Genomic DNA, 72,089 nt, shown 5'->3' on the forward strand with positions numbered 1-72,089 from the left:
GGGAGCCGGGTCCAAGGAAACCAGGCCAAGCATAGGGGCCCCACCCAGCTAAGAGATCGGTGCCCATCCATCCGCGTGAGTGGCAGCCGAATCCCCCACCTTCGAGCCCAGCGGCGAACGGATCTAATGCACCGGCTCTTGAGTAGCCCCACCCTCCAAGACGCCCTCAGTCATTAACGGCAAAGCCGAGGAGGGGAGCAGAAGATCACGAACACCCTCCAACTGACCCACCGAACGTCCCACCGACAAAACAACAGCATCCGAGGCCTCGATGACCGCTGTAGGGCCGGTTGTCTCCTGCGGCCCATCCCGGTCCACCTGAATCAGAATGCCAGCATCGAAAGCAGCGGGAACCGGACCAGCATCCGGACAAACTACGGGATCTGATACCTCCGTCCTATCTGCATGCCTGACCTGCCCCTCTTCACTTCCATCAGCATGCGCCTTGTCTCTGTCATCCAATACGCCCAACTCGCCTCTTTTGACCAATTCAAACTCACCAGCTGGCGTCCTCTCTGTGGCCTGCACCACCAACTCAGCCGGCACCACCAACCTTCTCTATGGACCATTGGGCGCCCGGTGCTGCGGGGCCACCTGGCCCTGCTGTTGGAAATATGCCCTAGAGGCAATAATAAAATGGTTATTATTATATTTCTTTGTTCATGATCATTGTTTATTGTTCATGCTATAATTGTGTTATCCAAAAATCATAATACATGTGTGAATACATAGACCACAACACGTCCCTAGTGAGCCTCTAGTTGACTAGCTCGTTGATCAAAAGATAATCATGGTTTCCTGACTATGGACATTGGGTCATTGATAACGGGATCACATCATTAGGAGAATGATGTGATGGACAAGACCCAATCCTAAGCATAGCTCAAAGATCGTGTAGTTCGTTTGCTATAGCTTTTCCGAATGTCAAGTATCATCTCCTTAGACCATGAGATTGTGCAACTCCCGGATACCGTAGGAGTGCTTTGGGTGTGCCAAATGTCACAACGTAACTGGGTGACTATAAAGGTACACTACGGGTATCTCCGAAAGTGTCTGTTGGGTTGGCACGAATCGAGACTGGGATTTGTCACTCCGTATGACGGAGAGGTATCTCTGGGCCCACTCGGTAATGCATCATCATAATGAGCTCAATGTGACCAAGTGGTTGATCACGGGATCATGCATTACGGTACGAGTAAAGTGACTTGCCGGTAACGAGATTGAACGAGGTATTGGGATACCGATGATCGAGTCTCGGGCAAGTAACGTACCGATTGACAAAGGGAATTGTATACGGAATTGATCGAATCCTCGACATCGTGGTTCATCCGATGAGATCATCGAGGAGCATGTGGGAGCCAACATGGGTATCCAGATCCCGCTGTTGGTTATTGACCGAAGAGTCGTCTCGGTCATGTCTGCATGTCTCCCGAACCCGTAGGGTCTACACACTTAAGGTTCGGTGACGCTAGGGTTGTTGAGATATTAGTATACGGTAACCCAAAAGTTGTTCGGAGTCCTGGATGAGATCTCGGATGTCACGAGGAGTTCCGGAATGGTCCGGAGGTGAAGATTTATATATAGGAAGTCAAGTTTCGGCCATCGGGAAAGTTTCGGGGGTAATCGGTATTGTATCGGGACCACAGGAAGGGTCCCGGGGGTCCACCGGGTGGGGCCACCTATCCCGGAGGGCCCCATGAGCTGAAGTGGGAAGGGAACCAGCCCTAATGGTCTGGTGCGCCTCCCATGGGCCTTCCCCTGCGCCTAGGGTTAGAAACCCTAGGGGTGGGGGCACCCCACTTGGCTTGGGGGGCACTCCACCCCCTTGGCCACCGCCCCCCTTGGAGATTGCATCTCCTAGGGATGCCCCCCCTTAGGGGACCTATAAATAGTGGGGGGAGGGAGGGCAGCCACACCCTAGCCCCTGGCGCCTCCCTCTCCCTCCCGTGACACCTCTCCCTCTCCCTGAGCTTGGCGAAGCCCTGCCGAGATCACCGTTGCTTCCACCACCACGCCGCCATGCTGCTGGATCTCCATCAACCTCTCCTTCCCCCTTGCTGGATCAAGTTGAAGGAGACGTCTTCCCAACCGTACGTGTGTTGAACGCAGAGGTGTCGTCCGTTCGGCGCTAGGTCATCGGTGATTTGGATCACGACGAGTATGACTCCATCAACCCCGTTCTCTTGAACGCTTCCGCTCGCGATCTACAAGGGTATATAGATGCACTCCTCTCTCCCTCGTTGCTAGATGACTCCATAGCTTGATCTTGGTGATGCGTAGAAAATTTTAAAATCCTGCTACGTTCCCAACAATGGTATCAGAGCCAGGTTTATGCGTACTTTCTATGCATGAGTAGAACACAAAGCAGTTGTGGGCGTCGATATTGTCAATTTACTTGCCGTTACTAGTCTTATCTTGATTCGGCGGCATCGTGGGATGAAGCGGCCCGGACCGACCTTACACGTACGCTTACGTGAGACTGGTTCCACCGATTGACATGCACTAGTTGCATAAGGTGGCTGGCGGGTGTCTGTCTCTCCCACTTTAGTCGGATCAGATTCGATGAAAAGGGTCCTTATGAAGGGTAAATAGAAATTGGCATATCACGTTGTGGTTTTGGCGTAGGTAAGAAACGTTCTTGCTAGAAACCTATAGCAGCCACGTAAAAACTTGCAACAACAATTAGAGGACGTCTAACTTGTTTTTGCAGCATGTGCCGTGTGATGTGATATGGCCAAAAGGATGTGATGAATGATATATGTGATGTATGAGATTGATCATGTTCTTGTAATAGGAATCACGACTTGCATGTCGATGAGTATGACAACCGGCAGGAGCCATAGGAGTTGTCTTAATTTATTTATGACCTGCGTGTCAACATAAACGTCATGTAATTACTTTACTTTATTGCTAAAGCGTTAGCCATAGTAGTAGAAGTAATAGATGACGAGACAACTTCAAGAAGACACGATGATGGAGATCATGATGATGGAGATCATGGTGTCATGCCGGTGACAACGATGATCATGGAGCCCCGAAGATGGAGATCAAAAGGAGCAAATGATATTGGCCATATCATGTCACTATTTGATTGCATGTGATGTTTATCATGTTTTGCATCTTATTTGCTTAGAACGACGGTAGCTTAAATAAGATGATCCCTCGTAATAATTTCAAGAAAGTGTTCCCCCTAACTGTGCACCGTTGCGAAGGTTCGTTGTTTCGAAGCACCACGTGATGATCGGGTGTGATAGATTCTAACGTTCGAATACAACGGGTGTAAGCCAGATTTACACACGCAATACACTTAGGTTGACTTGACGAGCCTAGCATGTACAGACATGGCCTCGGAACACGGAAGACCGAAAGGTCGAGCATGAGTCGTATAGAAGATACGATCAACATGAAGATGTTCACCGATGTTGACTAGTCCGTCTCACGTGATGATCGGACACGGCCTAGTTGACTCGGATCATGTTTCACTTAGATGACTAGAGGGATGTCTATCTGAGTGGGAGTTCATTGAATAATTTGATTAGATGAACTTAATTATCATGAACTTAGTCTAAAATCTTTACACTATGTCTTGTAGATCAAATGGCCCACGCTAATGTTGCCCTCAACTTCAACGCGTTCCTAGAGAAAACCAAGCTGAAAGATGATGGCAGCAACTATACGGACTGGGTCCGGAACCTGAGGATCATCCTCATAGCTGCCAAGAAAGATTATGTCCTAGAAGCACCGCTAGGTGACGCACCCATCCCAGAGAACCAAGACGTTATGAACGCTTGGCAGTCACGTGCTGATGATTACTCCCTCGTTCAGTGCGGCATGCTTTACAGCTTAGAACCGGGGCTCCAAAAGCGTTTTGAGCGACACGGAGCATATGAGATGTTCGAAGAGCTGAAAATGGTTTTCCAAGCTCATGCCCGGGTCGAGAGATATGAAGTCTCCGACAAGTTCTTCAGTTGTAAGATGGAGGAAAATAGTTCTGTCAGTGAGCACATACTCAAAATGTCTGGGTTGCATAACCGCTTGACTCAGCTGGGAGTTAATCTCCCGGATGACGCGGTCATTGACAGAATCCTTCAGTCGCTTCCACCGAGCTACAAGAGCTTTGTGATGAACTTCAATATGCAGGGGATGGAAAAGACCATTCCTGAGGTATATTCAATGCTGAAATCAGCGGAGGTGGAAATCAAAAAGGAACATCAAGTGTTGATGGTGAATAAAACCACTAAGTTCAAGAAAGGCAAGGGTAAAAAGAACTTCAAGAAGGACGGCAAGGGAGTTGCCGCGCCCGGTAAGCAAGCTGCCGGGAAGAAGTCAAAGAATGGACCCAAGCCTGAGACTGAGTGTTTTTATTGCAAGGGAAGTGGTCACTGGAAGCGGAACTGCCCCAAATACTTAGCGGACAAGAAGGCCGGCAACACTAAAGGTATATGTGATATACATGTAATTGATGTGTACCTTACCAGTACTCGTAGTAGCTCCTGGGTATTTGATACCGGTGCGGTTGCTCACATTTGTAACTCAAAGCAGGAGCTGCGGAATAAGCGGAGACTGGCGAAGGACGAGGTGACGATGCGCGTCGGGAATGGTTCCAAGGTCGATGTGATCGCCGTCGGCACGCTGCCTCTACATTTACCTACGGGATTAGTTTTAAACCTCAATAATTGTTATTTAGTGCCAGCTTTGAGCATGAACATTGTATCAGGATCTCGTTTAATTCGAGATGGCTACTCATTTAAATCCGAGAATAATGGTTGTTCTATTTATATGAGAGATATGTTTTATGGTCATGCTCCGCTGGTGAATGGTTTATTCTTAATGAATCTCGAGCGTAATGTTACACATATTCATAGTGTGAATACCAAAAGATGTAAGGTTGATAATGATAGTCCCACATACTTGTGGCACTGCCGCCTTGGTCACATAGGTGTCAAACGCATGAAGAAGCTCCATGCAGATGGACTTTTGGAGTCTCTTGATTACGAATCATTTGACACGTGCGAACCATGCCTCATGGGTAAAATGACCAAGACTCCGTTCTCAGGAACAATGGAGCGAGCAACCAACTTATTGGAAATCATACATACTGATGTGTGCGGTCCAATGAGTGTTGAGGCTCGCGGTGGCTATCGTTATGTTCTCACCCTCACTGATGACTTGAGTAGATATGGGTATGTCTACTTAATGAAACACAAGTCTGAGACCTTTGAAAAGTTCAAGGAATTTCAGAGTGAGGTTGAGAATCAACGTGACAGAAAAATCAAGTTCTTGCGATCAGATCGTGGGGGAGAATACTTGAGTCACGAATTTGGCACACACTTAAGGAAATGTGGAATAGTTTCACAACTCACGCCGCCTGGAACACCTCAGCGTAATGGTGTGTCCGAACGTCGTAATCGCACTCTATTGGATATGGTGCGATCTATGATGTCTCTTACCGATTTACCGCTGTCATTTTGGGGCTATGCTTTAGAGACTGCCGCATTCACTTTAAATAGGGCTCCGTCGAAATCCGTTGAGACGACACCGTATGAATTATGGTTTGGGAAGAAACCTAAGCTGTCGTTTCTAAAAGTTTGGGGATGCGATGCTTATGTCAAGAAACTTCAACCTGAAAAGCTCGAACCCAAATCGGAAAAATGCGTCTTCATAGGATACCCTAAAGAAACTATTGGGTATACCTTCTACCTCAGATCCGAAGGCAAGATCTTTGTTGCCAAGAATGGATCCTTTCTAGAGAAAGAGTTTCTCTCGAAAGAAATAAGTGGGAGGAAAGTAGAACTTGATGAAGTATTACCTCTTGAACCGGAGAGTGGCGCAGCTCAGGAAATTGTTCCTGAGGTGCCTGCACCGACTAGAGAGGAAGTTAATGATGATGATCATGAAACTTCAGATCAAGTTGCTACTGAACTTCGTAGGTCCACAAGGACACGTTCCGCACCAGAGTGGTACGGCAACCCTGTCTTGGAAATCATGTTGTTAGACAACGGTGAACCTTCGAACTATGAAGAAGCGATGGCGGGCCCAGATTCCGACAAATGGCTGGAAGCCATGAAATCCGAGATAGGATCCATGTATGAAAACGAAGTATGGACTTTGACTGACTTGCCCGATGATCGGCGAGCCATAGAAAATAAATGGATCTTTAAGAAGAAGACAGACGCGGATGGTAATGTGACCATCTATAAAGCTCGGCTTGTCGCTAAGGGTTATCGACAAGTTCAAGGGGTTGACTACGATGAGACTTTCTCACCCGTAGCGAAGCTGAAGTCCGTCCGAATCATGTTAGCAATTGCCGCATTCTATGATTATGAGATATGGCAAATGGACGTCAAAACGGCATTCCTTAATGGTTTCCTTAAGGAAGAATTGTATATGATGCAGCCGGAAGGTTTTGTCGATCCTAAGAATGCTGACAAGGTGTGCAAGCTCCAACGCTCGATCTATGGGCTGGTGCAAGCATCTCGGAGTTGGAACATTCGTTTTGATGAGATGATCAAAGCGTTTGGGTTTACGCAGACTTATGGAGAAGCCTGCATTTACAAGAAAGTGAGTGGGAGCTCTGTAGCATTTCTCATATTGTATGTGGATGACATACTGTTGATGGGAAATGATATAGAATTCTTGGAAAGCATAAAGGCCTACTTGAACAAGTGTTTTTCAATGAAGGATCTTGGAGAAGCTGCTTACATATTAGGCATCAAGATCTATAGAGATAGATCGAGACGCCTCATTGGTCTTTCACAGAGTACGTACCTTGACAAGATATTGAAGAAGTTCAATATGGATCAGTCAAAGAAGGGGTTCTTGCCTGTATTGCAAGGTACGAGATTGAGCACGGCTCAATGCCCGACCACGGCAGAAGATAGAGAAAAGATGAGTGTCGTCCCCTATGCCTCGGCCATAGGGTCTATCATGTATGCTATGCTGTGTACCAGACCTGATGTAAACCTTGCCGTAAGTTTGGTAGGAAGGTACCAAAGTAATCCCGGCATGGAACACTGGACAGCGGTCAAGAATATCCTGAAGTACCTGAAGAGGACTAAGGATATGTTTCTCGTTTATGGAGGTGACGAAGAGCTCGTCGTAAAGGGTTACGTCGATGCTAGCTTCGACACAGATCTGGATGACTCTAAGTCACAAACCGGATACGTGTATATTTTGAATGGTGGGGCAGTAAGCTGGTGCAGTTGCAAGCAAAGCGTTGTGGCGGGATCTACATGTGAAGCGGAGTACATGGCAGCCTCGGAGGCAGCACAAGAAGCAATCTGGGTGAAGGAGTTCATTACCGACCTAGGAGTCATACCCAATGCGTCGGGCCCGATGACTCTCTTCTGTGACAACACTGGAGCTATTGCCCTTGCCAAGGAGCCCAGGTTTCACAGGAAGACCAGGCATATCAAGCGTCGCTTCAACTCCATTCGTGAAAGTGTTCAAAATGGAGACATAGATATTTGTAAAGTACATACGGACCTGAATGTGGCAGATCCGTTGACTAAACCTCTCCCTAGAGCAAAACATGATCAACACCAGAACTGCATGGGTGTTCGATTCATCACAATGTAACTAGACTATTGACTCTAGTGCAAGTGGGAGACTGTTGGAAATATGCCCTAGAGGCAATAATAAAATGGTTATTATTATATTTCTTTGTTCATGATAATTGTCTATTGTTCATGCTATAATTGTGTTATCCGGAAATCGTAATACATGTGTGAATACATAGACCACAACACGTCCCTAGTGAGCCTCTAGTTGACTAGCTCGTTGATCAAAAGATAGTCATGGTTTCCTGACTATGGACATTGGATGTCATTGATAACGGGATCACATCATTAGGAGAATGATGTGATGGACAAGACCCAATCCTAAGCATAGCTCAAAGATCGTGTAGTTCGTTTGCTATAGCTTTTCCGAATGTCAAGTATCATTTCCTTAGACCATGAGATTGTGCAACTCCCGGATACCGTAGGAGTGCTTTGGGTGTGCCAAACGTCACAACGTAACTGGGTGACTATAAAGGTACACTACGGGTATCTCCGAAAGTGTCTGTTGGGTTGGCACGAATCGGGACTGGGATTTGTCACTCCGTATGACGGAGAGGTATCTCTGGGCCCACTCGGTAATGCATCATCATAATGAGCTCAATGTGACCAAGTGGTTGATCACGGGATCATGCATTACGGTACGAGTAAAGTGACTTGCCGGTAACGAGATTGAACGAGGTATTGGGATACCGACGATCGAGTCTCGGGCAAGTAACGTACCGATTGACAAAGGGAATTGTATACGGGATTGATTGAATCCTCGACATCATGGTTCATCCGATGAGATCATCGAGGAGCATGTGGGAGCCAACATGGGTATCCAGATCCCGCTGTTGGTTATTGACCGGAGAGTCGTCTCGGTCATGTCTGCGTGTCTCCCGAACCCGTAGGGTCTACACACTTAAGGTTCGGTGACGCTAGGGTTGTTGAGATATTAGTATACGGTAACCCGAAAGTTGTTCGGAGTCCCGGATGAGATCCCGGACGTCACGAGGAGTTCCGGAATGGTCCGGAGGTGAAGATTTATATATAGGAAGTCAAGTTTCGGCCATCGGGAAAGTTTCGGGGGTAATCGGTATTGTACCGGGACCACCGGAAGGGTCCCGGGGGTCCACCGGGTGGGGCCACCTATCCCGGAGGGCCCCATGGGCTGAAGTGGGAAGGGAACCAGCCCCTAGTGGGCTGGTGCGCCCCCCATGGGCCTCCCCTGCGCCTAGGGTTGGAAACCCTAGGGGTGGGGGCGCCCCACTTGGCTTGGGGGGCACTCCACCCCCTTGGCCGCCGCCCCCCTTGGAGATTGCATCTCCTAGGGCCGCCGCCCCCCTAGGGGTCCTATAAATAGTGGGGGGATAGAGGGCAGCCACACCCTAGCCCCTGGCGCCTCCCTCTCCCTCCCGTGACACCTCTCCCTCTCCCTGAGCTTGGCGAAGCCCTGCCGAGATCACCATTGCTTCCACCACCACGTCGTCGTGCTGCTGGATCTCCATCAACCTCTCCTTCCCCCTTGCTGGATCAAGTTGGAGGAGACGTCTTCCCAACCGTACGTGTGTTGAACGCGGAGGTGCCGTCCGTTCGGCGCTAGGTCATCGGTGATTTGGATCACGACGAGTACGACTCCATCAACCCCATTCTCTTGAACGCTTCCGCTCACGATCTACAAGGCTATGTAGATGCACTCCTCTCTCCCTCGTTGCTAGATGACTCCATAGATTGATCTTGGTGATGCGTAGAAAATTTTAAAATTCTGCTACGTTCCCCAACACCTACGACGTCATCCGAGGCAGTCTCCAATGAGAAAGGCCCACCCTCCCCTTGAGCACCTGCCTATACGAACGGCCAGTCCTGGCCGTTCGTACAGGCAGGTGGAAAATGGAACAGTCAAAGAAGGAGTTCTTGACTATGTTGCAAGGTGTGAAGTTGAGTAAAGACTCAAAATCCGACCACGACAGAAAATAGAAAGAGAATGAAAAAGTTATTCCCTATGCCTCAGTCATAGGTTCTATAAACTATGCTATGTTGTGTACCAGACCTATTGTATACCTTAGCATGATTTTGGCAAGGGAGTACAATAGTGTCTAGGAGTAGATCACTAGACAGCGATCAAAATTATCCTTAGAGGACTAAGGAAATATTTCTCGGTTATGGAGGTGATAAAAGAGTTACGTCGATGCAAGCTTTTGACACCGATCTAGATGACTCTAAGTCTCGATTTAGATACATATTGAAAGTGGGAGCAATTAGCTAGAGTAGCTCCGTGCAGAATATTGTAGACATAGAAATTTGCAGACACGTAGACTAAACTTCTCACACAAGCAAAACATGATCACTCTTTGGGTGTTAATCACATAGCGATGTGAACTAGATTATTGACTCTAGTAAACCCTTTGGGTATTAGTCACATGGAGATGTGAACTAATCACATAAAGATGTGGACTATTGATGTTAAATCACATGACGATGTGAACAAGATTATTAACTCTAGTGCAAGTGGGAGACTGAAGGAAATATGCCCTAGAGGCAATAATAAAGTTATTATTTATTTCATTATATCATGATAAATGTTTAATATTCATGCTAGAATTGTCTTAACCGGAAACTTAGTACATGTGTGAATACATAGACAAATAGAGTGTCCCTACTATGCCTCTACTTGACTAGCTCGTTAATCAAAGATGGTTAAGTTTCCTAGCCATGGACATGTGTTGTCATTTGATGAACGAGATCACATCATTAGAGAATGATGTGATGGACTAGACCCATCCGTTAGCTTAGCACTATGATCGTTTAGTTTATTGCTATTGCTTTCTTCATGACTTATACATGTTCCTATGAATATGAGATTATGCAACTCCCGAATACCGGAGGAACACTTAGTGTGCTATTAGACGTCACAACGTAACTGGGTGATTATAAAGATGCTCTACAGGTGTATCCAATGGTGTTTATTGAGTTGGCATAGATCGAGGTTAGGATTTGTCACTCCGATTGCCGGAGAGGTATCACTGGGCCCTCTCGTTAATGCACATCACTATAAGCCTTGCAAGCAATGTGACTAATGAGTTGGTTGCGGGATGGTGCATTACGGAACGAGTAAAGAGACTTGCCGGTAATGAGATTGAACTAGGTATTGAGATACCGACGATCGAATCTCGGGCAAGTAACATACCGATGACAAAGGAAACAACGTATGTTGTTATGTGGTTTGACCGAAATCTTCATAGAATATGTAGGAACCAATATGAGAATCCAGGTTCCGCTATTGGTTATTGACCGGAGATGAGTCTCGGTCATGTCTACATAGTTCTCAAACCCGTAGGGTCCGCACGCTTAACGTTCGGTAACGATCGGTATTATGAGTTTATGTGTTTTGATGTACCGAAGGTTGTTCGGAGTCCCGGATGTGATCACGGGCATGACGATGAGTCTCGAAATGGTTGATACATAAAGATCGATATATTGGAAGCCTATGTTTGGACATCGGAATGGTTCTGGGTGAGTTCGGGCATTTACCGGAGTACCGGGGGTTACCGGAACCCCCCGGGGAGTATATGGGCCTTATTGGGCCTTAGTGGAAAGAGAGAGGGGAAGCCAGGGAAGGCCGCGTGCCCCCTCCCCCTTGGGTCTGAATTGTACTAGGGAAGGGGGCCGGCGCCCCCCTTTCCTTCTCCCTTTTTGCTCCTTCCTTCCTCTCCTACTCCAACTAGGGAAAGGGGGAATCCTACTCCCGGTGGGAGTAGGACTCCCCCTAGGGCGCGCCATAGAGAGGGCCGGCCCTCCCCTCCTCCACTCCTTTATATACGGGGGAGGGGGCACCCCATAGACACACAAATTGATGTCTTAGCCGTGTGCGGTGCCCCCTCCATAGATTTCCACCTCGGTCATATCGTTGTAGTGCTTAGGCGAAGCCCTGTGTCGGTAACTTCATCATCACAGTCATCACGCCATCGTGCTGACAAAGCTCTCACCCGACACTCAGCTGGATCTAGAGTTCGTGGGACGTCACTGAGCTGAACGTGTGTAGATCGCGGAGGTGTCGTACCTTCGGTGCTAGGATCGGTCGGATCATGAAGATGTACGACTACATCAACCGCGTTTTCATAACGCTTCCGCTTTCGGTCTACAAGGGTACGTAGACACACTATCCCCGCTCGTTGCTATGCATCTCCTAGATAGATCTTGCGTGATCATAGGAAAATTTTGAAATACTGTGTTCCCCAACACTATCACTGTCCACGTTCGAGCTCCGGCGGTGAGAAATCTCTTAACCTCCCAATGTGGGTCAGCGTGGGATACTCCAATAGATGCCAGAAGGAAGGATGCCGCTCCGCTGGATCCGCAGCCACCGGCTCTGGTTCTGGAACCCGTAGCCGGCGGCTGACCAACACCTCATCTGGATCAACGCACCAAGCTCTCAGCTTGAAGAGGGAGAGATTCTTGTGATTCTCTGTCTCCAGCGCAAGGCTATCAATCAGGCAGGAGCTGCCGAGCAGCTCCGCTGCCGTATCCTTGGTCCAAGCATGGGAAGACACACCCTCAATCAAAATATCAGCTTGAACACGCATGGACCTAGCCGTCGCATGAGCCTGGCGCGACCATGGCTTGATGTGGAGCTGAACCCCCTGATGCTGGACCACCGGGCTTGCCAGCGCTTTTTTCCTGAACTCATGCGAAGCAAAAACGACCAGAAAGTTCTCCAGGAAAAACTTGTGAACCAAAAATCGATGACGAGGAATGTCCAGCTGAGCAGCAAGCATCACCGTTGCCTCTTCACATGACACCGGTGGTCTGGCATTCCCCACATACACGACCACCGCAAGCTGGAGACGACGCTCCAAATCCTCCATGCCAGCCGACCTCTGGACGATGCACATCTCCGATAGGGGCGCCGCCACTGGGAGGGAGGACAACACGGGAAGGGGGCTGGGCGCGGCCGACGAGAGCGGCGCACACGGCGTGCTCTGCCTGGGCTCCCACAGCCTCCGTTCCCAGCCGCGGTCCAACTGAGGCACCGGCATGTCCCTGGAGGCCTTGGCGATGACCGCCTGTGGAGCCGCCACCGGGAGGGAGGACGACACGAGAAGGGGGCTGGGCGCGGCCGACGAGAGCGGCGCACACGACGCGCTCTGCCTGGGCTCCCACAGCCTCCGTTCACAGCCGCAGTCCAACCGAGGCACCGGCATGTCCCTGGAGGCCTTGGCGATGACCGCCTACGGAGATCCTCCGCCGAGATCGGGCTGCGCGGCCTCGTGCACTGCGAAGAGACATGCCCCGAGAGCCCGCAACGGATGCAAAGAGGATCATTGGTGCAGTCCTGTCGGCGATGACCTTCCCCGAAACATCGGAAGCAGAGACCATGCAGGTCCGGCGGAATCTGACGCCGCTTGGAGGAGGAAGATGACCCCGGACGGACCGCCTCCTGATGGCGGCGCAACGCCTTGCGGCGGCGCCACATAGCCTTGCGGGATGGGCCCTTCCTCCCCCAGGGGCCAGTAGCCGCCGGTATCTCCACCTCCTGCCTGGCACCCGCGACTGACGAGGAGCGTGCAGATCCAGGTGAGCCGGACACTCCCAGCCCAGACACGACCGGCCGCCCGCCATGGAACGAAGAGGAGACAGAAGACGGGCTCCGCGAGCCAGACGCCATGGGTGGACGCCGCGTTCGGGCGGAGTGCAGCGGGGATGGTGGACGCCAGGGCCGAAGTGGACGCCGGGGGGGGGGGGAGTAGGGGAGGGCTCGCGAGAGTGGGGAGCGGGAGCGGTGAGCAAAAACCAAGCGGCTATCTCGTCTAGCGCGGCACCGAGCGCTCTTCTAATTCTCAATCTAAAGTTTTAAAAAAACTTGTAAGTACTATGTTGATGGCATTATATGTTGATCTCAATGCGCCAACCTACCAAAACATGACTTCTCGTCCTGCTTAACGGAGTCGACAGTAGCAGCAGTGTGCGCCTCTACATGTTTTAGGTAAAACTAGAACAATGTCCGTGTGTTATAACAAGATATAAATAGTCTAGTAAGTTAGCTTGTGATTTACCTGTCAATAATAATGTGACGGTGTAAATAAATGTTCATCACAATCTGTCTATAAATTACCTTATATTTTGATTACAAGTTTGATAAGTAAATTAAGGTGATTGATGCGTTATAACAGGATATAAATATTTTAGTACGTTAGCTTGTAATTTACTTGTCAATAATAATGCAATTGTGTAAATAAATGTTTATCAAATTCTTCTCGTATATTGCCTTATATTTTGAATATAAGTTTGGCAAGTAAATTAAGGTGATTGATTATCATATACATGAAAGGTTAGACAAAGAGGTGGTGAGAAGAAAGATGAAATGAGAATCTTGCATTCTTTTTAAGTACTCCCTCTGTAAACTAATATAAGAGCGTTTAGATCACTACTTTAGTAATCTAAACACTCTTATATTAGTCTTGCATTCTTTTTAAGTACTCCCTCTGTAAACTAATATAAGAGTGTTTAGATCAGTTTACAGAGAGAGTACTTGATAAAATAGCTTAAATGCGGAAAAATAAATATCATTTAAGCTCCACGTTTTAAATTTGCTATCCATACATGACATGCCAATGAGAAGGGTGGTTGGCTGGTTTGTGTCGTGAACATTGGTCGTGGGTTCTATCAGGCTCTTCTCATTTTTTGTGTTAATTTTCGTACATTTATGCAGTACACTGGTTGACTTTCTCCGCAAAAAAAATATGAGGGTGATTTGCACAAAAATGAGTCACACATGCTCCATCACTCGTTGACAGTGAGGGCCATACAGCCTGATACATTTGCATGCGTATTTTCTGACCGTATTTACACGCAATGTGAAGTTAAATGATCATAAATTTGTATTTTTAAAGTTTTAGCACCAAACTGAACATCGGGCATAAATTCTATGACTTTCGGTGATATTACCTCTTTAGTACTCCCTCCGTTTTTTTTAGTCTGCATATAAGGTTTGATTAAAGTCAGGCTTTGTAAAGTTTGACGAACTTTATATTAAAAAATATAAACATTAACAATATAAAATCAATATTATCAGATGCACCACAAAATGTATATTCATACTATATAGTTCTAATATTGTAGGTGTTCATATTTTTTATATAAATTTGATCAAATTTTGTGTAGTTTGACTTTGACCAAATCTTATATGCGAAGTAAAAAAGAAACGGAGAGAGTATATATATATATATATATATATATATATATATATATATATATATATATATATATATATATACACACATACATACATACATAAAAAACAATACTCCTTCCATTTTAAAATATAGTGTGCCGGCGCTTCCCGAGGTCGAACTTTGACCATAAATTTAACGAACGAGACCGATTGCGGCGGGAAAAAAAGTTACATAATTAAAAACTTCTTTCAAATACGAATTCACTGATATAAATTTTACTCCCGCGGCAATTGGTCTTGATAGTTAGATTTACGGTCGAAGTTGAAGCACGGAGATAAAAGAAACACTACATTATGAAATGAAGGGAATAGTAAATAGGTTGTGCCGTGCTGGCCCGCATGACCAGCCTCTAGGCCCAGGCACGGTCCTAGACGTGGGCATGCCTGGCCCAAGGCAGGCTGTGCGGGCGTGCTCGTGGCCCGGCCCGTTTGGTCAGGCCACGAGCACGACGATGCCCGCGGGCCACGAGAGGGAGGAGAAGCAGGTCACGACGATGTCTATGCACGCCGTGATCAGGAGAGTAGAACTATACTATTTTCGCAACACGGCACTCAACCACCAGCAGAATAAAACACGCTTGTTCCACGGATCCAAGGCTTTGATTACGGGTAATCTTGGCAGACAGGCATGCAGATGCAGGCCACCATTTATCCCCCTCGATAAACAACAGTCCGCAGGACACGCGGCGGGGAGGGACAAAAGAATCTCCAGCCAGTTCATCTCCCCAAGGACACGGCATTTATTCCTTTCAACCAACCCCATTTGCCAATTTTAAAGCACCAATTCCAAAAACCTTTCACTTCAATGATCAGCTACTACCTCGAGTCATTTCACAGTGGATGAGCCTGAGAGAATGGCTCAATTCCGCAGCTCAACCTCGAGTCATTTCACAGTGAGTAGCTCAGAGAAGAGAATGGTTCAATTTGCGCAGCTCATGACCACTGCAACAATTACTCAATCTTCTCCCTTTTCCCCGTACTTGGCGAAATGAAATGATGCACTAGTAGTAGTACTCCACTAACTGAGTTAATTATCACCCTCGATTGATTTATGGTACTACTGTAGTAGTACTACGCAAATGGAATTGGCTTCAAGATGGCAGGAGCGACAAGTGAGGCAGTGAGCAACATGGCCTCCACTAACTCTTGTCTGTTGCCTCAACAAACCAACCTACCTACCTCCCTCCCCGGCCCAAAAATAAACAGCAACGATGTGCAAGGAGGAAGAGCAAAATATAGCTCTTCCTCCTCCATCATGCCAAGATCTACAAATTGGTGATAGCACTTCATCTCTAGACACGAAAATTGCAGATGGTTCTACGCTCTAGATCCACCTGAACGCCACAAGGAAAGCTCGTACTAGTAGAATTTATTTTTCTCCCGACACCAATCATTTAACAATAGCAAAGCATTCTCTTGATACAGACAAGAAAGCAGCTCAAGTTCATCATCTTACTCCAAGAAGATGAAGGGAAGAGGGGCATGCAAACTTCAAAGAATAACAAATATCTCTTCATATTAAGGCACAAATCTCTCTTATACTTTACAACAACGACGGCAACAAATGTCCCAATAGGCCAACACAGCAGCGGCAACAACCAAAGAAATTTAACTAATAATAGTAGCAGCAGCAGTATACTAGTGGCACCGCTTAAAGAACAGCACGAGAAGCAGCTTATTTTTGAACTGAGAGGACGTGATCTCTGGGCGCGGATCCGAGGCTTAGCCGCGGCAGCGGGTGATGCGGGAGCATCCGCGGTGGTAGGGGTTGGCCTGGGCGCCGGGGCGGCAGTTGTAGTAGCTGGCGCCGCGGCGGTTGCAGGGGACGGTGCCCCTGCGCAGCGCGCCGTAGCTGATGTAGCCGCGGCCCTGCAGCACGCGGCGGTGCGCCTCGGCCGACGCGGACCCGAGCTCCCCCTCCGCGTCCTCCCCGCCGCACTCGGCCACGGTGCCCCTGCACTCCCCGCGGCCAGCGCCGCCGGAGAGGAGGCCGAGCTGCAGGTGGTCCCCGCCGGCGATGGACGAGGCGGAGGCGGACAGCGCGACGGCGAGCACCAGGAGGAGCAGCACGAGGCTCCTAACGCCGGCCATGGCGCGGCGGCGGCGAGGGGTAGCGGGCGAGAATGAATGCGCGTGGGGGAGGGGAGCGCACAGCGAAGCCTTAGCTGGCGCGGTGTGACGAGAGGAGGGGAGGGGAGAGGAGAGGAGGGAGGTGGGCGAGAGGGATAAAGTGGGAAGAGGCTGGGGAGCGGCGGGGGTGGGACTGGTGAAATAGAAAGGGGTCCCAACCCCCGAGCCAAATAATAAAGACGCGGAGCGGAGCGGGGCGGAGGAGAACGGTAGCGCGGCGCGATGCGGCCGCGTTGCGACTGGATTCGGCGCGGTGCGGTGCGCAACAACTGGACACAACTCATGTGACGAGGAGGAGGAAGCGTGTCGTCGGAGACAATGGCCATGTGCAGCCAGGCAATGGACGATGAGACGAACCGCGTGGTCGTAATAGCGGTATGTGATCGGCGCAAAGCTCGCTGGATGATTAAAACCTGACTATAATGGGACGAGAGCTGTGGGAACATGGAGGATCGTGGGACGGTGGCAGCTTTTCAGGTGGGCTTTCCTGTGGTGTTCGGCCACTGTCTGTTGGCTTGCTAAATTTGTAAAGTTACCACGAGATGATGGTGCCCTTTTATGATATTACTCCATTATTGAGCGAATTTTAAGGGTAGACGGTGTATTGGAAAGGAGAGGGATGTTTGTGTTATGGTAAAATTTCGTTTAAAATTGTACTGACAATGGCCATCGCTGCAAAATCTGGACCTATTCTGTGGATTTACAAAGTTGTGCTATACGTGCAACTCTCGCGTCCCTTCCCTTGCATAGCACGCAGTTATCCAGACATCCAAGCTCTTTGTCACTGACCCTCTTTCCCTTACAAGGGCAGCAACTCTTTGCAATGCTAGTACGTGGTTTTGGCATACCAACAATTCAACATACTACGTGCTTACATTCTGGTCTTCTGTTCATCTCTGGTTTTCCCTCAACGTGCTAACCTCGACAGCACTCATGCATTTCAGATTGAATATGAGGCCGGTCATCCTTTGGCCATTCCTTCTTAATTTCTCATAGTATCTTCTTTCTCCTACGAATTTCTTGTTTTTCTTTAGTTTTGATTGCATATGGTCAACTTGCCGATGGATAGTCCGTCTTAGGGGGTGTTTGTTTCCAGGGACTTTTTTGTGTAGGGACTAGAAAAAGTCCCTTTTAGAGACTTTTTTACCAAACGGGAGAGACTTTTTAGAGACTAAACTAGGCATTTGGGACTAAATGAAGAAGACTCTCAAGGAGAGTCTTTTTGGGACTTTTTGGAACTTTTCCAACAATGCCCCTCCATGCACTTATTGACCCGCCATCCCATGGTGTGGTTTGATTGTTATTTTTCTATATACTAGGGGCAACATGTTCATTTAATAACCTCTAGAAAGGGACTAAGGACTTTTTAGTCTCTGAAAACAAACAGGGAGGGACTTTTTAGGGACTAGGGACTTTTTAGTTGAGACTAGAAAAAGTCGTAAGACTACAGAACCAAACACCACCTTAGTATGAAGCCATATACGAATTAAATACTCGATGAAGTTTTCTTCTTTTTAAAAAAGAATGGCACTTTAGGGGACCTCCTTGGTACAAAGAAAATTCATGAGATTATTGTAGGATTCTATCTTTTAGGAATTTTTCCTATGTGATGCGTTTTTTTCTTACTAAATTATATATTCAACAGAGTCCGGCAAAACAAATACATGAATCAATCCAAAACCATCTTCCTGGACATCTCTATCGCTACATCTATAAGTTTGATGATGAGTCCTAACCTTGCGCCAAGGCATATCATCTAATATGATGGCCTTCATCAAGCGACCCCATAGAGAGCCGATAGCACCAACCGGTTTACAGGACTCTCAACATGCACTGCATGCGCACGATCTAGAATCCATCGCAGTCATCTTCCATTGTTCCACTTCAGGAAAGACCAACGACCTTGCTAGACCCAATTGTCGTCGACGCCACCACGGCGCGAGACAACGCCATCATTGTGCCCACCACCGCAACGTATAGGCGGTCCGACACCATGTCCAGCAGCTTCCTGACCATTGTCGCGTCGTCGGCGTCGTCCCGAGCCCGCATAGTGTGCCGCCATGCCTCCGATTCTGCCGGCGTATGCATCCAGTGACTCGCCGTCTGCCATGCGCAGCCGACTGAAGTCGCAGCGGAGCGTGGACAGCCGAGCCACCCTGACCCAATCCACACCAAGGAATCGTGCCTTGAGGCTCGTCCACAGCTCCGATGTCGCCTCCTTCGACGACACCTGCAACAGAATGTCCTCGGCGAGCGCTCCGAGTAGGTAAGCCCTCGTCGTCTTGTTCTTCTTCGGGTCGACCGCCATCGTCGCGTCCGTCGGAGCCACCGCCCCCTACAGCCCATGCGCGTCGAGGTTGGCCTCGACCTTGATCGCCCACATAGTGTAGTTGTCACCGATGAGCGTCGGACACTCCAGGGACAACACGCTCCCTGCTTCGCCGCCGTACGGCACGAGCGACATCGATGGCGATCAACATCGAACTTTCGGTCTCACTAGTAGTAGAGGAGCGTCTAAGTGGCAATACGAAAGAGAGTAAATACTAAACAAAGCCACAAAGACTAGTTGTGCATACTAGATCATACCTCAACCTAGAACCGGATCAATTACTCAAACATGGATGAATAGACACACAAAGAGGAATGATTTGTAGCTGCCATCAACATGTTCAATCTTACAAAATACATGTGCGAGGACGGAGATGGAGATGGGTATCGACACGCCCTGCCTATGCCCAGTGCTCTGTGATGGCGGCGGAGCCTTCTCCTCCTCTTGTGTGGCCTTTGTGGAGATGGTGATGGAGGGAGAGGCCTCCCTCTAGATGAGATGGGAGAGCCTCCTGGTGACTGTGCGAACTTGTGGTGGAATGAGGATGATGATCCCGACAGCTAGGATTGGAGCTCTTCATATAGGAGGCCTCTTCGGGTCTCCTCCATTGATGTAGCCTCCTCACTTTCATCCACGGGCTCTAGGGGGGTCAAATCCCTGCACAAATGATGCCTTATGTGCCAAGGATCCCGCAGGAACAAACCGGGACGAAACCAGAGCAAGATCGGGAAGGTTATGGCCAATTTATGAAGCTGTCTGGAGATCATACGAGCTCCCATACGAGCAGCTATGCTCGCATGGAAGGCAGTCATACGTTCTCGACTCAGGGAGCACTTCCGTATTTTTGGTCGCCATTTCGTCATACGAACTCCGGGTTTGACGTTCCTGGGCTCGTTGGATTCCTAGCAAAAATCCTAACGCATTTGTGGCCTTGGATATTCAATTTGGACACTTTAATAAATTTCAAAATATCAAATACTCCATAGGGCCTTCGTCTGATGCCTGGAACTTCTTCGATTTAACTCCCAACTTGTTTTTTATGTGTCAAGTCCATGGACACGCCAGTACACCTACCGAACTTCTTCAGTTTAACTCCCAACTTGGTTTTTTTGATGTGCCAAGTCCATGGACATGCCAATACACCAACAAAGACCACAAAAAATAGTAAAACTAATTAAAAACTAAATAAAAATAAAAGTTGTGCAATGAACTTGGTAAAATGAGTAAACACCAAAAATTATGCATTGGGGGCATGTATAAGTGCTACATGGATATGATATGAGAGATTTTGGCACTAAAATACACTCTAAAATTATGCACAAAATCCACTCATCATCTACTAATTATCATCTTGTTGTGATTACAAAGGTAAGTTTAATCAGTGTTTTCATATGGACCACTTTATTTTTCATTGGGTTCATACCGTATCCAATGCACCAGGTGATATCGTTGGATGAGAGAATCATGACGTAATGATTGTCAACTTGTTGTGATTACAAAGCTAAGTTTCATCAATGTTTTGTATATGTGTGCCGTCTTATCATCCTAATGACTGATCTTGATGGACTCGTGAGGTTCCTGCAATGAAATACTCCCTTCGTTCCACAATGTAGAAAAACATTTATATTTAGAACCTCGCAAACTTTGGCAAATTTCTAGAGAAAAATATTTACATTTAGAATGCCATGAATATATCATTAGATTCATTATAATAAGTAGTTCCACATTTATATATTTGGTATTATAGATATAAATAGTTTTGTCAATAAATTTGGTCAAAGTTTGCAAAGTTTCTGGAGGAAATGGTAAGAAATGAAATATTAAACCTTCTGGAGGCAGTTATAATCCTATAGCTGATAGTAGATGGGTAGGTCTTGTTCATTGTGTTCCTAAGAAAGGTGGCATTACTGTTATTCCTAATGATAAAAAGGAACTTATCCCACATAGAGTTGTTACTAGTTATAGGATGGTTATTGATTTTATAAAATTAAATAAAGCTACTAGGAAGGATCATTATCCTTTGCCTATTATTAATCAAATGCTAAAAAGATTATCTAAACATACACACTTATCCTTTCTAGATGGTTATTCTAGTTTCTCTCAAATACCTATTCATCCTGATGATCAAGAGAAAACCACTTTTACTTGTCCTTTTGGAACTCATGCTTATAGACATATGCCTTGGTTTATGCAATGCACCTACTACCTTTCAAACATGCATAAGCACAACTGTCATATTTTTGATTTCTGCAATAAAATTGTTGAAGTTTTCATGGACAATTCTCCATCAATGTGACTTATTTTGATGATTGCATGCACAATCTTAACAAAGTCTTGCAGATATGTGAGGAAACTTATCTTGTCTTGGACTGGGAGATGTGCCACTTCATGGTAAATGAAGCTATAGTCCTTGGTCATAATTTTTTTGAAAGAGGCATCAAGGTCGATAAAGCAAAGGTAGATGATATTGAGAAAATTTCATGCCCTAGAGATATTAAAGGTATAGGAAGTTTTCTTGGTCGTGTTAGTTTCTATAAAAGGTTCATTAAGGACATTTCTAAAATTTCTAGGCCTCTTACCCATATTTTACAAAAAATATGTTACATTTGTTTTTGATGATGATTGTAGAGATGCCTCTGGAATTCTTAAGAAATCTTTCATTACTGATCCTATTGTTCAATCACCTGACTGGAATTTACCTTTAGAAATTGTGTGTGATGCTAGTGACTATGTTGTAGGGGTTGTCCTTGGTTAAAGAATTGATAAGAAATGGAGTGCTATTCATTATGCTAGCAAGACTCTGGACAATGCCCAAAGAAATTATGCTACTACTGAGAAAGAATATTTAGCACTTGTCTTTGCTTGTAATAAGTTTGGCCCTTACATTGTTGATTCTAAAGTAACCATTCACACTGATCATGCTGCTATTAAATATCTTATGGATGCTCAGCCTAGACTAATTAGATGAGTTCTTTTATTACAAGAGTTTTATTTGCATATTGTTGATAGAAAGGGAGATGAACATCCTGTAACTGATATTTTTTCTAGGAAGGAAAAAATAATTGATGATCTTATTCCTGTTAATGATAGTTTTCCGGATGAGAAATTAGTTGTTAGTAATGCTTCCTCTCGTGAAAATCCCTGGTATGCTGATTATGCAAACTATATTGTTGCCAAATACTTGCCACCTAACTTTACCTATCAAAAAATAAAAAATCTTCTTTGATTTAAGACAATACTTTTGGGATGACCCACATTTGTAAAGAAAGAGTAGATGGTATTAGACATTGTATAACTAAGAATGAGTAGGAACAAATCTTGAGGAAGTGTCACTCCAGTCCATATTGAGGGCACCACGCTGGAGACAGAACTTCACATAAGGTATTACAATCCAATTTCTATTGGCCTACCCTCTTTAAAGATGCAAGTAAGTTTATCCTATCTTGTGATGAGTGTCAAAGAGTTGGCAATATTGGTAGATTTAAAGAAATTCCTATGAACTATTCACTTGCTATTAAACCTTTTAATGTCTGGGGTTTTGATTATATGGGACATTTTCCTTCCTCGTATAGTAATACTCATATTTTAGTTGCTATTATGTCATGTATTGGGTAGAGGCTATTCCAACTAAAAGTGTTGATCCTAATACTTCTATTAAAATGCTTAAAGATGTTATCTTTTTGAGCTTTAGTATCCCTAGATATCTTAGGACTGATGGTGGTTCACATTTAATTCATGATGCTTTCAGAAAAGTTGTGGCTAAATATGATGTAAACCATAGAGTAGCTTCACCTTATCATCCTTGGTCTAGTGGGCAAGTAGAATTAAAAAACAAAGAGATCAAACTAATTTTGGAAAATATTTTTAATAAATCTAGAAAGATTTGCTCTAAGAAACAAGATGTTGCACTCTGGATTATAGAACTGCTTATAAAAATCCTACGAGAATGTCCCCTATATGATGGTTTGTGCAAAAGCATGTCATCTACCTTTTGAGTTAGAACATAAAAGCTTATTGGGCAATTAAGGAAATTAATTATGATTTTGAACTTGCTGGAGAAAATAGGCTACTTCACATGAGTTCTTTGAGTGCAGAATTGAAGCTTGTGAAGATGCCAAGTTGTTCAAAGAAAAATTTAAAATATGGTATGATAAAAGAATTTAGAAATGAGAGTTTAATATTGGTGATAAACTCTTTTGTACAAGTCTCATTCAGTCATTTTGCAGGCAAACTTCTTTCCAAGTGGGAAGGACCCTACATCAGGAAGAAGTTTACTGATCCAGAGCTATCAAAATCTATAAGACCAAAGGTAATAAACTAAGGGTAGTTAATGGGCAAAGAATTAAGCATTATATTTTCAGTAACCCCTTCGAGGTAGGTACGGACATTATACAAGCAATCACACTGGAAGAATACATAAAAAACTTTTTGAAAGACTCCAAAATCCTAAAAAGGAAGAGGTATGTGATACGGTAAGTAAACTGACTCTAAAAATTTATGACAGTGAGGTAAGCATAATGTGATGACACCATGAATTTCTTGAGCATCGGGTGCCCAGGATGACATTGTATGGCAGGTTCAGCGCCGCGACATGAAGACTATGCTCTCTGTTCGATAATTATCTTTGGTGTCGAAGGTGACCATCAAGGACACGTGCCCGATCGGCACATTAATCTCTAGGGGTAGCACCGAAGGATTTGTCAGCTCCAAGCATCCCAAGGAACTTGCATCTTCTCAAATATTGCCCGGGGAGGGGGGTATTGAGGCCTCAACCCCCGCCCACCAACATGTTGGTGACCTTGATGTTGCAGATCGTTGTAGAAACCACCAATGGAAGGTATTCGATGCCCATCATGCTCCTAGGGTGGTCTTTTTGGTTGAATGTTATATGTGTTTCTGACCATCTAAGCGGTCGAGATGCGTCGATGCTCGGGGCATGACATTAACCTCTAACGCCAACAAATTGAATTATCTGGCATAAAGTAGGCATGAAGGCGTCATTATGTCTGCACACGACGATCCTAGGACTTAGGTGATACGTCTCCAACGTATCTATAATTTTTGATTGTTCCATGATGTTATATTATCAATCTTGGACGTTTTATAATAATTTTATAGTCATTTTATATCATTTTTTGGTACTAACCTATTGACATAGTGCCAAGTGCCAGTTGTTCTTTTTCCATGTTTTTTACATCGCATAAAATCAATATCAAATGGATTCCAAATACCACGAAACTTTATGGTGATTTTTGATGGACTAGAAGGAACGTAATGGGCCCTGGCTGCGCCTGGGGGTGCCCCGAGGAGAGCACAACCCACCAGGGCGAGCCAGGAGGCCCAGGCGCGCACTGGTGGGTTGTTCCCACCTCGGGTGCCCCCCGAACCGCCTCTTTGCTCTATAAGTACCCCAATATTCCAAAAACCCTAGGGGAGTCGACGAAATATTCATCCAGCCGCCGGAAAGTCCAGAACCACCAGATCCAATCTAGACACCATCTCGGATGGGGTTCACCACCTCCATTGGTGCCTCTCCGATGATGTGTGAGTAGTTCTTTATAGAACTTCGGGTCCGTAGTTAGTAGCTAGATGGCTTCCTCTCTCTCTCTCTCTCGATTCTCAATACAATGGTCTCTTGGAGATCCATATGATGTAACTCTTTTTGCGGTGTATTTGTTGGGATCGATGAACTTTGAGTTTATGATTAGATGTATCTTTTCATATCCATGAAAGTATTTGAGTTTCTTTGATCTCTTTTATGCATGATCTCTTATAGCCTCATATTTCTACTTTGATATTTGGGTTTTGTTTGTCCAACTTGATCTATTTATCTTGCAATGGGAAGAGGTGCTTTGTAGTGGGTTCGATCTTATGGTGCTTGATCCCAGTGACAGAAAGGGAACCGACACGTATGTATCATTGCTACTAAGGATAAAACGATGGGGTCTATCTCTACATAGATAGATCTTGTCTACATCATGCCATTATTCTCATTGCATTACTCCGTTCTCCATGAACTTAATACACTAGAAGCATGCTGGATAGCGGTCAATGTGTGGAGTACTAGTAGTAGATGCAGGCAGGAGTCAGTCTACTAATCTTGGACGTGATGCCTACGTAATGATCATTGCTATCTTGAGAGAAGCCACTAGTGAAACCTATGGCCCCCGGGTCTATTTTCCATATACAAGTTTCCAATCTATTTTATTTTTCAATCTTTACTTTCAATCTATATCATAAAAATACCAAAAATATTTATCTTATTATTATTATTATCTCTATCAGATCTCACTCTTGCAAGTGGCCGTGAAGGGATTGACAACCCCTTTATCGCGTTGGTTGCGAGGTTCTTATTTGTTTGTGTAGGTAAGAGGTGACTCGCGCGTGGTCTCCTACTAGATTGATACCTTGGTTCTCAAAAACCGAGGCAAATACTTACGCTGCTTTACTGCATCACCCTTTCCTCTCCAAGGGAAAACCAATGCAGTGCTCAAGCTCATGTCAATGGCATAATCAACTAGCGAGCAATAATAATAAATCTCGGATGACAACACTTTTTCAAAACAATCATGATATAATATGGCAAAATGGTATCTCGCTAGCCCTTTCTGAGACCGCAAAACATAAATGCAGAGCACCATGAAGATCAAGGACTGACTAGACATTATAATTCATGGCAAAAGAGATCGAGTCAGACTCATACTCAATATCAATTAATAACAAAGCATATGAATGACAGTGGTGCTCTCTAACTAGTGCTTTTTATAAGAAGGTGATGACTCAACAAAAAAAGTAAATAGATAGGCCCTTCGTAGAGGGAAGCAGGGAATTGCAGAGGTGCCAGAGCTTGAGCTTTTAAAACAGAGATGAATATAATTTTGAGCGGTATGCTTTCATTGTCAACATAACAACCAAGATATCTTGGTATCTTCCATGCTAGATACATTATAGGCTGTTTCCAAATAGAAAGGTAAAGTTTTTACTCCCCCTCCACCAACAAACACACTCCATGGCTAACCGAATCCATGGCTACCGTCCATACCAACAACAGTCCTGGGGCAGTTTTGTTTTATATTTATATTTTGATTTGATTCCGAGCATTGAACTGGGCATCCCGATTACTAGCCATTTTCTTGTGAATGACAAGTGAATAAACACTCATCGTGAGAATAACCCACCTAGCATGGAAGATACTGACAGCCCCCAATCGCTATATGAGCGATTCGGGCATACAAAACAGATTATCATTTGAAGGTTTAGAGTTTGGCACATGCAAATTTACTTGGAACGGCAGGAAAATACCGCATATAGGTAGGTACGGTGGACTCATATGGAACACCTTTGGGTTTAAGGAAGTGGATGCACAAGCAGTATTCCTGCTTAGTACAAGTGAAGGCTAGCAAAAGATTGAGGAGCGACCAACTAGAGAGCGACAACGGTCATAAACATGCATTGAGATTAACCAACATTGAGTGCAAGCATGAGTAGGACATAAATCACCATGAACATAAATATCGTAGAGGATATGTTGTTTTTTGTTTCAACTACATGTGTGAACATGTGCCAAGTCAAGCCACTCGAATCATTCAAAGGAGGATACCATCCTATCATACTACATCACAACCATTTTAAAAGCATGTTGGCAAGCAAGGTAAATCATTATCAACTCCTAGCTAATTAAGCATGGCATGAGTAACTATAATCTCCAATTGTCATTGCAAACATGTTTCATTCATAATGGGCTGAATCAAGAAAGATGTGTTGGGTTTCGTAGTAATTTCAAAAAATTTCCTACGCACACGCAAGATCATGTGATGCATAGCAACGAGAGGGGAGAATGCTGTCTATGTACCCACGCAGACCGACTGCGGAAGCGTTGACACAACATAGAGGAAGTAGTCGTATGTCTTCACGATCCAACCGATCAAGCACCGAAACTACGGCACCTCCGAGTTCGAGCACACGTTCAGCTCGATGACGATCCCCAGACTCCGATCCAGCAAAGTGTCGGGGAAGAGTTCCGTCAGCACGACGGCGTGGTGACGATCTTGATGTACTACAGCAGCAGGGCTTCACCTAAACTCCGCTACAGTATTATTGAGGACTATGGTGGCTGGGGGCACCGCACACGGCTAAGGAATAGATCACGTGGATCAACTTGTGTTTCTTGATCTGTCTTTGGTGCTAGCCCTGCCCCTCTATTTATATCTTGAGCCCTGGGGTCGAAACTTGGAGTTAAAGCCTTCACAAAGTCGGTTTCACCCGATAGGCAAGAGTCCTTCTCGGACTCCAGGGCCAGACGCCAGGGATCCCGGCGTCTGGACCCAGACGCCAGGGACCCTGGCGTCTGGCCCCTGGACTCCGCAAAACTTCCTTTTGCGCTTTCCAAATACCTTGTGGGCTTTCCCCTTTGGCCCAAATAAAGTGTTCTCGTACCCAAACATTTCGGGAAACATCCGGAACCCCTTCCGGTGATTTCCGGAACCCTTCCGGTGACCAAACACTATTATCATATATATCAAACTTTATCTCCGGACCATTCCGGAGTTCCTCATCATGTCCGTGATCTCATCTCGGACTCCGAACAACATTCGGTACATCAAAATGCATTAAACTCATAACAACTATCATCGTAACTTTAAGCGTGCGGACCCTACGGGTTCGAGAACAATGTAGACATGACCAAGACACGTCTCCGGTCAATAACCAATAGCGGGACCTGGATGCCCATATTGGCTCCTACATATTCTACGAAGATCTTTATCGGTCAGACCGCATAACAACATACGTTGTTCCCTTTGTCATCGGTATGTTACTTGCCCGAGATTCGATCGTCGGTATCCAATACCTAGTTCAATCTCGTTACCGACAAGTCTCTTTACTCGTTCCGTAATACATCATCTCACAACTAACATATTAGTTGTAATGCTTGCAAGGCTTATGTGATGTGCATTACCGAGAGGGCCTAGAGATACCTCTCTGACAATCGGAGTGACAAATCCTAATCTCGAAATATGCCAACCCAACATCTACCTTTGGAGACACCTGTAATGCTCCTTTATAATCACCCATTTACGTTGTGACGTTTGGTAGCACCCAAAGTGTTCCTCCGGTAAACGGGAGTTGCATAATCTCATAGTTATAGGAACATGTATAAGTCATGAAGAAAGCAATAGCAACATACTAAACGATCGGGTGCTAAGCTAATGGAATGGGTCATGTCAATCAGATCATTCTCTTAATGATGTGATCCCGTTAATCAAATAACAACTCATTGTTCATGGTTAGGAAACATAACCATCTTTGATTAACGAGCTAGTCAAGTAGAGGCATACTAGTGACACTTTGTTTGTCTATGTATTCACACATGTATTATGTTTCCGGTTAATACAATTCTAGCATGAATAATAAACATTTATCATGATTATAAGGAAATAAATAATAACTTTATTATTGCCTCTAGGGCATATTTCCTTCAGTCTCCCACTTGCACTAGAGTCAATAATCAAGTTCACATCGCCATGTGATTTAACAGCAATAGTTCACATCACCATGTGATTAACACCCATAGTTCACATCGATATGTGATCAACACCCAAAGGGTTTTACTAGAGTCAGTAATCTAGTTCACATCGCTATGTGATTAACACCCAAAGAGTACTAAGGTGTGATCATGTTTTGCTTGTGAGATAATTTTAGTCAACGGGTCTGTCACATTTAGATCCGTAAGTATTTTGCAAATATTTATGTCAACAATGCTCTGCACGGAGCTACTCTAGCTAATTGCTCCCACTTTCAATATGTATCTAGATCGAGACTTAGAGTCATCCAGATCTGTGTCAAAACTTGCATCGACGTAACCTTTTACGACGAACCTTTTTGTTCACCTCCATAATTGAGAAATATTTCCTTATTCCACTAAGGATAATTTTGACCGCTGTCCAGTGATCTACTCTTAGATCACTATTGTACTCCCTTGCTTAAAATAGTGTAGGGTATACAATAGATCTGGTACACAGCATGGCATACTTTATAGAACCTATGGCTGAGGCATAGGGAATGACTTTCATTCTCTTTCTATCTTCTGCCGTGGTCGGGCTTTGAGTCTTACTCAACTTCACACCTTGTAATACAGGCAAGAACTCTTTCTTTGACTGCTCCATTTTGAACTACTTCAAAATCTTGTCAAGGTATGTACTTATTGAAAAAACTTATCAAGTGTCTTGATCTATCTCTATAGATCTTGATGCTCAATATGTAAGCAGCTTCACCGAAGTCTTTCTTTGAAAAACTCCTTTCAAACACTCCTTTATGCTTTACAGAATAATTCTACATTATTTCCGATCAACAATACGTCATACACATATACTTATCAGAAATGTTGTAGTGCTCCCACTCACTTTCTTGTAAATACAGGCTTCACCGCAAGTCTGTATAAAACTATATTCTTTGATCAACTTATCAAAACGTATATTCCAACTCCGAGATGCTTGCACCAGTCCATAGATGGATCGCTGGAGCTTGCATATTTTGTTAGCACCTTTGGGATTGACAAAACCTTCTGGTTGTATCATATACAACTCTTCTTTAATAAATCCATTAAGGAATGCAGTTTTGTTTATCCATTTGCCAGATTTCATAAAATGCGGCAATTGCTAACATGATTCAGACAGACTTAAGCATAGATACGAGTGAGAAAATCTCATCGTAGTCAACACCTTGAACTTGTCGAAAACCTTTTGCGACAATTCTAGCTTTGTAGATAGTAACACTACTATCAGCGTCCGTCTTCCTCTTGAAGATCCATTTATTTTCTATGGCTTGCCGATCATCGGGCAAGTCAACCAAAGTCTATACTTTGTTCTCATACATGGATCCCATCTCAGATTTCATGGCCTCAAGCCATTTTGCGGAATCTAGGCTCATCATCGCTTCCTCATAGTTCGCAAGTTCGTCACGGTCTAGTAACATGACTTCCAGAACAGGATTACCGTACCACTCTGGTGCGGATCTCACTCTGGTTTACCTGTGAGATTCGTTAGTAACTTGATCTGAAGTTACATGATCATCATCATTAGCTTCCTCAATAATTGGTGTAGTAGTCACAGGAACAGATTTCTGTGATGAACTACTTTCCAATAAGGGAGAAGGTACAATTACCTTATCAAGTTTTTACTTTCCTCCCACTCACTTCTTTCGAGAGAAACTCCTTCTCTAGAAAGTTTTCGAATTTAGCAACAAAAGTCTTGCCTTCGGATCTGTGATAGAAGGTGTATCCAATAGTTTCCTTTGGATATCCTATGAAGATTTACTTCTCCGATTTGGGTTCGAGCTTATCATGTTGAAACTTTTTCACATAAGCATCGCAGTCCCAAACTTTAAGAAACGACAACTTTGGTTTCTTGCCAAACCACAGTTCAGATTGCGTCGTCTCAACGGACTCAGATGGTGCCCTATTTAACGTGAATGTAGCTGTCTCTAATGCATAACCCCAAAACGATAGTGGTAGATCGGTAAGAGACATCATAGATCGCACCATATCTAATAAAGTACGGTTATGACGTTCGGACACACCATTACATTGTGGTGTTCCAGGTGGCGTGAGTAGTGAAACTATTTCACATTATTTTTAACTGAAGGCCAAACTCGTAACTCAAATACTCTTCTCTACGATCAGATCGTAGAAATTTTATTTTCTTGTTACGATGATTTTTCACTTCACTCTGAAATTCTTTGAACTTTTCAAATGTTTCAGACTTATGTTTCATCAAGTAGATATACTCATATCTTCTCAAATCATCTGTGAAGATCAGAAAATAATGATACTTGTCGCGAGCCTCAATATTCATCGGACCACATACATCAGTATGTATGATTTCCAACAAATCTGTTGCTCGCTCCATTGTTCCGTAGAACAGAGTCTTAGTCATCTTGCCCATGAGGCATGGTTCGCACGCATCAACTGATTCATAATCAAGTGATTCCAAAAGCCCATCAGCATGGAGTTTCTTCATGCGCTTTACACCAATATGACCTAAACGGTAGTGCCACAAATAAGTTGCACTATCATTATTAACTTTGCATCTCTTGGTTTCAATATTATGATTATGTGTATCACTATGATCGAGATCCAACGAACTATTTTCATTGGGTGTGTAACCATATAAGGTTTTATTCATGTAAACAGAACAACAATTTATTCTCTTACTTAAATGAATAACCGTATTACAATAAACATGATCAAATCATATTCATGCTCAACGCAAACACCAAATAACACTTATTCAGGTTCAACACTAATCCCGAAAGTATAGGGAGTGTGCGATGATGATCATATCAATCTTGGAACTACTTCCAACACACATCGTCACTTCACCCTTAACTAGTCTCTATTTATTCTGCAACTCCTGTTTCGAGTTACTAATCTTAGCAACTGAACTTGTATCAAATACTGAGGGGTTGCTATAAACACTAGTAAAGTACACATCAATAACATGTATATCAAATATACTTATGTTCACTTTGCCATCCTTCTTATCTGCCAATCACTTGGGGTAGTTCCGCTTCCAGTGACCAGTCCCTTTGCAGTAGAAACACTTAGTCTCAGGCTTAGGACCAGACTTGGGCTTCTTCACTTGAGCAGCAACTTGCTTGCTGTTCTTCTTGAAGTTCCCCTTCTTCCCTCTGCCCTTTTCTTGAAACTAGTGGTCTTGTCTACCATCAACACTTGATGTTTTTCTCGATTTCTACCTTCGTCAATTTCCGCATTACGAAGAGCTTGGGAATCGTTTCTGTTATCCCTTGCATATCATGGTTCATCACAAAGTTCTACTAACTTGGTGATGGTGACTAGAGAATTATGTCAATCACTATCTTATCTGGAAGATTAACTCCCACTTGATTCAAGCGATTGTTGTACTCAGACAATCTGGGCACATGCTCACTAGTTGAGCGATTCTCCTCCATCTTTTAGCTATAGAACTTGTTGGAGACTTTCATATCTCTCAACTCGGGTATTTGCTTGAAATATTAACTTCAACTCCTGGAACATCTCATATGCTCCATGATGTTCAAAACGTCTTTGAAGTCCTGATTCTAAGCCATTAAGCATGGTGCACTAAACTATCAAGTAGTCATCATATTGAGCTAGCCAAACGTTCATAACATCTGCATCTGCTCTTGCAATAGGTCCGTCACCTAGCGGTGCATCAAGGAGATAATTCTTCTGTGCAGCAATGAGGATAAACCTCAGATCACAGATGCAATCCGCATCATTGCTACTAACATCTTTCAACACAATTTTCTCTAGGAACATATCAAAATAAACATATGAAAGCAACAACGCGAGCTATTGATCTACAACATAATTTGCAAAATACTACCAGGACTAAGTTCATGATAAATTTAAGTTCAATTAATCAAATTACTTGAAGAACTCCCACTTAGATAGACATCCCTCTAATCCTCTAAGTGATCACGTGATCCAAATCAACTAAACCATAACCGATCATCACGTGAAATGGAGTAGTTTTCAATGGTGAACATCGTTATGTTGATCATATCTACTATATGATTCACGCTCGACCTTTCGGTCTTCGTGTTCCGAGGCCATATCTGTATATGCTTAGCTCGTCAAGTATAACCTGAGTATTCCGCGTGTGCAACTGTTTTGCACCCGTTGTATTTGAACGTAGAACCTATCACACCCGATCATCATGTGGTGTCTCAGCACGAAGAACTTTCGCAACGGTGCATACTCAGGGAGAACACTTCTTGATAATTTAGTGAGAGATCATCTTATAATGCTACCGTCAATCAAAGCAAGATAAGATGCATAAAAGGATAAACATCACATGCAATCAATATAAGTGATATGATATGGCCATCATCATCTTGTGCTTGTGATCTCCATCTCCGAAGCACCGTCGTGATCACCATCGTCACCGGCGTGACACCTTGATCTCCATCGTAGCATCATTGTCGTCTCGCCAAGCTTGTGCTTCCACGACTATCACTACCGCTTAGTAATAAAGTAAAACATTACATCGCGATTTCATTGCATACAATAAAACGACAACCATAAGGCTCCTGCCAGTTGCCGATAACTCAGTTACAAAACATGATCATCTCATACAATAAAATTCAGCATCATGTCTTGACCATATCACATCATAACATGCCCTGCAAAAACAAGTTAGACGTCCTCTACTTTGTTGTTGCAAGTTTTACGTGGCTGCTACGGGCTTAAGCAAGAACCAATCTCACCTACGCATCAAAACCACAACGATAGTTTGTCAAATAGACTCCGTTTTAACCTTCGCAAGGACCGGGCGTAGCCATACTTGGTTCAACTAAAGTTGGAGAGACAGTCGCCCGCAAGCCACCTATGTGCAAAGCACGTCGGGGGAACCGGTCTTGTGTAAGCGTACGCGTAATGTTGGTCCGGGTCGTCTCGTCCAACAATGCCGCCGAACCAAAGTATGACATGCTGGTAGGCAGTATGACTTATATCGCCCACAACTCACTTGTGTTCTACTCGTGCATATAACATCAACATAAATAACCTAGGCTCAGATGCCACTGTTGGGTTTCGTAGTAATTTCAAAAAATTTCCTACGCACACGCAAGATCATGTGATGCATAGCAACGAGAGGGGAGAATGTTGTCTACGTACCCACGTAGACCGACTGCAGAAGCGTTGACACAACGTAGAGGAAGTAGTCGTACGTCTTCACGATCCAACCGATCAAGCACCGAAACTACCGCACCTCTGAGTTCGAGCACACGTTCAGCTCGATGACGATCCCCGGACTCCGATCCAGAAAAGTGTCGGGGAAGAGTTCCGTCAGCACGACGGCGTGGTGACGATCTTGATGTACTACAGCAGCAGGGCTTCACCTAAACTCCGCTATAGTATTATTGAGGACTATGGTGGCTGGGGGCACCGCACACGGCTAAGGAATAGATCACGTGGATCAACTTGTGTTTCTTGATCTGTCTTTGGTGCTAGCCCTGCCCCTCTATTTATATCTTGAGCCCTGGGGTCGAAACTTGGAGTTAAAGCCTTCACAAAGTCGGTTTCACCCGATAGGCAAGAGTCCTTCTCGGACTCCAGGGCCAGACGCCAGGGATCTCGGCGTCTGGACCCAGACGCCAGGGACCCTGGCGTCTGGCCCCTGGACTCCGCAAAACATCCTTTTGCGCTTTCCAAAAACCTTGTGGGCTTTCCCCTTTGGCCCAAATAAAGTGTTCTCGTACCCAAACATTTCGAGAAACATCCGGAACCCCTTCCGGTGATTTCCGGAACCCTTCCGGTGACCAAACACTATTATCATATATATCAAACTTTATCTCCGGACCATTCCGGAGTTCCTCGTCATGTCCGTGATCTCATCTCGGACTCCGAACAACATTCGGTACATCAAAATGCATAAAACTCATAACAACTGTCATCGTAACTTTAAGCGTGCGGACCCTACGGGTTCGAGAACAATGTAGACATGACCGAGACACGTCTCCGGTCAATAACCAATAGTGGGACCTGGATGCCCATATTGGCTCCTACATATTCTACAAAGATCTTTATCGGTCAGACCGCATAACAACATACGTTGTTCCCTTTGTCACCGGTATGTTACTTGCCCGAGATTCGATCGTCGGTATCCAATACCTAGTTCAATCTCGTTACCGACAAGTCTCTTTACTCGTTCCGTAATACATCATCTCACAACTAACATATTAGTTGTAATGCTTGCAAGGCTTATGTGATGTGCATTACCGAGAGGGCCCAGAGATACCTCTCCAACAATCGGAGTGACAAATCCTAATCTCGAAATATGCCAACCCAACATCTACCTTTGGAGACACCTGTAATGCTCCTTTATAATCACCCATTTATGTTGTGACGTTTGGTAGCACCCAAAGTGTTCCTCCAGTAAACGGGAGTTGCATAATCTCATAGTTATAGGAACATGTATAAGTCATGAAGAAAGCAATAGCAACATACTAAATGATCGGGTGCTAAGCTAATGGAATGGGTCATGTCAATCAGATCATTCTCTTAATGATGTGATCCCGTTAATCAAATAACAACTCATTGTTCATGGTTAGGAAACATAACCATCTTTGATTAACGAGCTAGTCAAGTAGAGGCATACTAGTGACACTTTGTTTGTCTATGTATTCACACATGTATTATGTTTCCGGTTAATACAATTCTAGCATGAATAATAAATATTTATCATGATTATAAGGAAATAAATAATAACTTTATTATTGCCTCTAGGGCATATTTCCTTCAAGATGAACTAATCATATTTACAAAAATAAAATAGGTCGAGTTCGTACCAGCTTTTCTCCATCTCAATCATTTCATCATATATCATCATTGCCGGAATTTTGTCTATTTTGGGCTTAGTCCAATAGCATTTCAGAAATTCCTAATAAATCCTAGAGGCCCACGCAACCCATTCGTGCAAGGCAAGAGGTGGAACTAAAGTTTAGTCCCACATTGCTAGTTTAGTGGGAGTTGGACCTCCTTATAAGGGAGGTTCTTTCCCCACTTGTATGAGCATGAGAACAAGAGGGATATCCACGCGCGCTCCTCCTCCGCCGCCCGCCACGCCACGCCACACCACGCCTCATCACGACACGCCGCGGGTTGCGGGAATGAGCCGAGCCGATGTCTAATTTTTTGCCACGCACTACGGGTATACAAAAGGTCACTCAGGAGCTGGAAAGTTTTTGTTGTACTGTATATTGAATACGAACGCTGCACCACTCGGCTGCTGTCTATTCATTTCGTCTCCCATGTTCCCTTCAGCTCCCGGCGCAGCCTCTTGCCTCCTTCTCTTGCGCCTATAAAAGGGAGGTCGCTCCTCTCAGAGAGACGCACCAGAACTTCTCCTTCCTATCGCCACCAGTTCCAATCTCTGAGCTGTTGTTGTCTTCCTCATCCCGTCTTGCGGCATGAACCGCGAGTCGGGACAGTAGGCCTTCGAAACCGCACCTCTTTGTGTCATGTATGGGAGAAGGGTGATAAGGTTTTTGGGGAGCGCTTAGCGCGACTACTGACTTCTTCATCACGGATGCCTCGGACTCCGACGACTACTTCCCCGACGTCGACAACCTCCTCGACGACATGGCTGGCAAGGACATCGACCCCAAGTCTAGTACTACTGCTGCTGCTGTCACGTATGTGTTCTTCTTCTTCTTCTTCTTCTTTCTTTTAGATGTCCTGCCACAATTTCTCATACTATTACTTGCCCTAGATGTGTTAGGTTCTACTCCATATATGCAACTAGCTCTATTGTCTGCTCTAGATATGCTAGGCTACAGTTCATATATGCAGATGTTTTTTACCTTCTCTCTGTCAGAATGCATGACTTGTTTTATCTCTACTATATTAGTCATGCTTTATCTAGTATTTCTGTTAATAAAATCATTTGGTAAATTGCTCATATTTCCAACAATCCAAAAACCTTATTATAGGAAATTTACCCCAAGTGGTTTTGCTGCTTCCATGAGAGCTCCTATGTTTGAGGGTATCCACTATAAGAGGTGGCGCGTGAGAGCAGTCTTATGGTTTCAAACCATGAGTTTCTATGACGCCACGCTTGGCAATCCTGAAGGGGAGTTTGATGCCCAACAGGAACAAGCTTTTCAAAAAATGGATACTTTGTTTAAGGCTGCTCTCTTGAGTGTTCTTGGTGAGAACATAGTTGATGCTTATGCATCAATTGACAATGGAAAAGATATGTGGGACGCACTCGAGGCCAAGTTTGGGGTCTCGGATGCCGACACTGAGCTGTACATCATGGAGCAATTCTATGATTACAGGATGAATGAAGAGCGCTCCGTGGTTGAGCAAGCTCATGAGATACAATCATTTGCTAGAGAACTTGAGCACTTCAACTGTATGCTACCGGACAAGTTTGTTGCCGGAGGTATCATCACCAAGCTTCCTCCTTCATGGAGGAACTTTGCTACCTTACTGAAGCATAAGAGACAGGAGTTTTCCGTTCCGGATCTCATTGGTACTCTTGATGTCGAAGAAAAAGTGAGAGCAAAGGACGCACGTGCTCGAGGTATTGAGGGAGGATCTAGTGCCAATCTGGTACAGAAGAAGAACTTCCAGCCCCACAAGTTCAAGAACAAGGGCAAGCTTGATGGTAAAGCAAAAATTGATGGGAAGAACAAGGCTGTGCAACACACGAACTTCAAGAAGAAGAATGACGAGAAGAAAGGTGTTTGTCATGTGTGTGGGGGTCCTGATCATTGGGCTCCTAGTTGCGCTAATCGCTATGACAAGCGTCATCCTGGGAAAGGCGGCAAGACTGCTAATGTTGTCATTGGAGACATTGACATGAAGGATGCTAGGTATGGTATATTTCCCACTATTCTTTCAATATGTCATTCTCTTGATTGGTTGATTGACACGGGTGCTAATGTGCATGTATGCGGTGATATTTCCATGTTTTCATCTTATCAGACCGCAGGGACTTCAACGTGCTGATGGGCAACGGTTCAAGTGCTTCTGTTCGTGGTGTTGGCACGGTCGATCTAAAGTTTACTTCGGGTAAGATCGTGCGGCTGAAGAGCATGCATTATGTCCCCTCCGTCAATAAAAATCTTGTTAGCGGATCTCTTCTGTGTAGAGATGGCTATAAGCTTGTCTTTGAGTTGAATAAATTTCTAATATCCAAGTATGGAACTTTGTTGGTAAAGGCTATGAGTCTAGAGGTCTGTTTCGTTTATCCTTATCAGACGTTTGCAATAAAGTTGTTAATCATGTTTGCAACAATAGTGAATCAAATGTGTGGCATTCACGTCTTCGTCATGTTGACTTTCGTTGCATGTCGCGACTAGTGAAGTTGAACTTAATCCCTATTTCACCACTGTCAAGGGATCTAAGTGTCAAGTTTGTGTGCAAGCTAAGCAACCTCATAAGTCTCACACGACTGCGGAAACAAGAAATCGTGCACCACTAGAGCTCATACATCCAGATCTATGTGAAATGAATGGTGTTTTGACAAAAGGTGGAAAGAAATATTTCATGAAGTTAATTGACGACTCCACTAGATACTGTCGTGTGTATCTTCTGAAATCTAAGGATGAGGCTTTGGACTTTTTCAAGATCTATAAAGCTGAAGTGGAAAACCAACTTGATCAAAAAATCAAGAGGCTTAGGTCCGACCGTGGTGGAGAGTATTTTTCAAATGAATTTGATGCTTTTTGTGTGGAACATGGTATAATCCATGAGAGGACGCCTCCCTACTCACCTCAGTCAAATGGGGTGGCCGAAAGAAAGAACCGTACTCTAACTGATTTGGTTAATGCCATGTTAGACACATCGGGTCTTTCCAAGGCATGGTGGGGGGGAGGCGATATTGACAGCATGTCTTGTCCTAAACCGAGCCCCCACAAAGAACAAAGAGATAACTCCATTCGAGGAATGGGAGAAGAAAATGTTAAATCTCTCTTATCTACGAACCTAGGGTTGTTTGGCAAAAGTCAATGTGCCAATTCCAAAGAAGCACAAGCTTGGACCAAAGACTGTGGATTGTGTTTTCCTGGGATATGCTTTTCATAGCATTGGCTATAGATTCTTGGTTGTAAAATCTGAGGTACCTGACATGCATGTCGGTACGATCATGGAGTCGAATGATGCGACTTTCTTTGAAGATATCTTTCCCATGAAGGATATGGCTACCTCATCTAATCAGGAGATGCCTAGTTCATCGAATCAGGAACCAGTTACATTTACTGAACCTGCCATTTCGGTGGAACACTTTGAAAATCATGTGGAGGAGAACAATGAAGTTCCTACTAGGAGCAAGAGACAGAGGACTGCAAAGTCCTTTGGTAATGATTTTCTTGTGTATCTCATAGATGATACTCCCAGTTCTATTTCAGAGGCCTATGCATCTGAAGATGATGACTACTGGAAGGAAGCGGTTCGTAGCGAGATGGATTCCATCTTGGCGAATGAAACTTGGGAGATAATTGATCGTCCTTATGAGTGCAAACCTATAGGATGCAAATGGGTATTCAAGAAGAAGCTTAGGCATGATGGTACTATTGAAAAGTACAAGGCTCGGCTCGTGGCTAAGGGTTATACCCAAAAATAAGGTGAAGACTTCTTTGATACTTACTCACATGTGGCTCGACTGACCACTATTCGAGTTCTACTTTCACTAGCCGCCTCACATGGTCTTCTCTTTCATCAAATTGATGTTAAGACTGCTTTCCTAAATGGAGGGTTGGACAAGGAAATTTACATGGAACAACTAGATGTGTTTGTACTAGATGGTGAGGAAGGAAAAGTGTGCAAGTTGCTGAAGTCTTTGTATGGACTCAAGCAAGCACCCAAACAATGGCATAAGAAGTTTGAAAGAACTTCAACAGCTGCAGGCTTTGTTGTAAACAAAGCTGACAAATGTGTGTACTATCGCCATGGTGGGGGCGAGGGAGTTATCCTTTGCTTGTATGTTGATGACATACTGATTTTTGGAACAAATATGAATGTAATTAAGGAGGTCAAGGATTTCCTATCTCGCTGTTTTGATACGAAGGATTTAGGAGTGGCTGATGTCATTCTGAACATCAAGTTGTTGAGAGACGATGATGGTGGGATTACATTACTTCAATCTCACTATGTGGAAAAGATCTTGAGTCGCTTTGGCTATAGTGACTGCAAGCCCTCTCCAACACCATATGATGCGAGTGTGTTACTTCGAAAGAATCAAAGAATTGCTAGAGATCAATTGAAGTATTCTCAGATTATTGGCTCGCTTATGTACTTAGCCAGTGCTACAAGACCTGACATCTCTTTTGCTGTTAGCAAACTGAGTCGGTTTGTCTCAAAACCAGGAGATGTGCATTGGAAAGCTCTAGAGAGAGTTTTGCATTATTTGAAAGACACTGCAAATTATGGAATTCACTACACTGGGCACCCAAAGGTGCTTGAAGGGTATAGTGAATCAAAATGGATCTCAGATGCTGATGAGATAAAGGCCATGAGAGGATATGTATTCACTCATGGAGGTGGCGCTATTTCTTGGAAGTCTTGCAAGCAGACCATCTTAACAAGGTCAACAATGGAAGCAGAACTCACAGCACTAGATACAACTACGGTCAAAGCAGATTGGCTTCACCGGCTCTTGAATGACTTGCCGGTTATTGAGAAACCTGTATCGAGTATCCTTATGAACTACGCCAATCAAACTGTGATCACGAAAGTGAGCAGCTCAAAGGATAACATGAAGTCATCAAGACACGTTCAGAGAAGGTTAAAGTCTGTTAGGAAAATGAGAAACTCCGGAGTAATTGCATTGGATTATATCCAAACGTCTAAAAATCTGGCAGATCCTTTTACTAAGGGCCTATCACGTAATGTGATAGATAATGCATCGAGGGAGATAGGTATGAGCCCACAATATGAGTTGTTCACAATGGTAACCTAGTCTATGTGATCGGAGATCCCGTGAATTAGATGTGGAAGACAAGTTGTTGGTCAACTGAGAGGGGAGTATCCTTATTGTTAACAATACCACTCCATGAAGATGCAATACTCTCCTAAATCTGCATGGCAGGTTGATGTATATCTTAATGTGTTCTAGGTGGCTCATTTAAGCAGAGATGTTGTCCTGCAGAACATCTTTTGAAGAACACACCTATATGAGTCCGATTGTCAATCGTCGCAATCTATGAGAGTAGGGTTCTCTCTAGTAAACTCATGAAAGGTCACGAAGTATGACGCATAAGCTCCACCCGCGGGGAAGACCCATGGTAGCCTAGTATCGATCAAGGCTTTGTGTGAAGCTAGATTCGCAGAAAACTTGCAGTTCAAGGCCTAGTCCACTGTTCAAGTTGCCTACTAGTGTAGCATAGAGTTCTAGGTGGAAGTTCAACTTAACAGTCTCCACTGCAATACCGGTATATAAAACAGTGTTTTGGAACCAAAGGCAAATTTTGTGTGCCTCTGGGATCTGGTGGGGGATTGCTGGAATTTTGTCTATTTTGGGATTAGTCCAATAGTAGTTTCAGAAATTCCTAATAAATCCTAGAGGCCCACGCAGCCCATTCGTGCAAGGCAAGAGGTGGAACTAAAGTTTAGTCCCACATTGCTAGTTTAGTGGGAGTTGGACCTCCTTATAAGGGAGGTTCTTTCCCCACTTGTATGAGCATGAGAACAAGAGGGATATCCACGCGCGCTCCTCCTCCTCCGCTCGCCTCGCCATGCCACGCAACGCCTCGTCACGCCGCAGGTTGCGGGAATGAACCGAGCGAACGATGCACCCTTCGGCTGCTGTCGGTTCATTTCGTCTCCCACGTTCCCTTAAGCTCCCGACGCAGCCTCTCGCCTCCTTCTCTTGCGCTATAAAAGGGAGGTCGCTCCTCTCAGAGAGACGCACTAGAACTTCTCCTTCCTCTCGCCACCGGTTCCAATCTTTGAGCTGCTGTTGTCTTCCTCATCCCGGCTTGCGGCGTGCACCATGAGTCGGGACAGTAGGCCTCCGAAACCGCACCTCTTTGAGTCTTCTATAGGAGAAGGGTGATAAGGTTTTTGGGTAGTGCTCAGTGCGACTACTGACTTCTTCATCACGGACGCCCCGGACTCCGATGACTACTTCCCCGACGACGACTACTTCCCCGACGTCGACAACCTTCTCGACGACATGGCTGGCGAGGACATCGACCCCAAGTCCAGTACTACTACTGCTGCTGTCACGTATGTGTTCTTCTTCTTTCTTTTAGATGTCCTGCCACAGCTTCTCGTACTAGTACTTGCCCTAGATGTGTTAGGTTCTACTCCATATATGCAACTAGCTCTATTGTCTGCTCTAGATATGCTAGGTTACAGTTCACATATGCAGATGTCTTTTACCTTCTCTCTGTCAGAACGCATGACTTGTTTTATCTCTACTATATTAGTCATGCTTTATCTAGTATTTATGTTAATAAAATCATTTGGTAAATTGCTCATATTTCCAACAGTCATTATTCACTATTGCAGGATACTACTAACGCGACACTACGATCAGAGACCCTTTTGCCGAAACTGTGTGCGATGCAATAATCGCAAATGGTGGTGTAAAAAAATGTCAAAAATGGTGCAAAATGTTTGCAATGGCGGAGCCATCAAACACGGTTCAGATTTTTGTTGCGTGTGCGATGTAGGACACACGGTTAATCTATTCAAACTTACTGCGATGAGGAAGAACAACAGAAACGGGCAGCCATAACAATGGGTGTGCAATGCAGGACACACGGTTAATCCATTCGAATTGTTTGCGATGAGGTGGAACAATAGAAACGGAAAGCCATATCAATGTGTGTGCGATATATGGCATACTGTTAACTCGGACGAACTATTTTTGATTAGGGAACACAACAGAAATGGTTCAACTCAACAAGATGTGTGTGATATGCGGCATACAATTCACATGGATGAACTGTTTGTGATGAGCCAAAAGAACACAAACAAGTCGTGTAAACAAGATATGGGTGATACGTGGAAAACAGACAACTTGGATGAACCATTTGCGATAAGAAATTACAACACATACGGTCAATGCACTTACTTCATGTGCGATTCTGTGTCTACAAAAAACTTTGAAAAATGCAAACTAGTTGCTTGCGGTGATGGAGTATCACACACGATGCGTCTGTGAGTACTCATGTGCGATGATTAGTATGTTAGACATACGTTTCCTTATGTTAACATGTGTGTGAATTTGCAGTATAGACAGTTAATATTCAAATGCCTTTTGGACACCGGGCACACGCTTAAAGTCAATGAACTGTGTATGATACTAATACTTTCCATGACAATTTATGAACTCGGGTAACAACATTTGAGTAACATATATATAGTGGTTACACTATTCGACAAAGGCAGGATCTTCGTAACACAGTTTTGACAACCATATGGTCCATATCTACATACTTAACATAGTAACAACTATCACATTTTAAGAGGCTAAGGGCCAATAACCATATGGTCCATATCTACACACTTAACATATATAGTAATAGCTAGCACATTTTAAGAGGCTGAGAGCCAACAACCACAACTATCCATTAGAAGTAGCTTGATCACAGCAACTCGACATCTCGTCAATGAAAAGGAAGAGCCCTCCTGTGCCTTGGTAGAGCATGAGTAGAACAGTGTCTCCAATTTTCCAATATGGATGCATTGCCACTAGAAGCGAGAACTTGTTAATTTGAATGGTTCCATTTCTGCAAGAAATGCAATACCTTGCAATCACTTTGGCGTTATTAGCAGGCACAAGTGTAATTCGACCACGCTGGGAAATCGATCCAGCAACTGCTATAGGGGGCAATTTCTGTTGACACGTAGAATAAAAACAATTGTAACATATTGTTGAAGATATATATAGTTTATGAGCATCAACATTAAAATAAGACTTTTTACCAGCATTTTGTGCACACAATTGGTCTTGTTCATTGTGTGCACCATAGGTCTAATTAATCCCATCCAAAATACAACTTTCATACGATGTGCTATCTCTATCAGATTATCAACAAAGTTTATGACATGCTTCAAGTCCTTCCAGTGAAATTTGGTACGCTTAGTAACATACAGATCGTTCACTATGCATCCAACATATCCTGCTTAAAAGGTGGAAAGGTATTATTTATTCAGAACATGGCAGAAGAATATATAGTGCGCATAAATTGGTAAATAGAATTTGTTACTGCCTAGGAACAGAGTCAGAATATGATATCACAATTGGTTGCTTAAATAGTGATCAATTGGTTGCTTAAACAGTAATATGACAGCATGGAGAAAGTTGAAAGGACACTAACCTCGATCAGACTTTGATCGGCTGATGACATCGGGGAAGTAAACATCCATGTTAATTAGACCAGGCTGTGGTGCACGCACTAGAATTTTATTGCCAGCTTTCAGTTCATAACACTTAGACATTTTTCTCCAAAGGTCCGCATTAAAATAGGAGTGACCATCTTTATCAAGTTTTGCGCTAATTGTCATTGTAAATCCATGCTGCGTTGTCAATATGACATCCTGGGAGTCATCAGCAAAGTAAATCCCAAGATTTCCTTCTACTCTTGTTCTTGCAAAGCAAGGGATGTACTGCTTGAAATGAAAATTAAGATAGTAAATTAGATATATTGAAATAACAGAGCAAGATGCAAATATGGGAGTGACTGATAGAACAGATCCATATATATAAGATGAAAGAAAAGTACAAAAATATAGAATTAAAAATAGATAATGTAACAGAGATTTGATGCAAATATATAGATAATGTAGCAACTGACGGTATATGTTCACAAATTTAGGCCACGCCGACCGTGGTAGGTTGAGATTGAACATACCGAGCGCTCCCTGAAGTCATCCGCAATGGTGAGATAGAACTTCATTTCCGACTGGCCACGACCACAGTTGCCCGATTTGTGCTCTCACTGTGGACAGATGAATGAACACCCACGAATCAGCTAGAACAAAAATGATTCCACGGCGATTTCCATCGGTTGATTAACAGCGACGGACGGACTGCGATAAGAAATGAGTGAATGTTTCGCTAATTAAGTTGATTACCTTCTCCATGAGAAAAATCCCTGGCCCAATCCCGCAGAAAACCCCAGTCGACCAGAGTCTAGAATGTCGGTGCAGATAGGCGACGGAAATTGGCAGGGGCGAAATTCGGTGCCGTTTAGAGCGCGACCTACGCCCGCCGCCAACAGCCGTCGAGCTTAGGGTGCGGAGTTGCGGAGGAGTCTGCGGCGAGTGAGTAGGGAAGAAGTAGGCGAGGGTTTTCTTTTTCCTTTTGCATGTGTGAGTGAACACACACGGTTCGCAGAGGCGACGGAGATGAATCGTGTGCGATAGTAAATCACCGAGATTGAATGGGAATCCAAATTTCCTTTGTCCTTCATCCATGTGTTTTTTTCTACGATGAACATAAACCCTGCTAATCACCATGTTCAAATTTGACACTTTTCCGAGTTCATTTACAATATTTAGGGGATTATGTGCATTTTGTAGGCACTAATGCACATAATTCGAATTCAAACAATCGGTGCATGAAAGGGTGCACAAGAACGGTCTGGAAAAACCATACTCGCGGTATTTAGTAATTTCTCAAGCCTTTTACAAGGAATGGGCAGAGATTTTAATGAAATGCGTGGCAATAGTCAACCATAAACGCGTCATTTACTGGGTTATCAACTATAGAACAATGAAATATATGCTTGAAAAACATGACGGCTGGCATGGTGCCATGGTATGGCCTCACCGTGCCCTGGTTAAAAGCTGAGAAGGTTTGATTTATGTCGTCATGTACGCCCTTCATAAATCGAACCATCACCGAGGAATTTCAATGCTTTCGAGAGGGAAATCACCAAGATTGAAGGGGAATCCAAATTGCTGTCCTAGTTTGTCATTCAATTTTTTTTCCAACGATCAACATACCGCCTCAAATGCAACGTGTTCAAATTTGACATTTTTCTGAACTCATTTACCATATTTAGGGGATTATGTGCATTTTCTAGGCATTAATTATGCACATAATTCAAATTCGAACAATTGGTGCATGAAAAGGTGCAAAAGAATGGTCTGCAAAACCATGCTCGTGCTATTTAGTACATTCTCATGCCTTTTACAAGGAATGGGCAGATATTTCAAGGAAATGTGTGGCAATAGTCAACCATAAAAACATCGTTTACTGGGTTAACAAGTATACAAAAATGAAATACATGTTTGGAAAACATGACACCTGGTGTGGTGCCATGGTATGACCTCAGCGTGCCATGGTAAAAATGTCGTCATGCATGCCTTTCATAAAACAAACTATCACCGAGGAAGTTTCATGGTTTCGAGGGGGAAATCAGCAAGATTGAAGGGGGATCCAAATTTCCTTTGTCCTTTGTCCACGAGTTTTTTTTCTATGATGAACATACAACCTGCAAATCACCGTGTTCAAATTTGGCACTTTTCTGGGTTCATTTGCCATATTTAGGGGATTATGTGCATTTCCTAGGCATTAATGTACATAATTCAAGTTCAAACAATTTGTGCATGAAAGGGTCCACAAGAACGGCCTGGAAAACCATGCTCGTGCCATTTAGTAAATTCTCATGCCTTTTACAAGGAATAATGGACAGATATTTCAATGAAATGTGTGGCAATAGTCAACCATAAATGTTTGTTTGTTGGGTTTTCAACTATAGAGAAATGAAATAAATGCTTAAAAAACAGGACGCCTGGCATGGTGCCATGGTATGACCTCACCATGCCATGGTAAAAATTTGAGAAGGTTTGGCTTATGTCGTCATGCACGCCCTTCATAAATCGAACCATCACCGAGGAAGTTCCATGCTTTCGAGAGGGAAATCCCCAAGATTGAAGCGGAATCCAAATTTCCGTCCTAGTTTGTCATTCAATTTTTTTCCAATGAGCAACATAACGCCTCAAATGCAACATGTTCAAATTTGACATTTTCCCGGGCTCATTTACCATATTTAGGGGATTATGTGCATTTTCTAGGCATTAATGGACATAATTCGAATTCGAACAATCGGTGCATGAAAAGGTGCACAAGAATGGTCTGGAAAACCATGCTCGTGTTATTTAGTACATTCTCATGCCTTTTACAAGGAATGGACAGATATTTCAAGGAAATGTGTGGCAATAGTCAACCATAAACGCGTCCTTTACTCGGTTAACAACTATACAAAAAATGAAACACATGGTTGGAAAACATGATGCCTGGCGTGGTGCCATGGTATGGCCTCACCATGCCCTGGTAAAATTTGGAGAATGTTTTCCTTATATAGTGATGCACGCCTTTCATAGATCGAACAATCACCGAGGAAGGTTCATGGTTTAATGTGGCGTCCGAATGTCGTAACCGTACTTTATTAGATATGGTGCGATCTATGATGTCTCTTACCGATTTACCACTATCGTTTTGGGTTATGCTTTAGAGACGACTGCATTCACCTTAAATAGGGCACCATCTAATTCCATTGAGACAGCACCATATGAACTGTTGTTTGGTAGGAAACTTAAGCTGTCGTTTCTCAAAGTTTGGGGCTGCGATGCTTATGTGAAAAAGCTTCAACCTGAAAGCTTGAACCTAAATAAGAGAAATGTGTCTTCATAGGATAATCTTCTTTTGCGGTGTGTTTGTCGAGATCCGATGAATTGTGGGTTTATGATCCAGATTATCTATGAACAATATTTGATTCTTCTCTGAATTCTTTTATGTATGATTAGTTTATCTTTTCAAGTCTCTTTGAATTATCAGTTTGGTTTGGCCTACTAGATTGATCTTCTTGCAATGGGAGAAGTGCTTAGTTTTGGGTTCAATCTTGCGGTGCTCGATCCCAGTGACAGTAGGGGAAACGACACGTACTGTATTATTGCCATCGAGGATAAAAAGATGGGTTTTATATCATATTGCATGAGTTTATCCCTCTACATCATGTCATCTTTCTTAAGGCGTTACTCTGTTCTTATGAACTTAATACTCTAGATGCATGCTGGATAGTGGTCGATGTGTGAAGTAATAGTAGTAGATGCAGAATCGTTTCGGTCTACTTGTCGCGGACATGATGCCTATATACATGATCATGCCTAGATATTCTCATAATTATTCGCTTGTCTATCAATTGCTCGACAGTAATTTTTTTACCCACCGTATTTGAAGTTTTGTCAATTGCCCAACAGTAATTTGTTCACCCACCGTTTGCTATTTTTCTCAAGAGAAGCCACTAGTGAAACCTACGGCCCCCGGGTCTCTTTCTCTTATATTTTCCTTTGCAATCTACTTTTCCTTTGCTTTTATTTTCAGACCTACTAATCCAAAAATATAAAAATACCTTGCTGCAATTTATCCTTATTTATTTATTTTGTGTTCGATCTATCAATCTACTACAAATTTACCACACGTCTGTTTGCCTATCTTGAGGCGCCGTACCCCAGAAGGGATTGACACCCCTTTAACACGCCGGGTTGCGAGAAGTTGTTATTTGTGTGCAGGTGTTGTTTACGTTGTGTTACTTGGTTCTCCTACTAGTTCGATAACCTTGGTTTCACATCCGAGGGAAATACCTACCGCCGTTGTGCTGCATCATCCCTTCCTCTTTGGGGAAATACCGATGTAGCTTCAAGCGACATCAAAAGGAATTTCTGGCACCGTTGCCGGGGAGGATCATCTACATCTACCACGTTCCTAATCACAAATCTCATCTCCTCGCAATTTACATTATTTTCCATTTGCCTCTCGTTTTCCGCTCCCCCACTTCACAAAAATATGCCATTTTATTCGCCCTCTTTTCTGTTTGCCTTTTTCTTGTCAGATCTCTTGTTTGCGTGTATTGCCATGTGTCTTCTGTTTGCTTGCATCTTTCCTTGCTAAACATTTATTGATATGGATCCTCATCCACTTGCTAATCTTTTTAAAAGATCCAATCATGATGAACCAATTGCTAGTGATTCGAGTGCACTAGATTATCTTTATAAAGTTTTGCTTGAGATTCATGAATCTGAAAATTGTGATGAAGAAATTTACAAAGTGATTCATGATAGTTCCATGAATGAAAAGCATGATTGCAATGATTTTACTATAAATTCTATTAATGTCAATTGTGCTAATAATATGCAAAACCCCAAGCTTGGGGATGCTAATTTTGATATGTCCACCACTTATTGCAATGATCATGACTGGGGTGATTCTTCTTATGATCTTGAAAATTTATTTAAGCCTCATGATGAATATGTTTGCGATAATATTGAAAGTGGGTTTGGAAGAGTGTCAACTTTAGCTAAAAATAATCCCACATATTTGGAGAGTGTTAAATCTTATGAATTTTTTTGATAAAACTGGGCTTGAGAGGTCATGACTTTATTTGATGATAATCCCACTATTTTGGAAGAGTGTCAACTTTGCATGCATGTGGATCATGAAGAGAATATTTTATGTGATAGTTATATTTTTGAATTTCATTATGATCCTACATGTAACTATTATGAGAGAGGAAAATATTGTTGTGGAAATTTTCATGTTACTAAATTAAGTCTCGTTATGTTGAGATTGTCAATGTTTTATTCCTCTCCTTTGCTTATGCTAGATATTTCTTGTCTTGATAATTTATTTGCTTCTAAAATTCCTATGCATAGGAAGTATGTTATACTTAAATGTGTTTTCACATGTTTTATGATGCTCTCTTTGTCTTTCAATTATTATCTTTCTTGTGAGCATCAATGAAGTGTTATGCCTAGCTAGGGGCGCAAAACGATAGTGCTTGTTGGGAGGCAACCCAATGAATAAAATTTATTTTTGTCTTTTGCTTTCTATTCTTGAGTGTTTGCAAAATTATGCTACTGTTATGATTGTGTTTTTTGTGTTTTATTTAATGTTTGTGCCAAGTAAAGCCTTTAGGATCTTCTTGGGTGATAGTTGTTTGATCTTGCTGAAAAAACAGAAACTTTTGCGTTCGTGAAAATAATTTTCGTTTTTAACCAGGGAGCGATAAAATACACATTACACTTGGAGTAGATCAATATACAAATTTGACAGGTCGTCCTAATTTTTTAGAATTTTAGGAGTTACAGACGTATTCAAAATAGTCAGATTGCTACAGGTTGTTCTGTTTTAACAGATTCTGTTTTCTTTGCGTTGTGTGCTTATTTTGATGGCTCTACGGTTTTCTTTGATGAGTTTTTGCCATAGAAAAGTTGGAATACACTAGATATAATGCAAGAACAAAATATGAATTTGTTTGATACAACACTTATAGTGATTTATTTTCTTATACTAATGGACCTCACGAAGGTTTTGTTGAGTTTTATGTGATTGAAGTTTTCAAGTTTTGGGTTATCTTACGATGGATGAAGGAATAAGGAGTAGAAGAGCCTAAGCTTGGGGATGCCCTGGCATCCCAAGCTATTATCCAAAAATGAGCAACCAACTAAGCTTGGGGATGCCCTCGAGTGGCATCCCCTCTTTCTTCTAACCACCGTCGGTATTTTACTCGAAACTATATTTTTATCCGTCACATAATATGTGTTTTGCTTGGAGCGTCTTGTATGATATGAGTCTTTTCTTGTTTTATTTTGTGTTTTAAGTCTTGATTCCTTGCTGGACACACCTATTTGACAGAGACAAAATTATGTCATGACTTGTTAGAATTGTTGTCTATGCTTCACTTAAATTTTTTATGAGCAATGGACTTGCTCTAGTGCTTCACTTATATCTTTTTGAGCACGGTGTGCTTTAGTATTTTGAAGAAATGCTCTCTTGCTTCACTTAGATTTATTTGAGAGTTAGTAAAATTTTCAAGAAATTCTCTCTTGCTTCACTTAAATTAATTTGAGAAAAAGAAATATTAAGCTCATGATCTTCACTTATATTTGTTTGAGCTTATGAAAAGCAACACATGAAAATTAGTCCCAAAGTGATAGATATCCAAGAAGGATATAATAAAAACTTTCATGAAGATCATTGGACAAAATAAACTTGATTCTTAGTAATAGTTTTGATATATGATGATGTGATATGTGAGTTATGTTGATGAGTAATTATGCTTTAGTACGAATATTGGTGTTAAGGTTTGTGATTCCCTATGCAAGCACGAAAGTCAATAATTGTGCAATGAAATTACATCATACTTGTGGTGCATTATTCAGTGTTAATTATGCTTAATGCTCGCTTATGATATTATCCGTTTCTTGGTTGGTCGCTTCTCAATCTTTTGCTAGCCTTCATTTTGCACGAAGTATGATTACTACTTGTTCATCCAAAATCCTTTAAACAAGTTTTGCCACATGAGTCCACTATACCTACCTATATGCGGTTTTATTTTTCCATTCTAAGAAAATTTGCATGTGCCATCTCTAATTTTCAAAATAAACTTCTCTTTTGTGTGTTTGTTTCGCTCACGGAGCCATGAGGGGTGGCTAATATTTTCCATGCTAGATGTGTTATTCTCATGATGAGTGTTTATTCACTTGTCATTGCACGAGAGTAAGGCAGAGGTATTAGGGATGCCCAGTCCCAAAATAAAAAAATGAATTTACTTTATGTTGTCAAATAATAAATTCCTTGGAAAGTGTTGGTATGGAAGGCACCCATGGATACGGTTCGCCATGGAAAGTCAAAGTATGGTGGAAAAAGCAATAAACTTTATTTTCTGTTTGGGAACCGCCTATGATATATCTAGCATGGAAAGTGTTGGGAACTCTAAGTCATTTTCGTTGGTGGGATGGATACACCTCCCAAAATGTTTTTATCTCTAAGTTTTTCGCTTTGAGCTCTGGCACCTCTACAAATCCCTACTTCCCTCTGCGAAGGGCCTTTCTTTTACTTTACGCAATTTTTATTTTTGAATTTGAGTCTCCATTCTCTTATAAAAGCACCAACTAGGAGGCAATATGATCGTACTTGAGTATTGGGTGTAGCTAATATGCGAGTGTGTTTCATGAATGGATCAATGATTGAGCATGATGGGCTAGGGATAACTTATTTTAGCATTGATATTTTGAAAGACATGGTTGCTTGTTGATATGCTTCAGTATTTTAATTATCATGTCAAAACTAGACTATTGCTTTGAACAATATAAAAGTCCAAATGTCCATGCTATAAAGAAAAGAATATGATATGACATGTTAGGCAGCATTCCACATCAAAAATTCTGTTTTTATCACTTCCCTACTCGAGGACGAGTAGGAGTTAAGCTTGGGGATGCTGATACGTCTCCAATGTATCTATAATTTTTGATTCTTCCATGCTGCTATATTATCAATCTTGGATGTTTTATAATCATTTTATATCATTTTTTTGGTACTAACCTATTGACATAGTGCCAAGTGCTAGTTGTTGTTTTTTTCCATGTTTTTTACATCACTGAAAATCAATATCAAACGGAGTCCAAATGCCATGAAACTTTACAAAGATTTTGTATGGACCAGAAGGAACATAATGGGCCCTAGTTGCGCCTGGGGGTGCTCTGAGGAGAGCACAACCCACCAGGGCACGTCAGGAGGGCCAGGCGCGCTCTAGTGGGTTGTGCCCACCTCGGGTGCCCCCGGACCGCCTCTTTGCTCTATAAGTACCCCAATATTCTAGAAACCCTAGGGGAGTCGACGAAATATTCATCGAGTGGCCGTAGAGTCCAGAACCACGAGATCCAATCTAGACACCATCTCGGATGGGGTTCACCACCTCCATTGGTGTCTCTCAGATGATGCGTGAGTAGTTCTTTGTAGACCTTCAGGTCCGTAGTTAGTAGCTAGATGGCTACCTCTCTCTCTTGATTCTCAATACAATGGTATCTTGGAGATCCATATGATGTAACTCTTTTTGCGGTGTTTTTGTTGGGATCGATGAACTTTGAGTTTATGATCAGATCTATCTTTTTATACCCATGAAAGTATTTGAGTATCTTTGATCTGTTTTATGCATGATCCCTTATAGTCTCGTATTTCTTCTCCAATATTTGGGTTTTGTTTGGCCAACTTGATCTATTGATCTTGCAATGGGAAGAGGTGCTTTGTAGTGGGTTTAATCTTACGGTGCTTGATCCCAGTGACAGAAAGGGAACCGACACGTATGTATCGTCGCTACTAAGGATAAAATGATGGGGTCTATCTCTACATAGATAGATCTTGTCTACATCATGTCATCGTTCTTATTGCATTACTCCGTTTCTCCATGAACTTAATACAGTAGATGAATGATGGATAGCGGTCGATGTGTGGAGTAATAGTAGTATATGCAGGAAGGAGTCGGTCTACTAATCTTGCACGTGATGCCTATGTAATGATCATTGCCTGGATATCATCATGAGTATTTGAAGTTTTGTTAATTGCCCAACAGTAATTTGTTCACCCACCATTTGCTATTTTTCTCGAGAGAAGCCACTAGTGAAACCTATGCCCCCCGGGTCTCTTTCTCTTATATTTGCCTTTGCGATCTACTTTTCCTTTGATTTTATTTTCAGATCTACTAAACCAAAAATACAAAAATACCTTGTTGCAATTTATCCGTATTTATTTATTTGGCGTTCGATCTATCAATCTACTACAAATTTTCCTCACGTTCGTTTGACTATCTTGAGGCGCCGTACCCCAGAAGGGATTGACAACCCCTTTAACACGTCGGGTTGCGAGAAGTTGTTATTTGTGTGCAGGTGTTGTTTACATTGTGTTGCTTGGTTCTCCTACTGGTTCGATAACCTTGGTTTCACATCTGAGGGAAATACCTAGCGTCGTTGTGCTGCATCATCCCTTCCTCTTTGGGGAAATACAGGCGTAGCTTCAAGCGACATCATTAGGAAAGCTGCCTCGAGCATCGCCGACCCCACCATAGATGTGTTCATGGAAGGACGACACTTTGTTCACCGTGTCGGCCTCCATGATCATTAGCATGGCGCACGAGGTGTTGTCTGCCAAAGATCTCCTTGCTGTCAAGGATTTCGCGAAGGTCTTTGACATGCTTCGGGACAAAAATGTTAATGGTGAAGTGAGGCTAACAACAAGGAGACCGTGACAATGGGGAGCCCTTGATGGTGCCTACGTCGGATGATATGCACCCTTGTGATGTGCGAGGGGTTCTTGTCGTGGGTTGGTGGTTTGCGATGTCTACTAGCCCGCTTATCTCTTGGAGACAAGTATCCGAGGAAGACCCTCCCCTCACTTGAAGCGGAGGGGACTGGAGGAGGACCCCCCCATAGTTTGTAGTGAAGACGCCTAGGTCAGTTTCTCCAGGTGTTTCCGAAGAGGCATCGGTAATGGAATGCCTGGCGAAGGCCAACCTCTGGGCAGAGCGCCGCCTCCTGAAGTGGCCCCGCTAGCTATGCAGAGCTCTTTAGTTTGTGTAGGTGAAAACATAGCTAGGATAGCCATTCTGAAAAGATGACAAGCCTTAGCCCCATACCTATTGCACCAGATGTTGATATCATGGTGATCCCCGCTATTTTCCTGGTGAGGGGCTAAAACACTTCTGAAATCTTCACACACGCACAAGTTTTTTTTCCAAGGTTCGGGCCACATAATGGTGTAATACCCTACGCCCTACTCTTTTTATTCTTTAGTTGTTCATACATCATCGATTACAAGATGAACTACTTTCTTTCCTTCCCCTCTCCTTTTTCTCTAAGTGTTGGAACTAGTCCATTCACTCTCCTCGTTCCTCGCCTAGTTGGTTTTTCACCAGGTTGTGAACCCCTTTTACAACCTCGATCCTCCCCTTATATAGTACATAATGAGCATTACAAAAAGGCCCAACACAATTCTTTCCACAAATGATCGTGCATGACCCGTCATTCACAACCCACGTTGGCTCGTTAGTGGATAGGGTGGCGCACGCAGTTGGTCTTGATGAGTCGGTTCCTTCAGTGTGCACAACCCATTGGTCTCATCTTGCAGAGGTGGAGGGTCGAAGAGATGTGCTGCACCCAGGGTGGTGATGTCTACTACGCAACTTTATTCTTATAGATTGTGTTGGGCCTCCAAGCACAGAGTTTTGTAGGACATTAGCAATTTTCCCTCAAGTGAATGACCTAAGGTTTATCAATCTGTGGGAGGTGTAGGATGAAGATGGTCTCTCAAACAACCCTGCAACCAAATAACAGAGTCTCTTGTGTCCCCAACACACCAAATACAATGGTAAATTGTATAGGTGCACTAGTTTGGCGAAGAGATGGTGATACAAGTGTAGTAATGATAGTAGATATCGATTTTTGTAATAGGAACAATAAAAAACAGCAAGGTAGCAAGTAACAAAAGTGAGCACAAACGTTATTGCAATGCTTGAAAATGAGGCCTAGGGTCCGTACTTTCGCTAGTGCAATCTCTTAACAATGCTAATATAATTGGATCATATAACCATCCCGGAACATGCGATGAAGAATCACTGCGAAGTTCTTATCTAGCAAAGAACGTAAGAAGAAATTGTTTGTAGGGTACGAAACCACCTTAAAGTTACCCTTTCCGATCGATCTATCCAAGAGTTCGTACTAAGATAAGACCATATGATACATGATACGTTGATGTTTGCTAGAACTACGTCGGTATTTCCCTAAAGAGGAAGGGATGATGCAGCACAATGACGGTAGCTATCTCACTCAGTGATGAGACCAAGGTTATCGAATCAGTAGGAGAACCAAGCAACACTATGTAAACAACACCTGCACACAAATAACAAATACTCGCAACCCGACGTATTAAAGGGGTTGTCAATCCCTTTCGGGTAACGGCACCAGAAATCGGAAAATAGACGTGATAAAGTTGTAATAAGTTGATAGATCAAATGCCAAATAAAATAAAGTGCGACAAGGTATTTGATGAGGACATCAATACCATTGTTACACCCACAACCCCTGCTGATATACATACTGGACCAATTACTAGAGCTCGCGCATGCCAATTGAATTATCAGGTACTTTCGTTTCTTGGTAACGATTCTAATGTTCATGAGAATATGATGCTGCCTAAATTGGATACATTTGTTTTGCTTACAAATGAAGGGCCTACCTTGGACAAGAAAGAGGAACCTTGGAGCAAGTTCAAGCATGGAGATGATGGCATGCGCAAGGGATCAAGAACGGAGTTACAAGTGATGATTTTAGGACTTTGAAGCCACCATAAGGAGTGCATGAAGCCTTGGACGAAATATACAAGATGCCACTTCATAAATTTCATCCAGAGGCTATTTTAGGTGCTGCGTCACCTTATTATTGGGCCAGGCCCATGTATTTTCGAAATACTTAAGTATAGGCTGTTTCTAGAGTCCGTATGTGTGGGGAAACAAGAGTTAGGGTTGGTTTCGGACCCCTCCTCCAAGGGCCACGAAATCCCCCCCTCTTCCTCCATATATACAGCCCTTAGGGCGTCGTTTAGAATTTGGGTTTTGTTTAGATTAAAAGTTCGCCATAGCTGCAACTTCGCGTACTTCGTTTGTGTCCAACGACCAGACCAAGACGTCATAGAACCCCACCTTGATCAATAAAGCTTTCATCTTATATTCGCAATATCCAGATTGCAATCTTAGTTTCTTGCTTGTTCTTCGTTTGCTTGTAGGAAACAGGCCCTCGTGGTCAGGTTGATCGTGCTCCGGTGTGGTCAATAACCCCTCGGTGTTGGTTTAGCGATTGCTAAGGCGCGACGTCCTCACACGTTCGTAGTTGGATCGTCAAAGTCGACTTCCTCTAAAATGATAGCCACCATGTCATCGAAAGACGGGACACCTTTGCCCCTATCAAGTGGTATCAGATTTCCAGGTTGCTCGGTGAGATTTTACAGTTTTTCGTAGTTTAGATCGAGTCTGTTCTTCATACCTATAGTCCACGAAAAAGCCAAAAAAAATTAGGGTTAGTTCATCCTATCCGAACCAATCTGAGCCTTTGCATAATCTTTTCTTTATTTGCTTTGTTGAATTTGCGGTTGCATCGCCGTGTCAAGTTGCTGGTCTTAGCGTCTAGTCCTTTAGAGTTTCGAGTTCTGTTCACAGGTTGTCATGTCGCCGCTGCCATATATCACCACCGCATCATCATCATCGCTGCTGCCATATACCACCACCACACCAACTTCATCGTCACTGCCATATTCACCAACACATATTCACCACCAATCCGAGTCCTTATACGCCACCACATATCCGCCGCCATCACACCAATCCGAGTCCACCTGCAACATATATCCTCCACCAGTCCGATTTCCACCAGATTCATCGCCGCCACCAGTCCGAGATTCCACCAGATTCATCTCTGCCACCAGTCCTAGTCCGAGTCCAGTAATTGTTGCATTGTTTTTGATTTCCGGATCACGCGATACTTCGAATCGTGACAGAATAGGACTCCTGAGATTCCGTGCTACCCGCAGAAGAAAAATAGTTCCAAACTAAAAAAACTAAGTCTGGAAAATTCTGGCTAGGCAGTTTTTAGACCATTTGTAGACTTTTTTGAAAAAATTTTGTTGCGGAGCAAAAAAAAGAGGAAAAAAAGAGGAAAAAAAGTGAAAAAAAATTCAGAGCGTGCTCCTCCCTTGTTTACGTGCAGCGCCGTGATTTTGTTAGTGTTCTAGGCTCGCGTCTCTAGCACGGTCTAGCCTAGGACCAACACAGTACCGTCGTTGAGCGTTTATTCAACTTTGCATCTCTGAATTGATTATTGCTAACCCTTTTTGCTACCATATTATAAGCCTTCCTAGCTCCACATACATCTACATCGTGTGTTCGACTCTCCCTGGTAATCGCTCTATCCAAGCTTTGAGAGTTTTGACTACGACAGTTGCCGATCACCGCCTGCTGCTGGGTAAGAACTGGTAAGAATTTGAGATTTGCTTGACGGATTTGTGATATCCACCACCACCTCTTGTTAGTAGTCTGTAGGATCATATTCTTGTGTGTTTCTATTGCTGCTAACCATGGCAGGATCACAAGCCGACGAGACTGACTGGGAGAACATGACGAATAAGGAGTTGCATGATAAATTTCAGCAAATGATGAGTGGACAGGTGCAAGATGTGCTAAACAGATTTGAAGAGGCCATGGAGATGATAGATGGCATGGAGAAGACGTTCGAAACAAAGCTCGATAACAAGTTCAATGAATTGCTCGCGCGTCTTCCACCACCACCACCGGCTGCCCCTAACGCACCTCTACAACAACAACAACAACAACAACATCGCTTTCCAAATCAAGTGGGACGAGAACAACGCATTCCCATTGACCCTGGGCAGAATTATGGTGTCGCTGTTGATGCTTCTGCCGCTCCTGCTGCTACTGCAGAGGTGGAGGACCATTACGAGGATGAGGTTGACCAAAATCAGAACTACGTGCAACCACCAGCACCACCACCACCAGGTCGTCCTCATGCATATCATCGCAACGGTAGGGGTGCACCACCACCTGAGGTACATGACCATCTTCCTAAACTAAAATTGAATATTTCACCATCTGAGGGTAGATATGTTCCTAATATATATCTTACTTGGGAGTTAGAAACTGAACAACGATTTACATGTTTACAATATCTTGAGGAGAGACGTGTTCCTGCTGTTGTTTGTGCTTTCACTAGCTTTGCATGTGTTTGGTGGTCTGAACATTGTAGATTATATCCTATTCCAACTACTTGGGCTGCTTTGAAAACTGCTATGCGTACTCGTTGGGTTCCACCATATTATCAACGTGAATTACTTCAAAAATTGAAGCGTTTAAGACAAGGAAAAAATTATGTAGAAGAATATTATCAGGAATTACAAACTGGCATGATCAGATGTGGTATTATTGAGGAGAATGAAGCTATGCTTGCATGTTTTATGGGTGGATTGAATAGAGAGATTCAAACCATTCTAGAGTATAAGGAGTATACTAATATCACTCGTTTATTCCATCTTGCTTGTAAAGCTGAACGTGAAGTGCAGGATCGACAGGCATTGGCGCGAACTAACTTTTCTACACGTCAATCTTCATCATGGACACCACGTGCATCCTCTACTTCCACTCCACCAGCACCTCCATCAGGTGCCACCTCCAGTAGTGATACACGAAAGCAGGCACAACCACCACTATCTGCCAAGAGCACACCTGTCGGACCTGTGAAGAGCTCTTCTTCGTCCATGGCATCAACAGGGCACACAAGTGATATTATTTGTCATTGTTGTAAGGGAAGAGAACATTTTGTGAGAGAATGCTAATCTCAGCGTGTGATGATTGCTACTGAGGATGGTGGGTATCAGTCCGCTAGTGACTATGATGAGGAGACTTTGGCTCTTATTACACATGAAGAACACGGTGGAGAGGATTCTGATCATGAGACGCATTACATGGCTGCTAAAGATGCTGACAGGTATGAATGTTTAGTTACTCAACGTGTTTTGAGTGTGCAGGTTACACAAGCTGAGCAAACTCAGAGGCATAATTTGTTCCATACAAAGGGAGTTGTGAAGGAATGTTCTGTTCGCGCCATCATAGATGGAGGGAGCTACAATAACTTGGCTAGCATGAAGATGGTGGAGAAGCTATCTCTCACCACAAGACCACATCCACATCCTTACTACATCCAATGGTTCAACAACAGCGGCAAGGTTAAGGTAACACGTACTATTCGTGTGCATTTTAGTATCTCTACATATGCTGATTATGTTGATTCTGATGTGGTACCTATGCAAGAATGTTCCTTATTACTTGGTAGACCATGGCAATTTGATAAAGATTCTGTACACCATGGTAGAAACAATCAGTATACTCTTGTTCATAAGGATAAAAATATTACTTTGCTTCCTATGACTCCTGAATCCATTTTGAAAGATGATATTAAAAGAGCTAATAAAGCAAAATAGGAGGAAAATAAAAGTGAAAATCAGATTGTGGCAAAAGAATTTGAGCAATAAATGCAGCCTAATAATAAACCATCTAGTGTTGCTTCTGAAATTAAATTGAAAAGTGCATGTTTAATTGCTACCAAATCTGATATTGATGATTTAGATTTTAGCAAATCTGTTTGCTATGCTTTTGTGTGCAAAGAGGCATTATTTTCATTCGAGGACGTGCCTTCCTCTTTGCCTCCTGCTGTCACTAACATTTTGCAGGAGCTCGCTGACGTCTTTCCACAAGACGTGCCACCGGGATTACCACCTATTCGAGGGATTGAGCATCAAATTGACTTAATTCCCGGTGCATCATTACCCAACCGTGCACCATACCGTACCAATCCAGAGGAGACGAAGGAGATTATGCGTCAAGTACAAGAACTGCTCGACAAAGGTTATATACGCGAATCCCTTAGTCCTTGTGCTGTTCCCATCATTTTAGTGCCGAAAAAGGATGGTACATCGCGTATGTGCGTTGATTGTAGAGGCATTAATAATATTACTATTCGTTATCGTCATCCTATTCCTAGGCTTGATGATATGCTTGATGAATTGAGTGGCTCTACAATATTCTCCAAAGTTGATTTGCGTAGTGGATACCATCAAATTCGTATGAAATTGGGAGATGAATGGAAAACAACATTTAAAACTAAGTTTGGATTATATGAGTGGTTAGTCATGACTTTTGGGTTAACTAATGCACCTAGTACTTTCATGAGGTTAATGAACGAAGTTTTACGTGCTTTCATTGGACGATTTGTGGTAGTTTACTTTGATGACATATTGATTTATAGCAAATCTTTGGAGGAACATTTGGAACATTTACGTGTTGTTTTTATTGCTCTACGTGATGCACGTTTGTTTGGTAACCTTGGAAAGTGCACCTTTTGCACCGACCGAGTATCTTTCTTGGCTATGTTGTTACTCCACAGGGAATTGAAGTTGATAAAGCCAAGATTGAAGCTATTGAGAGTCGGCCGCAGCCCAAAACGGTCACACAAGTGAGAATTTTCCTTGGCCTCGCTGGTTTCTATAGGCGTTTTGTGAGAGATTTCAGTACCATTGCTGCACCTCTCAACGAGCTTACAAAGAAGGATGTGCCTTTTGTTTGGGGTACCGCACAGGAAGAAGCCTTCATGCTATTGAAAGATAAGTTGACACATGCTCCTTTACTCCAACTTCCTGATTTTAATAAGACTTTTGAGCTTGAATGTGATGCTAGTGGAATTGGATTAGGAGGTGTGTTATTACAAGATGGCAAACTTGTTGCATACTTTTCTAAAAAATTGAGTGGGCCTAGTCTGAACTATTCTACTTATGATAAATAATTATATGCTCTTGTTCGGACCTTAGAAACATGGCAACATTATTTATGGCCTAAGGAATTTGTTATACATTCTGATCATGAATGTTTGAAACACATTAAAAGTCAAGCAAAACTGAACCGTCGACATGCTAAATGGGTTGAATTCATTGAGACTTTCCCTTATGTCATTAAACACAAGAAGGGTAAAGAAAATGTTATTGCTGATGCATTGTCTCGTCGTTATACTATGCTTTCACAACTTGACTTTAAAATATTTGGTTTGGAGACCATCAAAGATCAATATGTGCATGATGCTGAATTTAAAGATGTATTGCAGAATTGTAAGGAAGGGAGAACTTGGAACAAGTTCTTTCTTAACGATGGATTTGTGTTTCGTGCTAACAAGCTATGCATTCCAGCTAGCTCTGTTCGTCTTTTGTTGTTGCAGGAGGCACATGGAGAAGGATTAATGGGACACTTTGGCATCAAGAAGACGGAGGATATACTTGCTACACATTTCTTTTGGCCAAAGATGAGACGGGATGTTGAGCGTTTTGTTGCTCGCCGCGCTACATGTCAAAAAGCTAAGTCACGACTCAATCCTCATGGTTTATATATGCCTTTGCCTGTACCTAGTGTTCCTTGGGAGGATATATCTATGGACTTTTAGGTTTACCTCGAACAAAGAAGGGGAGGGATAGCATATTTGTTGTCGTGGATAGGTTCTTGAAAATGGCACACTTTATACCATGTCATAAAAGCGATGATGCTGTTAATGTTGCTGATTTGTTCTTTCGTGAAATTATTCGCTTGCATGGTGTGCCAAATACTATTGTTTCAGATCGTGATACTAAATTTCTTAGCCACTTTTGGAGATGTTTATGGGCTAAGTTGGGGACTAAACTGCTTTTTAGTACTACTTGTCACCCCCAAACTGATGGACAAACTGAAGTAGTCAATAGAACATTGTCTACTATGCTTAGGGCTGTTTTGAAGAATAACAAGAAAATGTGGGAAGAATGCTTGCCTCATATTGAATTTGCTTATAATCGTTCATTGCATTCTACTACTAAGATGTGCCCTTTTGAAATTGTGTATGGTTTCCTACCTCGTGCACCTATTGATTTGTTGCCTCTTCCATCTTCGGAGAAGGTTAATTTTGATGCTAAAGAACGTGCTGAATTGATTTTAAAAATGCATGAGTTAACTAAGGAAAACATTGAGCGTATGAATGCTAAATATAAACTTGCTGGAGATAAGGGTAGAAAACATGTTGTGTTTGCACCTGGAGATCTTGTTTGGTTACATTTGCGTAAGGATAGATTTCCTAATTTGCGCAAATCAAAGCTAATGCCATGTGCTGATGGTCCTTTTAAGGTGTTAGAGAAAATAAATGATAATGCATATAAACTTGAGCTGCCTGCAGATTTTGGGGTTAGTCCCACTTTTAACATTGCAGATTTGAAGCCTTATTTGGGTGAGGACGATGAACTTTCGTCGAGGACGACTTCATTTCAAGAAGGGGAGGATGATGAGGACATCAATACCATTGTTACACCCACAGCCCCTGCTGCTATACATACTGGACCAATTACTAGAGCTCGCGCACGCCAATTGAATTATCAGGTACTTTCGTTTCTTGGTAACGATTCTAATGTTCATGAGAATATGATGCTGCCTAAATTGGATACATTTGTTTTGCTTACAAATGAAGGGCCTACCTTGGACAAGAAAGATGAACCTTGGAGCAAGTTCAAGCATGGAGATGATGGCATGCGCAAGGGGATCAAGAACGGAGTTACAAGTGATGATTTCAGGACTTTGAAACCACCATAAGGAGTGCATGAAGCCTTGGACGAAATATACAAGATGCCACTTCATAAATTTTGTCCAGAGGCTATTTTAGGTGCTACGTCACCTTATTATTGGGCCAGGCCCATGTATTTTCGAAATACTTAAGTATAGGCTGTTTTTAGAGTCCGTATGTGTGGGGAAACAAGAGTTAGGGTTGGTTTCGGACCCCTCCTCCAAGGGCCACGAAATCCCCCCTCTTCCTCCATATATACAACCCTTAGGGCATCGTTTAGAATTTTGGTTTTGTTTAGATTAAAAGTTCGCCATAGCTGCACTTCGCGTACTTCGTTTGTGTCCAACGACCAGACCAAGACGTCACAGAACCCCACCTTGATCAATAAAGCTTTCATCTTATATTCGCAATATCCAGATTGCAATCTCAGTTTCTTGCTTGTTCTTCGTTTGCTCGCAGGAAACAGGCCCTCGTGGTCAGGTTGATCGTGCTCCGACGTGGTCAATAACCCCTCGGAGTTGGTTTAGCGATTGCTAAGGCGCGACGTCCTCGCACGTTCGTAGTCGAATCATCAAAGTCGACTTCCTCTAAAACGATAGCCACCATCTCATCGAAAGACGGGACACCTTTGCCCTTATCAGTATTTTTGTATTTTTGGTTTAATAGATCTGGAAATAAAATCAAAGGAAAAATAGACTGCAAAGGCAAATATGATAAAGAAGAGACCCGGGGGTCGTAGGTTTCACTAGTGGCTTCTCTCGAGAAAAATAGCAAACGGCGGGTGAGAAAATTACTGTTGGGCAATTGATAGAACTTTAAATAATCATGACGATATCCAAGCAATGATCATTATATAGGCATCACGTCCAAGATTAGTAGACCAACTCCTGCCTGCATCTACTACTATTACTCCACACACCGACCGCTATCTAGCATGCATCTAGTGTATTAAGTTCATGGAGAAACGGAGTAATGCAATAAGAACAATGACATGATGTAGACAATATCTATTTATGTAGAAATAGAACCCATCTTGTTATCCTTAATAGCAATGATACATGCGTGTCGGTTCCCCTTCTATCACTGGGATCAAGCACCGTAAGATCGAACCCATTACAAAGCACCTCTTCCCATTGCAAGATAAATAGATCAAGTTGGCCAAACAAAACCCAAATATCGGAGAAGAAACACGAGGCTATAAGAAATCATGCATATAAGAGATCAAAGAAAACTCAAATAAATTTCATGGATAAAAAGATAGATCTGATCCTAAACTCAAAGTTCATCAGATCCCAACAAACACACCGCAAAAAGAATTACATCATATGGATCTCCGAGAGACCATTGTATTGAGAATCAAACGAGAGAGAGGAAGCCATCTAGCTACTAACTACGGACCTGAAGGTCAACAAACAACTACTCACGCATCATCGGAGAGGCACCAATGGACATGATGAACCCCTCCGTGATGGTGTCTGATACATCTCCAACGTATCTATAATTTTTGATTGTTCCATGCTATTATATTATCAACCTTGGATGTTTTATATGCATTTATATGCTATTTTATATGATTTTTGGAACTAACCTATTAACCTAGAGCCCAGTGCCAGTTTCTATTTTTTCCTTGTTGTTGAGTATCGCAGAAAAGGAAAATCAAACGGAGTCCAATTGACCTGAAATTTCACACAGATCATTTTTGGACCAGAAGAAGCCCACGGAGTACCATAGATGGGCTAGAAGAGTCCCGAGGCCACCACGAGGGTTGGGGCGCGCCCTACCCCCTGGGTGTGCCCCCTACCTCGTGGCCGCCTCGGGGATCCCCCTGACTTGTTCCCGACTCCAACACCCGCTACAAAAAAGACACATCCGTGACATTTTGGGCCAAACAAATTTTTTTCTGTCATGCTTATGACACTTCTATGATGATAATTGTGACAAAACCCGGTATCATCATAGATGTGTTGGGCTCCTACTTCTATGACAAAAAATCATGACAGAAAATGGGCTTTTCGTCCTGGTCGGGCCGGAGACGCAGCTGCATGACATTCTTTGGGCCATCCATGACGGAAAAAACCATGGTAGAAGCGAGGGCGAGGAAAATATCAGGGTGTTCCCGGTTATGGTGGGTGGTCGGGGCCGAGCGATGCACGGAGGTTTGCGCATTTTTCTCGTACACGCACACGCGTGGGTGCGAGGCGTTGGGCTCTAACTGAACCCGAGCGAGGCGTTCGCGTACTGAACCTGAGCGATTGCACTGTAGGCTACACGTTACTGAATCCGAGCGATCGATCGATGGCTGTTAACTGAACCCCGATCGAGCGATTCCTTCGCTACTGCTGCTAACTGAAGCCGATTGATGCTGCCTCTGGATGAACAGTGAGTGTTGCTAGGGGGTTTGGATGAACAGTTGCCGGTGGGGGTGGATGAACAGGACCCCGTGGTGTTGCCTCTGGATGAACATGACCCCGATCGATCGAGCTGGTTGGGGCTGGATGAGCAGGACCCCGTGGAGGGCTAGATGAATAGGACCACCCCGTGGAGTGCTGGATGAACAGTAGACGGTGGAGGGCTGGATGAACAGTAGCCCGTGGAGGGGTGGTTGAACAGGAGCCCATGGAGAGGGCTGGTTGAACAATAGAAGGTGGAGTAGCGCGCGGTGGAGGCTGGATGAACAGGAGCCCGTGGATGAACAGTCGCAAGTGGAGACTGGAGGAGGTCGACGGTGGATGAACAATAGCCCGTGGAGGCTGGAGGGGGTCGACAGTGGAGATGAACAATATCCTGTGGAGTCCCGTTTTGCGGTATGCCACATCCCTCCCGATGAACAGGACCCCCGTTTCGACCGTAGCGCTCCAACACAAGTCCGTTTCCTCTGTTTTGCGGTACGCCACACCCCTCCCGATGAATAGGACCCCCGTTTCGACCGTAGGAGGTCCGTTCCCTCTGTTTTGCGGTATGCCAGACCCCTCCCGATGAACAGGATTTCGTTTCGACCGTGGCCGGTCGAACACAAGGCCATTTCCTCTGTTCTGCGGTACGCCAGGCCTCGTTTCCATCGGCTGTTCCGTCCAAGCCCTCCCGATGAACACGAAGACGCATTTCATTCCGACCCAGGCAGTTGGCTCCCCATGAACACAACGACGACGCTGTTTCTCCATTCTGACCCAGCCATGTACACGAGCCCTGGCCGTACGTATGCGCGAGTAGGCGTTCGAGACCCTGCCCGTATGTATGTACGTGGCCGTATTTTCTTTCTTGCACACTGACCGCTGTATATACGTGTACATGCTACGTGCGTGCCTGTACTACGACACGTGCGTGCCTCTACATGGACCAGTATGTAAGTACACGTCCGCGACCAGAATGACAATGTTACATATGCTTCGACCAGGTGGGTCCCGACTGTCAGGCACTTCCTTGCATGCGAAGATGTAGCTGGTGGGTCCCAGCAGTCAGGGGGCGAATCATTTTTTTGGACGCACTTCCTTGCGTGCGAAGATGTCGCTGGTAGGTCCCAGCAGTCAGGGGGGAAACATTTTTTTCATGAAATATGATTGCCCGTCCGGTGGGTCCCTGCTGTCAGGTGGAGGAATCATTATTTTCCGCGTAATAAGGAGGCGCTTCCTTGCTGCGGTCGTGGACCCAACTGTCAGCCTCTCCACGTACAGTCCACGTCCGATGGAAGCCGTTCCTTGACCACGTTGACCACGCCGCGCCAAGAGCACCAGGACGGTGGACAAGGGCGAGACCTAGGAAGGGGACAACACAGAGCCGGGGAAGACGCAGCAGTGGATGCCCACACGTAGAGGAGTATGTGGGTTCACTGGTTCGGCTGCGGTGTGAGGCTGTCGTCGCCGCGGAATAACAGGGGGTGTGGGTGAGTGGAGGGATGGCCTGGCCAGCGGTGGGAGTAGTAGGGGGGCGAGGCCTCCGCGGTAGCACAGCCGGCCATGGGACATAGGAGCAGGTGGCATGACCAGCACTGCTTTGGGCGGCTGGAGCATGAAGACCAGAGGTTGAACAAGCACGACGGCCGTTGGATGGACATCGTACGGTCACTGCAGCTAGAATCGTTCATATTGACTAAGTTGACAAAGCCCTTGGTACGCGTCAACTTAGTAGGCCCACAGGTCAGCTTTCGAAATGGTGCACCCCAGATGTTAGGGGGAGGAATCATTTTTTGGGCGGGTGAAGTTAGAATGTTCGAGATTGAGGAAGAAGCATGGCATCCGTTGGATGGACACCCAACGGCCACTACTGCTAGAACCGTGTGTTGACTATAAGTTGACAAAGCCTTGCATACGCGTTAACTCTTTTTTTTGAGGGGACGCGTCAACTTAGTAAGGCCACAAGTGTGTGGCAGAGAACTTATAGCCCATTTGAGATTTGTAAGAATGTGCAGCCAATTTTTGAATTCTAATGGAATTTACTACAACCCATTTATAGTTTGTTAAAAGTACAACCCATTTCAACCAACCATTCAAAACAGAATTCAATAAAATTTCCCACATTTTGATGGCATCTGAAATATTTTTATCCCGAAATTTCTAGTCAGATTAAATACAATTTCAATATAAATTTATATTACGTAAAAATCCAACGAAACATTGTGCTCGCAACAATTAATGAAATTAAAATTTTCGTTATCCAAAAATAATATTTTATAAAGTAATTACGTGTTTGGTGCATTTTTTGTAGTTACTGCCCAGTTTTTATAATTACATCCCATTTATTATTTCTTAAAGCCCATTTTCTTGTTAAGCCTAATGCATCCCTCTTAGGAAAGATTTGCAGCCTAGCGGGGCGGAGAATAACAACTTGACCTTGCCAGGGTATTCCTAAAAAAAGTATAGCTGGGCTAGCCATTTTCAGCTTGAAAAAATTTAATATTTGGGCTGGATATCTGGCCTGGGCTAGACGGGCCATAGGCCGCCCAGTTAATACCTGCAGCGATGTTTTCGTTGTTGTTCAGAGGGGAAAAATTAATATCTGGGCTAAACATCGCTCAAGAAAAACTCTGTAGTGCTCACACCTCAAAAACACAAATACTTCTCGAGCTGCTTGGTCCCAGCTGTCGGCCGCTTCTTGTGCAATTCTCTCGTTTATTGACTACATAGGTTGACAATGGTGTGGGACCATGATGTCAGGAAACCAGGAGGAAGCAAAAAAATTATAGTTTTATATACTAATAAGGAGGCACTTGCGTATGTGCGGCTATGTCCCTGGTGGGTCCCCACTGTCATCCTCTCCAAGTAAACTCATCTCCTCGTCCTCATGTCCGTTGACCATGTTCACAACGCGAGACGGCTGTGCCACGACGAGCGCAACAACTCAAAGGACGACAGAGAGGGCCTCGCGGGCCCAACGGATGGTCTGATACAGCACCCGCTGCTCATTTGGGAAGCCAGGATCATAGGGCCACATGTCCGCGACGGAATTGTCATTCGCTTGTTCACCGGTGCTCGTTGAGGAGACGAAGGTTGCAGCACAAGTCCTCCTGTGCTGGTAGCTCTTCCGCCATTAGGGCGTCGAAGTGCAGCCGCACCTGTTCCATGGTGAACACGACATGAACCGGCTTGGATAGTGGTGCCAGCTCCTGGTTGGAAGCTATGTCCATTGTCTGATTGTCGTCGCTCAGCTCGGCGAGCTAGCTGGTGATGTCTACTACACAACCTTCTTCTTGTAGACGTTGTTGGGCCTCCAAGTGCAGAGGTTTGTAGGACAGTAGCAAATTTCCCTCAAGTGATGACCTAAGGTTTATCAATCCGTAGGAGTCGTAGGATGAAGATGGTCTCTCTCAAGCAACCCTGCAACCAAATAACAAAGAGTCTCTTGTGTCCCCAACACACCCAATACAATGGTAAATTGTATAGGTGCACTAGTTCGGCGAAGAGATGGTGATACAAGTGGTATATGGATAGTAGATAATAGTTTTTGTAATCTGAAAATATAAAAACAGCAAGGTAACTAATGATAAAAGTGAGCGTAAACGGTATTGCAATGCTAGGAAACAAGGCCTAGGGTTCATACTTTCGCTAGTGTAAGTTCCCTCAACAATGATAACATAAATGGATCACATAACTATCCCTCAACATGCAACAAAGAGTCACTCCAAAGTCACTAATAGCGGAGAACAAACGAAGAGATTATGGTAGGGTATGAAACCACCTCAAAGTTATTCTTTCCAATCAATCTGTTGGGCTATTCCTATAAGTGTCACAAACAACCCTAGAGTTCATACTAGAATAACACCTTAAGACACAAATCAACCAAAACCCTAATGTCACCTAGATACTCCAATGTCACCTCAAGTATCCGTGGGTATGATTATACGATATGCATCACACAATCTCAGATTCATCTATTCAACCAACACATAGAACCTCAAAGAGTGCCCCAAAGTTTCTACCGGAGAATCACGACGAAAACGTGTGCCAACCCCTATGCATAGGTTCATGGGCGGAACCCGCAAGTTGATCACCAAAACATACATCAAGTGAATCACGTGATATCCCATTGTCACCACAGATATCCACGGAAAGACATACATCAAGTGTTCTCAAATCTTTAAAGACACAATCCGATAAGATAACTTCAAAGGGAAAACTCAATCCATTACAAGAGAGTACAGGGGGTGGAGAAACATAAGATCCAACTATAATAGCAAAGCTCGCGATACATCAAGGTCGTGCCAAATCAAGAACACGAGGGAGAGAGAGATCAAACACATAGCTACTGGTACATACCCGCAGCCCCGAGGGAGAACTACTCCATCCTCGTCATGGAGAGCACCGGGATGATGAAGATGGCCACCGAAGAGGGATTGCCCCCTCCGGCAGGGTGCCGGAACGGGTCTAGATTGGCTTTCGGTGGCTACGGAGGCTTCTGGCGGCGGAACTCCCGATCTAATCTCTGTTCTGGAAGTTTTAGGATACGTGGGTATATATGGGTGAAAGGAGTACGTCGGTGGACCGAAGGGGGGGCCACGAGGTAGGGGGGCGTGCCCCTACCCTCGTGAGCACCTCCTTCATCTTCTGACGTAGGGTCCAAGTCTATCCGATAGGTTTCCTTCCAAAAATAACTTCTCTAGTTGATTTCGTTCCGTTTCGACTCCGTTTGATATTCCTTTTCTTCGAAACATTGAAATAGGCATAAAACAACAAATCTGGGCTGGGCCTCCGGTTAATAGGTTAGTCCCAAAAATAATATAGAAGTGGATAATAAAGCCCAATATTGCCCAAAACAGTAGATAATATAACATGGAGCAATCAAAAATTATAGATACGTTGGAGACGTATCACGCATCCCCAAGCTTAATTCCTGCTCGTCCTCGAGTAGGTAAATGATAAAAAAGAATTTTTGATGCGGAGTGCTACTTGGCATAATTTCAATGTAATTCTTCTTAATTGTGGTATGAATATTCAGATCCGAAAGATTCAAGACAAAAGCTCATATTGACATAAAAATAATAATACTTCAAGCATACTAACAAAGCAATTATGTCTTCTCAAAATAACATGGCCAAAGAAAGTTATCCCTACAAAATCATATAGTCTGGCTATGCTCTATCTTCACCACACAAAGTATTTAAATCATGCACAACCCCGATGACAAGCCAAGCAATTGTTTCATACTTTTGATGTTCTCAAACTTTTTCAATCTTCACACAATACATGAGCGTGAGCCATGGACATAGCACTATAGGTGGAATAGAATGGTGGTTGTGGAGGAGACAAAAAGGAGAAGATAGTCTCACATCGACTAGGCGTATCAACGGGCTATGGAGATGCCCATCAATAGATATCAATGTGAGTGAGTAGGGATTGCCATGCAACGGATGCACTAGAGCTATAAGTTTATGAAAGCTCAACAAAAGAAACTAAGTGGGTGTGCATCCAACTCGCTTACTCACGAAGACCTAGGGCATTTTGAGGAAGCCCATCATTCGAATATACAAGCCAAGTTCTATAATGTAAGATTCCCACTAGTATATGAAAGTGACAACATAGGAGACTCTTTATCATGAAGATTATGGTGCTACTTTGAAGCACAAGTGTGGTAAAAGGATAGTAGCATTGCCCCCTCTCTCTTTTTCTCTCATTTTTTTATTTTTTTATTTGGGCCTTCTTTTTTTATGGCCTCTTTTCTCTTCTTTTTTTATTTGGGCTTCTTTGGCCTCTTTTATTTATTTATTTTCGTCCGGAGTCTCATCCCGACTTGTGGGGGAATCTGTCGGATTTCGGGTTCCGGCAGACCCTTGAGGTTCGAACACTAGGATGCGCGCGGAGATTTCGCCTCCTACCTACCTGCTCCCCTCCGCCATGCTAGGATCTAAACTATGGAAAGAACAACACAAGAGACACAGGGTTTATACTGGTTCGGGCCACCGTTGTGGTGTAATACCCTACTCCAGTGTGTGGTGTGGTGGATTGCCTCTTGGGCTGATGATGATGAACAATACAAGGAAGAACAACCTCGCGAGGGTCTGTTCTTGGCTGGGGCGATGAACCGCTGGGAAGAGTTCAGTCACCCTCTCTCTCTCTGTGGCTGCTTCTCTAGTTCCAACTAACCGACCCAAAAAGACCTCCGGAACCGACCCCTTGCTATGTGGGTGGCTGGTCCTATTTATAGAGGCCCTGGTCCTCTTCCCAAATATCGAGCGGGAAAGGAGCCAACAATGGCGGGCTAATTTGAAAGGGGACAACAAGTATTAGCTATCCTGACAAAAGTAGTCTTCGTCTGCGCAAAGCTCTGGTGATGACGCCATCTTGGGCTCCACGGTGACCTCCGTCTCGTAGTCCTCCTGGTCTTGGTCTCGTTGCACCGAAATGGCAACCTTTGCCTGATGCCTCGGTACTCTGTGGCTGCGCTTCCCCCCTTTGCACCAAAGAGGAAAGGAAGACGCTGAGCGGGCTGGCGCCTGCTTGGCGCCCTGAGTCGTCATGGCTTGCGTCACGGGCACCTCGTGAGGTACCCTGCCATGATCTCTCCACCCCCTCGTGAGCCTGCCTGATGAGGCCGTGCCTGAGGAGGCTCCGTGTCATCCGCCCCGCGAGGCTTGGCCCCTCGCGAGGGTCTTGGTTTTGTGTTGGTGAAGATGGGCCGTGCTGGGCCCCCCTTTGAGCCACGCCGCAGGCCGCAGGTAGGCAAGTCTGGGGACCCCCGTTCCCAGAACACCGACAGTAGCCGCCGGGCCCAAGGCGCGCCCAGACTTGGCCGTGCAGGGAAGCGGAAGGGCAAGAGCGAAGCGCCATGGGCCCTAACAGCCTGCGGCCTTGGGGGCCGCGTGGCGGTTGACTGGACGTGGGCGCCTCCACTTCCCCATGGCACCTCGGCAACTGCACGGATTGGACAAGTCCCTGCATGCAAAACGGGTCA

General features: G+C 43.8%; 1 protein-coding gene across 1 annotated transcript; it reads right to left on the bottom strand.

Annotated features, from left to right (window-relative positions):
* Positions 1–16,259: 16,259 nt before the first annotated feature.
* LOC123102618 (rapid alkalinization factor) lies at positions 16,260–17,044 on the bottom strand. Its single transcript, XM_044524030.1, has one exon. It carries the CDS (start codon positions 16,858–16,860, stop codon positions 16,492–16,494), a length of 369 nt encoding a protein of 122 aa, XP_044379965.1. The 5' UTR covers positions 16,861–17,044; the 3' UTR covers positions 16,260–16,491.
* Positions 17,045–72,089: the final 55,045 nt, after the last annotated feature.

Source organism: Triticum aestivum, chromosome 5A (genome assembly GCF_018294505.1).
Source record: "Triticum aestivum cultivar Chinese Spring chromosome 5A, IWGSC CS RefSeq v2.1, whole genome shotgun sequence".
Classification (NCBI taxonomy): domain Eukaryota; kingdom Viridiplantae; phylum Streptophyta; class Magnoliopsida; order Poales; family Poaceae; genus Triticum; species Triticum aestivum.

Excerpts from the sequence above, each read along its gene's own strand:
- LOC123102618 (XM_044524030.1), bottom strand. The coding sequence starts at position 16,860 with ATGGCCGGCGTTAGGAGCCTCGTGCTGCTCCTCCTGGTGCTCGCCGTC.